At 32.2% G+C, this 59,931-nt stretch overlaps 4 protein-coding genes across 8 annotated transcripts; 2 read left to right on the plus strand and 2 right to left on the minus strand.

Moving 5' to 3' along the window:
• The first annotated feature begins 4,994 nt into the window (after positions 1–4,994).
• Positions 4,995–6,915, plus strand: LOC117933151 (protein DETOXIFICATION 49). Its single transcript, XM_034854546.1, has one exon. It carries the CDS (start codon positions 5,054–5,056, stop codon positions 6,656–6,658), a length of 1,605 nt encoding a protein of 534 aa, XP_034710437.1. The 5' UTR covers positions 4,995–5,053; the 3' UTR covers positions 6,659–6,915.
• Positions 6,916–30,508: 23,593 nt separating this feature from the next.
• LOC117934152 (BAG family molecular chaperone regulator 3) lies at positions 30,509–32,791 on the minus strand. Its single transcript, XM_034855789.1, has 4 exons — positions 31,913–32,791; positions 31,422–31,678; positions 31,176–31,322; positions 30,509–31,093 (listed from the first exon to the last, which is right to left on the minus strand). The coding sequence occupies exons 1-4, from the start codon at positions 32,142–32,144 to the stop codon at positions 30,707–30,709; spliced, it is 1,023 nt and encodes a 340-aa protein (XP_034711680.1). The 5' UTR covers positions 32,145–32,791; the 3' UTR covers positions 30,509–30,706.
• Positions 32,792–40,561: 7,770 nt separating this feature from the next.
• LOC117933695 (dihydrodipicolinate reductase-like protein CRR1, chloroplastic) lies at positions 40,562–43,018 on the plus strand. 5 transcript variants are annotated; one of them, XM_034855182.1, is made up of 10 exons: positions 40,566–40,750; positions 40,846–40,968; positions 41,053–41,127; positions 41,458–41,523; positions 41,655–41,750; positions 41,878–41,994; positions 42,148–42,240; positions 42,332–42,433; positions 42,525–42,611; positions 42,684–43,018. In XM_034855182.1, exons 1-10 carry the CDS (start codon positions 40,634–40,636, stop codon positions 42,744–42,746), a joined length of 939 nt encoding a protein of 312 aa, XP_034711073.1. In that variant the 5' UTR covers positions 40,566–40,633; the 3' UTR covers positions 42,747–43,018. The 5 variants fall into 5 exon arrangements, with proteins under 5 accessions (XP_034711077.1, XP_034711076.1, XP_034711073.1 ...); XM_034855183.1 differs by having other exon boundaries at positions 40,570–40,750; positions 42,706–43,013; XM_034855184.1 differs by having other exon boundaries at positions 40,659–40,750; positions 40,865–40,968.
• A 1,694-nt stretch (positions 43,019–44,712) lies between these two features.
• LOC117933694 (protein COFACTOR ASSEMBLY OF COMPLEX C SUBUNIT B CCB2, chloroplastic) lies at positions 44,713–54,378 on the minus strand. Its single transcript, XM_034855181.1, has 7 exons — positions 54,117–54,378; positions 53,928–54,046; positions 53,760–53,831; positions 52,762–52,905; positions 52,456–52,609; positions 45,408–45,599; positions 44,713–44,805 (listed from the first exon to the last, which is right to left on the minus strand). The coding sequence occupies exons 1-7, from the start codon at positions 54,364–54,366 to the stop codon at positions 44,792–44,794; spliced, it is 945 nt and encodes a 314-aa protein (XP_034711072.1). The 5' UTR covers positions 54,367–54,378; the 3' UTR covers positions 44,713–44,791.
• Between the last annotated feature and the right edge of the window lie 5,553 nt (positions 54,379–59,931).

The raw sequence follows: 59,931 nt of genomic DNA on the forward strand, positions 1-59,931 counted from the left end.
TTTTTAACGGTATATTTGATATTATTTCTTTGATCACGCAACAATAATGTCAACAATAGGAGCCTATCGATGATTACTACTTCCTATGATTCGAATACACATCAATTCCCAAGTCCCATTGTTGTCCGTTACATTCAAATGGGTCCAGCGTTGAATTATATCATTTTTTTTATTGGATTTTTCAATGCAAACAACAAAAAGAAAAGAAATAGAATAAATATTGTTTATCCAAAACCTCTTTTTCTTTTATTCTTGTCCTAAAATAATGAATTGAGTTTGTATAGACATTTTTGATTCGCCATTAAAATATCTTCTTTAGTCGTATTTTCGATCAAAGTGATGTTACGTAATTCCCTTCAGATCCTATCACTTTATATTCAAATTTACAATCATGCACCTTAGTTTATTTATTTAAAACATTGATTTTGCATTTCATGTTGGGGTATTTTAATGTATTTTTTCATTTGTATTAAAAAAAAAACATTTTAAATCATAAATTATTTGTTCATGTCAAAATAATTCCAATGCTTTCAAATCATTTTTTTTTTCAACATTTTTGCTAATGCCTTGATTCCCATGGATAAGAATACCACCCTTTTAGAACCAAATTCCAAAACTCAAAAAACGCAGACAGCAAAAAAGTGATTCTCATTTCCGATCCTTTGGAATAAGAATGACATGCCCCTATGCGATTCCCATTTCCACTCCAAATTTCTCCACAACCAAACAACCCCTCCACCGCTCATTCCTCATCCACAGCTAGAAGGCTGGGTCCCCGAGATGTACCGTCTTTTTCAGACACCTCCCATTGCCCACGCTGAGCGGAGCACGTGTCACCCACATGAACTCCCAAAGCACTAGCGCGTGTACTCACGTTCCCTGCAGGTGCGTGGATATATTGTCAGGTGATCCAGAAAATATTCTGCTTTGGTGTATGTGAGGTGGGATGTACACCCCACATTTTCAATCAAGTTGTCACGTTGGTGAGGAATGGGCCCAATGACAGCAAGATCCAACCGTACATCGAGTAGAAGTGGGTCTAAAGGTACACGCGTCACAAAATGAGCATCACATCCATGTCTCCCATCATGCAGTCAAACAGTCCTCGTTAATCGAGTCATGTTGCGTCATCTCGGGACACGTTTCGGTTGTTAGCTAGTACTTCTCACCATACGGTATTAGATATTTCCTCCCCAGGCTCATCAAAAGCGCGTGACCTTCGTATTTTTAAGTCTACGGCAATATTTGTTTTTTCTCCTTAATACTAAATGCTTAATAAGGTTAAGAATTAAGTTATTTATTTTTTATAATATTTTAAATATTAAAAGATAAATAAAAATATATATTTAAAATTTTATTTAAATTAAATTTTTTTAGACAAAAAATTATTATAAATCATAAAAATTAAATAATTTAAAATCTAAAAGTAAATTAATTTTAATAAAAAATTAAAAAAGCAAACACCCATTTTTATAAACCTATTGGACTATATTTTCAAAAATAACGAAAAATTTTGTTACCTCAATGGGAAAATATGGCTCAATTGATTTATAATGGCTTCTAATTAATGTTTAAAATTATCTTATTTTTGTAAAATAAAATATTAAAATTTTAAATAATTATATTAAAAATAATTCTTGAATTAATACTTGAAAGTTAGTTTTTTAAAACTTATGTTTTTCTAATTGTATAATATATTATAAAACTATAAAAAAAATACTTTTTTAAAGTCAAAAAGCTTAATTAGTTCTTTATTTTTTTTAACAAATAAAACAATACATGATTAAGACTTAAAATTGACTTGCATTCAAGGGAGGGTTCCAATATTATCATAACTTCCCACTAATAATTAAACTAATAATAATGTAACACATTTAATTAACTTCTAAACATGCAAAACTTTAGTTTTAATTAAAAGAAAAATAAAAGCGAAAAACCTAAAAGAACAACACAACACAACAAAAAGAAGAATGTCTGACTATCTATTGAAAAGCAATATTAACAATGTATCTCGTTACTTTATATATATAATTCGTTTCTTATTTCTTTATTTTCATTTTATTTCTCGTTACTTTTTATTCAACTTGTTTTTCGTTGTTTTATATTTTAGTCTTTTCTTTTCTTAATCCGGTATATTTTTTCCCACATTTATTCATTTAGATTTTATGGTATAGTTTCAAGTTTACAATTTTTAAAGGAAAAATCCAAATTGACAAAACTGAAAACAAGTTTGAATGGCAAACTATAGGAATGAAAAGAATAAAATTGAGAGACATGTTGGGCTACTTTTCGTCAACTTTGTGATATTCTATACCACCAAAGGCTAAAAGGGGATGGAAGGAAGAAAAATCTCACCAAATATATATGTACATATTTTTAAAGAAAAATTCTCAAAAAGAGTTTCAAACAAGTGGAATAAGCAAAGCAGGGAGGTGATGTCATGAAACATGGAATGGCATGGGTCGCTCCCATTCAACAAGTCAGCTAATCAGCCCCCCGGTCGGTACGGCATGCGGATGTTTCGGCTGATGACACCTGCCCTCCTTTCACCACCAACCCATTCTCCACTTCCACACTCTTGTCCCTTCTTCCCCACTATAACTATAACCACTATGTTTTTGCTCTACTTTGAATCACAACCTCCATTGATAAGGCCAAATCACGAGGAGGAGAAGAGAAAAAACAAAAACACCCTATGAATGCCTTTGTTTTAATAAGTCAACTTCTATGTCTTTTCTTTCCTTCTTTCTTTCTTTTTTTTTTTCTTTTTTTTAATGGTCATTGGGATTCTTTGATTGCAATTAGACTGAAACTTTGAGAACTCGTCTCGATAACACCCTCATTCTTTGACCTATCCATGTTTGCTGGATCATGATCAAATCTTGACTCAACCCTTCATTAAGTTCATCGCTTTGGGTTGAGGCAGTGTTTTAGATCTTAGGTACCCACCAATATTTACGACAACCCACGTTTGGAAGCAGGGATAACCCTCAAAATTAATTAATGGCTTAAAAAGACACATTATGGACAAGGGAAAACCACTAAATCTAGTTATTGGCCAGACATGCGGTTTAAACAAAGATCTAACTCGGTTTTAGCCTCATCTTAGTGTAGTTCTAAGGCAGCTAACAATGGATTTCTTGTGTGTAACTTATCTCTACTGCCAGTGCATTAATTGTCAAGACAATAATTTGTTGTTATCACAGTCGACAACCCATGTTTCCCTCGTCTCACGTTTCTAGAAAAGCTTACCATCTTGTCCATATGTTTCTTTCTATGTTCATCCTTTCTCCTTCAGACCATAATTTTTATTATATATGGTGACGCCCATGTTTTAGGACCAAAAAAGTTGATGACTAGGGTTTGTTCTTGCATGCAATTTTCCAATTGGAACCAAAAAGGAAAAGAGAGAGATTCCCAGCATTTCTTTCTTTCTTTTTTTTGTTTTTTTTTCTTTTTGGAATATAAATTCTAAAGCGTGTGTGTATAGATTTGAATGGAAATTAAAGCAAAAGCATGTTCATACTTCAAATCTTGCAAGCAAATAAGACTTCATTCAATTTCAAACCCAATTAAAAACGTGGACCCAAAATTAGAAAAAGAATTTCATAAGAGTCCAAGAATGGAATTCTAAAACCAGAGGGGGCAATGGGAATGGGAATGAGAACTTAGGATTTTGGGGTCAAGCAGAATGTTATGAATGAATGGGATTAAAAGCATACATGGGAGAAGTCTTTAGTCGTAGAATTTTTTTACACGTTTTTGAGACTGAGACCGGGGCATGCACCGTCGCCATTCAAGTTAGAAGCGAAAGAGGGGTGCTCGCGGACTTTCGAAAAAAATCGAAACAGTCTTAAAAACATTTATTAAAACATGGTACTATTTTTATAATTATTTTTTTTAAATAATTTTTTTAATGTATCGTAAAATCTTATATTTTAATAAATATTTTTAAAAATGACTGCATGTTCATCGAAATGCTGTAAACTTGGGAACTTTTGGAGTGGGCTCGGCCCTTGGCACAAAAGGTTAAAGACCAACCCACTAAACTCACTTTGACAACCGCCCAAGTGGCACTTTCGACCACACCACAAAGGACTTCCACCACCTCGTGTAAAACCACGACTTTGGATCGAATGTCTATGCCCCCACTAAACCCCACTATTTTAACAACATAATCAATCGAATAATATTTGGCCATTTCCCCTTCTGACTTCCAAGAATATACCTTCCCTCCTCCTCAGCCATATGAAATATATTCACATTTTAAACCCTCTCGATTGCCGCCCTGACCATGGGTAATTCAATGAATTATTTTCACACACAACAGTTTGGTGATGTATATAGACGTATATAATCAGGAATTAAAAAACTTAAGTGGCACATCTTGAAGCCGTCCATCCATCGACAAGATGGACGAGTTTTAGCTAGGGGGGGTGTGGGAGATTAAGGTATATATTTATATCTTAATCCGTACTTATATATGGATCCGGAGATTTGTATCAACTGGGTCCATGTACGACCGGCCAAAATTTGTTTGTCTTTATAGGGGATTATGAATTGAAGCTCAGTGCTCCTTAATCGAAAACGTTAATTTATGCCCTTTGACTCTGATTTTATAATGCTAGTCGGAGCTCCCATCCATGGATATGAATTTGTTTTGGGAGTTAAAAATTTGGGGAATGGTGGAAAATGTGGTGGGAGGAAGGAGGAAAAAATAATTGGGGGATTAGATAGGGGATCTTAGTTGAGGGAGTGTTGCTGCCTGGGCCATAAAGGCCTAATTCCAGACTCAAAAAATTGTGAGAGACATGCTCCAAACACTGTTGCAGCCGGTACAAGGGACAGACGAATAGGCCAAATCTTTATGAGAATGTCAGTACTCAGTAGGAGTTAGAAGGCTTTTTGGGCCAAAAGCCGTCCAGGAAAGCCTTTATAAGCCCCTTCTCCACCACCTCTCAAACCCCCGCTCCCTCTCTCCCTAAATCTTCTCTCAACCTCTCTCTCTCTCTCTCTCTCTCTATATCTCTCTCTCCCTCTCTCTCTCACGACAATGTGTCAGCCACCTTCATCTCCTCTCTCACCCAAATGCAATTCAAACCATGGTTATCCTCAAAAAATGAAAGAGCCAGAGCCCCACATGGGCACCCCATTGATCCCCAAAAGCCCAACATCTAACCAACAGCAATATACACAAACCCACCTCTCTCTAGCCATTAGAGAAGCCAACTCCATAGCTAAAATTGCTCTTCCCATGATACTCACAGGCCTTCTACTCTACTCTCGTTCGATGATCTCCATGCTCTTCCTTGGCCGCCTCGGAGAGCTAGCTTTGGCCGGCGGTTCTCTCGCCGTCGGCTTTGCTAACATCACTGGTTACTCTATTCTCTCTGGCCTCGCCATGGGAATGGAACCCATTTGTGGACAAGCTTTTGGAGCCAAGAGACATGCCCTCCTTGGCCTCTCTCTTCAGAGAACTGTGCTTTTGCTCCTCTTCACTTCACTTCCCATAGCCTTTCTTTGGTTAAACATGAAGAGAATTCTACTCTTCTGTGGCCAAGATGAAGATATAGCTACAGAAGCTCAATCATATCTCCTCTATTCTCTTCCTGACCTCTTTGCTCAATCTCTTCTTCACCCATTACGGATCTACCTTCGAACTCAATCCATAACTCTGCCTCTCACATTCTGCGCTACTATGTCAATTTTTCTGCATATACCCATTAATTACCTTCTTGTTTCGCATCTCAATTTAGGAATCAAAGGCGTTGCTCTTAGTGGGGTTTGGACTAACTTCAACCTTGTAGGTTCTTTAATCATCTACATACTCATCTCCGGCGTGTACAAGAAAACTTGGGGAGGATTATCCATGGAGTGCCTGAGAGGGTGGAAACCTCTCCTGAATTTAGCTGTTCCCAGCTGCATTTCAGTCTGCCTCGAATGGTGGTGGTATGAAATCATGATTCTGCTTTGTGGGTTGCTGCTCAACCCAAGAGCAACCGTTGCTTCAATGGGGATTCTGATTCAAACCACTTCACTCATCTACATATTTCCATCTTCTCTGAGCTTCAGCGTATCCACAAGGGTCGGCAACGAGCTGGGCGCCAACCAGCCAAACAAAGCCAAGTGTGCCGCCATTATAGGCCTGGCCTGCAGCTTCACACTTGGGTTTTCAGCACTGCTGTTCGCAGTCATGGTGAGGAACGTATGGGCAAGCATGTTCACACAAGACGCAGAGATCATAGCCTTAACATCAATGGTCCTCCCCATAATCGGTCTGTGTGAGCTTGGGAACTGCCCACAAACAACAGGATGCGGGGTGCTGAGAGGCACAGCCAGGCCAAGAGTTGGAGCAAACATCAACCTGGGTTGCTTCTATCTGGTTGGAACCCCAGTTGCAGTAGGGCTAGGGTTCTACGCAGGGTTCGACTTTGAGGGTCTGTGGCTCGGTCTCTTAGCCGCACAGGCCTCATGCGTGGTGACCATGCTGGTTGTTTTGAATCGAACAGATTGGGAGGTAGAAGCCCAGAGAGCTAAACAGCTGACTTCAGGCCCTCTGGTTCCCGATGAGGAAGACGACCCATTAATCAAACCTGAAATCAAGGTGAATTCTTACAGTCTGGCCGGTGATTTAGATGCTCCTCACTCACCTGTTTAATCCACCATTCTTTTTTTTTTTATTTTTTTTTCTTTCTTTTTCCTTTTCCCCTAAAATGTAAAGGAGAGGGAGAAGGGTAGTTTTGGGACTATGCAGTACTTTACTCAAGAAAAAATCTACCTCCAGGATTTTCTTTCTACTTCCATGGAATTCTTGAAATTCATGGGATGTAACCTGCCATGAGATCAACCACCATTTTTCTATCTTGTACTCTTAATTTTCAGAAATTAATTATATACAAACAAATTGAAAGAGAAGTTGATTAATTAATTAATTAATTAATTAAGCATTTGAGGCTCCAATGCTTTGGTTTAATTTATACATTATGCACGTATGATCACAAAGTCAGCGCCTTATATTTAATTAATTAATTAATTACATTGTTTATAATTAAACACCCCAATTTCAATCACAAACAAACAATTAATCGAATTAAATCAATCATATTTGGGATATAGTTAAGACAAGTTGAATTAAATTACCTAATGGTGGGATATCATTTGAAATGAATGGGAAAAATTTGTACACATTAATCTAAAAAATACCTTTAAGGAATCTCAACCGAAATGTGACACATACCCATCAACTAACTTTTCCCTAGTGGTTTATATTTATACTTTGAATTTTAAATGGGGTTGTAGCAAGTGGGGGGGGTTATAGACTTTGATCAAGGACATTGTGACCTCCTAAATCCCTATTCACATGTTTGGTCATATTGGATTTGGGTCATTATTTAAACATTAATTTTGGCATGCCATCATCCCAAGATAATCCCACTAATGGGTCAATCTCTTCAAACATATGAATTTTTTAGCACAAACCCACAAATCCCCAAAACATCCTCTCTTTTTTTTTTTTACTTAATCCACATTAAAATATTTTTTCATGCTAGCATTATTTGAAATATCAATAAATTTTATTAATTAAAACCTTAATTAATATAAATAAAGTTTATTCGATTTTTTCTATCCCTTTGTTTAAGTTTTAGGTGATGCCTATTTTTGGTTGAACAGAAAAAGTCAAAAGAAAAAATATTTGGTGATGTCTGTTTTTATTTGTGTTTTTAGTTGAACAGAAAAAGTCAAAAAAAAATATTTGATTTTTTTTATTCAATAATTTGTTAATATCGATCAATATAACTAAAGTAAACTTATTATTAATAAACCGATTTAATGGATTTCTTTTAATTGAATAAAAAAAAGCTAAAAATATTTAATTTTTTTATTCAACCAAAAAACAAATATCACCTAACATTTAAAATTTTTAATATCTAATTTAGAACAATCATTTTATATGTGAGTATTCATTTACATTTCAAATAAATTAAAACCAACTCAAGCATTAAATAAGAAAATAAACCAAACACAAAAAGAAAAGAAGTGTTGCCTAACAATGAATCATGGCATGGACGTATGTTTTAAACTATCAAGACAGAAAAATAAATAGATAGGTTGGTTTAGAGAGAATTTTCAAAGCATAAGACATTAAAATTATATATTAATTACTGAGTGGGTATGTCGGTCGAACCCCAACGTACACGACGAGTCGCCGTCGCCATAGCCGGCCCGCCCAAACGACCCAGTCCCTCTTTCTCTCTCTCTGTGTCCTCCATTCACAACTTTGATAATATTGTATTTATATAGCATGTGTTCCCACAATATCCACCACTCCTTTAATAAAACGAAAGCTGCTTACACCTGATATTGGAATCCTAGTGTCGATGATAACCAAAGGAACACGATGTGTGCATACGTGTCTCAAATTCTCAATTAAAATATATTATATAAAATATTTCTAAATTAATATATGACTGTAATTAGATTTTTTATAAAATAAAAAAAAATTAGTAAAAATATGGATACATTTGTGATGACTATATATAATGAATAAAGACGTGAAAATAATTTGGATTTATTTTCATCTTTTATTTTTATTTTTTTATCGTATCAGGGAATGTTGTCTTATTGGATCGGACGCTATAAAACCTCTTAGACCTTTACATGTGGTTTACTTTTCTTCTACATTTTTCCTCAGATGTTCATAATGCCCGCTCGGCTGGCACAACACATGGAGGAAGGAGACGGTGATTCATCCAAGTCATTACAAAATGCCAAGTTGCCAAAGACCGCAGCTGAGTCAACCCAATACAAAGAAAGATGGATGGTGCCTTGCCCCCCCATTTGATAAGCAAAATTGCCTCTCTTTTGGGTTTGGTTTTCGCCCACAAGACTCCAAGGCCTTGAGCTTTAAGACCGCGACATTTCCATGGACTCCATTGGACCTTCACTCCCACTCCACCCACAAACTCCAAAGCGAGTGGGAGCTGTGGATGAGACATGACGGAGCCTGAGTTCTAGGTCAAATTGTGTGCGGCCTGTGTATTTTGACTCCAACATTGGCTCTTTCTCATGATTTTTTCCCCCTTCTTTGTCTTACTAGTGAGCATTACAAACCGTTCAAAATTCCTCCTATTTTTGCATCAAAAATATTAATTTTAGAGATGTAAATTTGTGAAGATTCGTCTTGTAATTCAGGAATTATTCTATCTGGTTTAGTCAAATGTTCTCATAATTAATAATGAGCCAGTTTGACCGTTGGGAGTTTGAATTATTGTAGAAGAAAATAATGCATGGATAAAGAGGCTTCACACTTAGAAAATGAAATCAAGCTTGACGTATAAGTTCAGTTTGCTTCCTTTGGCTCTATGTATCATACTGTATTATGAGATAAGATAATATCTTACATTTAATGATTCACAATATCAAATTATTTGTGTTACCCATCTTTAATTAATATAAATTAAATTAAAATATACACCACTCTTGTTAAATTACTAAACCGCCTTAGATTAGAAACATAAGAATATCAACCATTATGATATTAAAAGAAAATAAAAAATTTTAAAATACATATACTATAAAACATGCATGGGAAATAAAGAGAATAAATATTTATGATATGCATGGAATGAAAGTAAATAACCCTAGGGTGAGAGAAAAGATGACTTTCGATTATTTTTTAAAATGGTTATTAAAAATTGTTTTTTTAGAATGGTTTTTGAAAACTATTTTATAATATTTTTTAAAATAAAATCTTATTTAAAGTGGTTTCAATTATTTTTTTAACTGTAGTATTTTATTTTTAATTATTCTCAATATTGTACAATTATTTTTAAAATAATATTCATAAAAAATAAAAATAATTAAAAATATGTTTTTAGAAAATATTTTGTTTATAAAATGTTGGAGTTGGGTTTAGGTATCCAAATGGCTAATCCGACCCACTCAGTAAATGAGAGAAATAAGGGGAGTAATTTCTAGGAGTTTTAAACTACCAAAACATTGTCATTGTTAAAAAAAAAAAAAATTTTAAAAAGTTTGTTTTCTCTCCTTATGAGAACTCTCTCTCTCCTTGAAAGAAAGCATTTTCTACTCTTTTTTTCTAAAAATAATAGAAAGAATACAATTCTTCTAAAGAAATAAAAACCTTTTGTTTTGAAGTTTTTCTAATTTTCTCCGGAAAAAAAAGAAAAGAATGATTCACATATTTATAGTTCTATTCATGACTTAAAAGGTGATAACAATGATTCACATATTCATAGTTCTATTCATAACTTAAAAGATGAGAAAGTTGATCAATAAAACAACTTATCAGGATTCTTGAGCATTTCAGAAAGTAACTCGAAAACCTTATTTTTCATCATAAAATAAATTCTAAAAACCTTTTTTATATCAAAAAAATCGTGAAATATGTTTCGAAACTAAAAAAGAATTTTCCTTTTTAAAAATAAATAAATAGAAAATTATTTTAAAAAGCAGTTCTGAAACAAAGTCTTTAATACTATCAAATGACCTATGCCTTCACCAAAAGTCATCTTTTATAAACAAATAAAAATATATTCAAACATTTATTCAACTAAAAAAAAATTTGACTAATGAAGAGTGGTATGGTATCTTATGAATCACTCTTTTCTTGGTAGGAAGACTAAAACCTTCGATTTTTTTCTTACATGAAATGAATTGGAGAAATGCGCATGCGCATTAATTCCTTGTTATACTTTCATATAAAATAAAAAGTAAACCTTATGAAAAGAAATTAATTAAAGAAGTAGGCATCACTAATTTGATGATTCAAAATGGTATGATTAAAGTAATTCAACTCTCTCTTTGACTTTGTCATTCAAAGATGAATCCCTTTTTGACACATCCTCAAACATGCTTTGACTTGAAACCCTCGCACTCCACCCTTCTTCTTTACTTAATTAATTCTTTCATTAAAAGTCATCATGGAAGATTCTACAAAGGTCTTGTTCTTATGGTGCATAATTAAATTTACACATACAAGGATTCCAAATGAGAAAATTAAATAAATAAATAAATTATAATTATTATTATAATAATAATGCCTTTAAATCCTTTATTTAATGCAAACCCTTCACTCAAACCAATTATGAAAGGCCACCCTCTTACCATACACATCAGACAAGAATCCTACAAAATCTAATTTCAAGTGTTAAAAAAATGGTTAATTTAATGTTTGTTTTGTCACGCAACAATAATTTATCTTTTTTCTTTTTCTTTTTTTTTTCAATATGGACCATGGCATATTAGTTGATTTCAATAATGTTTTGTTGAATTAGGATGAAGAAGATCGATTTGATAAAGATGTAGATACACTATCCACATTTTTCTAATTTATTTAATTTAATTTATGTTTTCAAACACATTTATTTAATTAAAATATTTAAAAATATTTTTATTTTATAACCTCTTTTATTGCTAAGGACCAAAGTTAAAAATTATCAAAAAAAAAAAACCCTGAAAATAGTTTAAGAATTTTGAGAAATAACTTGAACAAAAATAAATCATTAATGTAATTCATTAAATCCCCAAGAGGCTAGAGGCCCAGAGGACCTAAAATAAACATATATGGTCACATGGCATGATTGGAGCCAGCAATGTGAGTATATATTCCCAAAGAGCCTGCAACCTTCACAGATTTATAATATTTAGGGAAATGGAGTATTTGGAATTATTATATTAATTTACAATTTAATTATTGGGCCATCTGCAATTTTATTTTTTTATTTTAAAAATATGCGCTGTTTTTTTTTTTTTACCATTTAAATTTTGAAAACAATGCTAGAAATTATATTCAATAACATATTATATATATATATATATATATATATATATATATATATATCCATAACAAAGAAACAAAAACTTCGTGCCAATTTTGAAATTTAAAATTAATCCACACATAAGACCAAACAGAGATAGTCAAACAGGAAAATTGTAAATTATGGAGAGACTTTTTATCAAACCAAGCTCTAATATCATATTAAATAACTAATTTTTTAAAAGTTTAAACTTGTATAATTTGAATTCAATATCTTTATTATACTCCTTATCAAAAAAATCATTAAAATTCATAAAATCATTAGAAATTGATGAAAAATGTTTATTTTTTAATTTTTTTTTTAATTTTCAAATATTTCTTTATTTTTTATTTTAAAAAACCAAAATAAAAATTATCAAATATATCTAATATTTATAATAATTGAAAATTTATTTAAAATTTAATGCTGATGAATCCTAACTAGTTATCAGTCCAAAAGGTCGTTCAAAGTATAAATTAAATAAATAAATAAATAATTGGTATTCAATAAACAAAACAATATCCATGCATTACACGATACACTTAAAATATTTACTAATTTGTCTTTAAAAGGCGGTTACATGTACACAAAATAAAAAATAACGTTGTCTATGTAGAAATAAAAAAAGAAAAAAAAATTAATTTAAATACGCGACGGTTGCCAAAATATTATTCATGTGAAAATGAGAAAATTTCATTCATTAAAAAAAAGAAAAATCATGAGTCTGCTTACTCAAGCGATTACGTCAAGAATCATAGCTTTCAAAAACTGTGTAGCTTTATTCAACTCTTTCCTTTGAAATTAGTTTTAAAAATTATGAGAATTGGTATAACAAATTTTTATTATTTTTAAATTATGCCTTTTACTTAAATATTTAAAAATAAATATTAAATCAGAAATATTTTTTGAAATTTACTATTGTGCCTTTGACTACTCACGAGCAGATCAAATGAACGAGGAAAAGGAAAATTCTAATACATTTTCCTTAACAAAATTTTCACCATATAGAAGAGAAATCAATTGTTTCTTTAAGTTTAAATTAAATTTTAATTTTGAAAGTGTATGAATAACTTGGAATTTGATGGTGCGATGTTTGAATCAGTTGAATTCGGGTTTAAGTTAAATATCAATCCATAAATATTAATGCTAGTGTGGGTTGAAGGTCTGAACCATCCGTCAAAACCCAAATCTACATTAATTATATTGTATAATATTTTATTAAATGATAAAAAAGAAGAAAACATTTCTCATATAAAAAAGTAGTTGATTTTTAATCCCTTATTTTATACTAAAACTCATATTTTATGTATTTTAAAATAATTACTTCATTTGATAACTAGTAGAAATTTGTGGTAATTCATGGAAACCCGAGTTGTCCACAGGTTTGATATATTTTGGGAATTTCCCATCTAAAACTAAATTAAATTTTATATTGATGGTATATTTTTAATCCGTACAAGTTGCAACCCTTAAATTCAATAATACGATATTGAAGATTAAAGTAAGGGTCGATCTGACATGTATGGCTGTGAACACGAATTATTTAATCAAGATTTGTGGTTGTGAACACGAATTATTTGATGAAGATTTGATTCTCCTGCTTTCAATTTTGTGATTAGTGGCACAAGCATGTGCATGAGAACACAAAAGCATGCATGTGCCATCTACAGAGGCCAAGTTCCAAAAAGTCAGAAGCTTATACTCTTGGTCCTTTTATTCTAGGTTTCAACATTAAAATTCTAGGTACCAACTCAATCTCATCTTATTAATTTTCATACTTGTATGTACCTTATGTAAACAACTAGATCACTATAATTTATTACAAAAAATAAAAAAAATAAAATAAAATATTTGATGTCAAGTTTGATTGATTTTTTACCTTAATTTATAAAGGTGTATAATGGTACGAGAGAATAAGAATAAGAATAAGAATAAAGATAAATCAAGTTATCATATTTTAAAAAATGAATGAAAACTCGTATGATAGTGAATTTTAATTTGACTAGAATGATTTTTTTTGTTTTTTAGTGTCATTTTTAATTATATTTTTAAAATACAATAATAAATTAAAAATGAAATAAATTTATTTATTTTATTTTAACTTTCCAAATTCATCCTCAAAGTTTGTAAATGTGTTTTGAATAATTTTTATCAAAGAAATTCAGGACTTAAAAAGCAAAATTCAATATAAAATTCAAGACAACATTAAATCTTAAATAAAGAAATTATATTTGACTAAAATTTTGTTCTATTAAAATTATTCTTTTAAAAGTATGAATTTTCAATTTCAACTTTTGCTTAAAATATTAAGAAATAACAAAGGCCTATATACGAATAATGATTTTAAGTATCTCAAAGTCATGTACGTACTTCATCAATTCTCTACAAAAACATTGACTCATTTTTTCCAAGAGATGAGGTGTAAAAGGCTAATGTTCAATGTAAAAATATCTTAAATAATAATAAATAAATAAAAACTCATTTTTTAACATAAATGTTGTGTTTGCAAAAGCTTTAATACAAACAATGTTAGATTAAAAATACAAAAATTAAATAATTAATGTAATGTTACATGAGATTTTGACATGGTTTGGTTAATCATATTTACATCCATAAATAAAAAATAATTTTTTCATTATACCATAAAAAATATTATAAAAAATAAAATCATATACAATTATTAGGTTATCCAAATATCTCATATTTTCCTAGTACTCTTTATATTCAGACCTTAAATTATGAGTCATCGCACTCGGGTGTCACTCATTCTTTTTCAACCTTTTTCTTTTGTAATCTAAAATATTTATAAAGATATTTTTAATAATTTTCTTTATTTTATAAGAAAATCTAATATTACAATAATAAATCAACTTAAAAATATTATATATAATATTCTTTATATAAAATGAATCTGTTAAGAATTTGAGACACTTTTTAACAATAAAAATAAAAATATTTTATTATTATATTTATTATTTAATAACATTTTTAAAAATAATATTTGAAAAAAAATCAAATAAAAAAACCCCGAAATGAATCAAACTAAACAAGTAAGAGAGGGTCGGATTAAGAATGATTGTGGTTCTATCAAGTTACATATATATATATATATATATATATATATATACACCATTCCACCTCGACAAAATCAAATCAAGAAAGAGGCAAAAGGACATTAATTAGAATGAAGAGAAACCTCGTAGGTAAAATGAAGAGACACAAGTTCAAATTATTTTCCAAAGGCCACCAACTATATAATACTACACTTCCAAGGCACATGCTATGTTTCTAATTAATAATATATATATATATATATATATATAGGTTAATTAATTAGTCTATTAGCTAGGCCCTAACTAAGAAAGACCTCGTAGTTAAAATGAAAAGCCACAACTTCAACTCACTTTCCAAAGGACACAATTAGTTTATATAGTGCTACACTTTCAAACCACATGCAATGTTTTAATTTGAATAATTTAATTACTAAATTAAGATTTTTTTTAAGGCTAATAATTTAGTTTAGTAGAGTGATTGTTAAATAACTAGCCCTTTCATATAGAAATCTGCTAGTCCTTTAAAATGCCTAAAAGGCTGTCTCATTAATTAGATGTATAGTCTTCATAAATGAATTTGATGTCAACTAGGATCTAATAATTGTGATCAAGTGAATGTCAACTAATGCTACAAATGAATCTCGTGTCAGTATATTAAATTAATAATGTCATTAAATATATGAATAATAATATTTTTTGAAATTCTCGAGGGTCTAAACCATACCCCTTCTTTTAAATTATAAGCTATGCATGTACAAATATTATACAATAAAAACATAATGTTCTTTATAAGTTAACAAATTATTTATTTATTGATAAATCAATAATCCCGAGAAAATAATAATTCTCTTGGTTTCAAATGTATTATTTTATAAGGGTTTTGTTTTGTTATCTTTTTCATCATTTCGAATGGTATGTTAATTGAAATAAGGAAAACATGCTTCCTAACATATACATTTTTTAAAGAATTATATCTTAAAAAAACATTAAATTATAAAAAGCATAAGAGGTTTTATCACTTTGATTAATTTTATTTAAAGAACTTAACAACTTAAAAAAGAACTTGATATAAAAATCAAAAAAATATTATTTTTTATAGAAATTCTATTTTAGTCCACGTTTAATAAAAACTTTATAATATTAAAATTATAAGTTGGGTTTCAACTTTTAACTTTGAATTAAAGTTAAAAAAAAAAATATATAGGAAACTAATCCAAACGAGACCTTACCCTTAAAGTGGGAATAAATAAACATCAGCTTTTTTGGGTATGAGATATGGATGGGAACCACAATTGCACTATCCTTGTGCTGGTTTATTTGGTACACACACGTAATGTAAAGGATGAACACACTTTGGTCAGACCCCACATTCACAGTATATGAGGATAATAATGCAGCTTCCAAGCTTATCACATTTCACTTTCCCTAGTACATACATTATATAACTAGTCTTCAACGCTCACGGGCTTCTCCAAGTGCTTGTCACCATCAATCCTCACATGTTACCTCTATTACCCACATGTTACCTCTAACACAACCATTTTTTCTCTTTCAAAACCTTCACTTTATTATTATTATTACTATGTACATTTTTTTTTTCTTTAAGGAGAGGGAGAGAGGGAGAGAGGGAGAGAGGGAGGGAGAGAGAGAGGGAGAGAGAGAGAGAGAGGAGGGGGGGGTGGCACCCTGATGAGGAGACAAGACAGGAGACGTAGGAACAGTATAGGGTGGGATTAAGACGGTGCGTTTTGGTGGAATGAGCAGCCGTATTTTACGTGTCAACTTGGGGCTCTTGGTGCCATGAAAAGGCATGCGCCTTCTTTTTGAATCCTCATCTGTCCTTGCAAGAGTCATCCCAAGAATCCCTTTTCTTTTTAATTTTTTTTCTTTTTAAAAAATTTTTTTTTGTGGGTATAATTAATAATTATGATTTAGAATCTTGCAAGTGAAGAATGTGATCATCTTTGAATTAAAATATTTGCAATAATCTTGCTTAGGAGAAGGAATGTCACGTAAGTATGTTCATTGCTCAATTTTAAAGCAAGGGGGGGTAAAAAATTGTCCCTATTCATAGAATTATATTTTAATGGAAAGTTGAATATAAAAATAATAATAATAATGACAGCTTAGTAATAGTGGTAAAGTACCGTAAGATGGAATCAAATGCTGTTAAGTCATTCCATTTATAATTATATTTTACTAAGTGTAGCATTAATTCTATCAACCTTCCTATAAGGAAGCCTTGGGTTCTGTTTGGGTGATATGGATGTGACGTAGGATGGCATTAAGAATCGCGGCTTTTGCGAATACAATGTTATTTGTTTATTCGGAAATGTTTTAATCATGGACGCCTCTTGCCAAACAAGGGACTAGAAAGAATATGATCCGCAGAAATTGAAGGAAAGATGATCCAAGTGCTTCCAAACCCACAAAGATGATGTAGATGCCAGGTCAAGAGAGAAGAATGGATGAAAGGAGGAAGAGTCCAAATGAACCTGTTGAAAATACGAGAATGAAAGTACAGTCAACAATGATGGTTTATGCAATCTCCACTCATCATCACTCTCGGAGTCTCCTCCACCTCAGACTCCACTCCACCCCACCATCCACCCACCCACTTGCCTTCTTCCCACGCGCCGCCGCTGTGCTTTTGGACCCTGCTTTCTTAATAGTTACTCTTGTAGGCTTTGTAGGGTTGTAGCATGCATGCATGGCCGAAAGTGTAATGTATAGGTCTCTCTGTATCTTCCATTCAAGACTTTGGAGTATGGTTTTGGAAAAAAAAACTCAAAAAGGGGTTTCATGCATGCAAACGGGGATCTGCCGGGGTTCATTAGTCCAAACACGCCTTTATAGAACGTGGGAATTTGAGTTTTTTTCTTTGTGCTTTTTGGAATTTTGCTGCAAAATGTGGGTCCTCCTTTGAACTCGAGTACGGGTTGTTTGGAGGAAGGGAAAATTTTGGATTGCTTTCTTTTGAGGCATGGATATAGCAATCCCTTTTTGAAACAATATGATGGTCATGCACGTACAAAAATATTTAAATTACATCTTTACATGGTGCCTTTTGAATTGCTTTCTTAAAGCCTTAAACATTGTTAGAAAAATGGAAAGAATTTTCCACTTTTGACAAAAAAAAAAAGACAAAATATGATGATAGGAGAGGAAAATAGTCTACATTTTAATATATACTTTCTTTCCTAACCTTTTAATAACCATTTAAATCAAAATTAAAACATATGAAATCTCATACAATTGATAAAATATATATAAATCGATAATATTCCATGTATTCTATTTTTTAATTATTATTGTGATTGAATTACTTATTATAAATGAGAATTAAGACTTAATTTGTACGAGTTTATTAAGATTTTGATTCCTTTCTTTTATATGGTATTATAATTCACCCTTATTCTAGTAGATATTCATAAGTAGGAAATCTACTTTTAATATTTTATTTAAAATAAATCTTTACATTAGACCATCTAGAAGCCAACTCATCAAAAGGTGGTCCTTTTAATTTTTGTATTTTTTATAACAAACTCTTTCTAATACCTAGATTCTAGGTCAAACCCACATGGATATGTAACACACACACACACACCAAACTCCAATAATCAATAACATATTTGGAGTAGAAGCATGACAACAAACACAAACATGCAACCTCTTGCTTAGGGTTGAAGTTGAGACCATTTCCTCCTTGGACTTGGGCTTACAAGATGAAACTCCAAAAGCCCAAGAAAAGCCCATTAACATCACACACTCAAAGGGCCATTTTAAATTACATAAAAGTCATGCATTATACTATAATATAATGGAGTAATGGATGGTTTTATCACTTCACCTAAAAAAATGGGGCCCATAAGATCTTGAGGTAGGCCAAGTTTGGGATCCTTTTTTTCAAACATTTTAGGCGTGTTGCCCTAAATGGAGCAATAACCATTGATTATTGAATGGTGGAGGTCATATAAAGTTGGCCACTTTGGCAAAGAAAAAACCAAGGATAATGAAGGGGGTAAGGAGGGGATAATGGCAACAATGGAGGTGGTGGCACCCTCCCTAGGAGACAAGTTGCTTCACGTAATCAACCCTCAGGCTCGGCCTCCCCGAACCACGCCCCGGAGTTCAGGCTCGGACAGACGGCGGTGTCGGCAGGCTTGTTTCAATCTTTTCGGCTTGCCCCATATGATTCCTTGTCTACTTTTCACTAAAGCAATTCCGGGGGGTGAACTTGTAACTGAGAATAGGAATTGAGATAAAAACTAAGAATAAAAAGACGGGAATCCAATCTTGATAAGAGTGAAATTTAATTTATACGAGAATGTCTATTATTAGTTTTAATAATTAAATAATCAAAATGAAACTATGTTGATCTATGTAGATCTTGTTTGTAGAAATTAAGAGGGTGTTTGATTTTTTGGCTTTTTATTGAAAGTAATTTGTTTTTAAAATTTAAATTATTTGTTATTCTACTTTTTCATAACTTATTATAAACTTTTTACTGAATAGAAAAAGCCAAAAAATTGTTTTTTCTATATAAAAAAAAGCATATTAGTTTTTCTTTATTTTTTAATACTTAATAAAAATAAAATACTATAAAAATAAACAACCTAATATTTAACACCGTTAAGCATTAAGTTTCTTTTTAAAATTAAGTAAAAAAACAAACACTATATAATTAAGTGATTTGAGTTGTTCATATTCATATTTGGTTTTATTATAGAAATTATGTGAAAAAATTAAATATAATTAATATTATATAAAAATAATTTATTAATTTTAAATCTTTTTTTTTTTAATTACCACATATTTTACTAATCAAACATAACTTAAATTATATAACAATTTTAATTATTTCAAAATATCAATCAAATCAAAAGCATAAACGGCTAGATGATAAATGAAATGAGGCTTTGACAATTGTAAAAAAAAAAAATCCTTGAGAATATTCTGATGAATCTAAAGTTGATCGAAGATTTTCCTTGAGATATTGTGTCAAGTGTTGAAGTAGATAGCATAGACACACAACATGGAAGCACATCATGATGTTTTAGGATAAAAAAAGAATAAATGGAGAGACAAGTCCTTGACTAAATCTCTTATTCATCAAGCAGACTTTAGACCAGAAAATAGTGAGTCGATAAAGAAAAAGGAAAATGAGGGGCAAGACATTGAGGGAAGGCCCAGAAGAATCAAAGTTTCCGGAACACAGAAAAGGAGTTGGCACCGTCCGTGGAGCCTCGAGAAGCAGTGATTGGGATATGATATGTGATTTGATATGATCTTATCGTAAACTACAAAAGCTCTTCATTCACGAGGTGGATGTGGTGATCTTCAACACCAGAATATCAAGTGGGGAAAAGAATTAAAAGGAACCCCATGTGGAATCATATATGTGGCTAAACCAGAATGATGCTTTTCAGTTTTCGCTCGTTAAGGTTGTTTACGGTATAGGAATTTGGAGTCTTGGACATCACTAAAAGACTCCATTCACTGTCAAGAACATTTGAGAAGGTCGGTGGATAACTTCCCCTTGGGGATTTAGGAAACTGATTGATGGATAAGCATGTTATCATGTTATGAAAAACAAAAAGTTGCTGAAAAGGCGACTATGAGTGTGTTTAGCACCCTTTCAACTCAAACTGTTTTTCATGGAAGTATTTTCTTCGAAACTGTTTTTAAAAGAATCATCTATTACGTGTTTCTTGGAAAAACGTTATAAATGATTTATCAGATTTTTAAAAGTGTTTTCTAAAATTTATCATTTTGGAGTAATTTTAGAAATCGTTTTTAGCATTTCTAACACTTAAATAAAAAAAAAAAAAATTAAGTATTAGAAATATTAAAAGTGCTTTTTAAAATCACTACCAAATAGATTTTAATTTTTTAAAAAAACACTTTTTAAATTAAAAATATTTTCTAGAATTACTATCAAACTATAAAGTGCATTTGGTAGTGATTTTAAGAAATATTTCTACCATACACTTCAAAAATTTTATCTTTCAAACATTAAAAAACTAGAAACAACTATGTACTAATAAGTAAAAAGATCTAAAATCACTAACTAAAAGTGTTTTTAGTTGAAGTATTTTTCTCATGAAATGTTTTTAAGATAATCAATCAACTATCAAGTGTTTTTCCATAAAACATCATAAGTGGTTTTTCAAATTTTTAAAAGTGTTTCCTAAATTTTACTAAAAATGTGTTTGACAATAATTTTAGATAACATTTTTACCATTTTTAACACTTGAATGATAAAAAATTTTAAATATTAAAAATATTAGAAACATTTAAAACAGACTTTTCAAAAACACTTTTTATATTAAAAACACTTCATATTCCACTTTTTTCCTTCTTTTTTTTTTTTTTCAACTAAGAAGTATGTCTATGAATTAGGAAAAACTAAACCACGAAAGAGGTATTCATCGAACTCTCCATTTTTATTGTGGAAAGTTTATAAAAAAAATTAAATTATTAAATAAAAATATAAATAATGAGATTAAGGTACAATGAATGAAGCTACATATAAAGAATATATTGAGTTGCAGATGAATGGAATATAGGTATAAAGCAAAAGGTACTACTCAGTAACGAGACCTAAAATCCACCACACGTGATGTGACCGGGTTGAAATTGTAGCCAAACCCTTATGGATTCCTTTGAGTTTCAAGGACTTGCTAGTTTCATCAATGCCCACATTCACATTTTCTTTTAGGCCCATCTGGGGTTTCATTGAAGAAAAAGGCCAAATGAAAAGAAAAATGAATAGAAACTGAATCAAAAGTCTCCCATGTCACCCCTAAGCCCATTAACACCTTTTGGGCTGGCCCATCATCAGTCCACACTTCATGATCCACACTGGGTAGTTTTCGTTATGAGGGCCATTATTAATTTCCTATAAAATTGTAAAGACACTGCTGTGGGCCATACTAGCCCTAAGCCCAAGTTAGAGTCCATTAGTGGCCCAAATCCCTGCATTCTTGAATGGTCTCGAGCTTGGGTCTCCTCGTTCATATAGATTGATAACATCGTATGTGGATGGTTCTTGGGCCTCTTAAAATATTATTCATTCGTTGAATTGAACATTTAAAGAAATTTAGAAGACCATATTCTAGAATTAAAAATTATTTATTTAATTAAGAAATTCATTATTTATTTATTTTAAAATTATATTTTAATTATCAAAATAAAATTTCTTTATTTGAATGGAAGAGAATTTGTGCCGTTTGTAGAAGATTTATCATAATTTAAATTAATTAAAAATATTCTTTTATCGATTGGTAATTAACTTAAATTTGGAAAAAAGTTTGGTCCCATTGGACCAAAAAAGAGTTTTTGTGGGGGGAACGGGCCACCATGCCAAGAATGAACGAGGCAGACTAGGAGTGATGGGCCCAATAATGAGGAGGATCTCTTTGCTGGACCCCCAATTGGGCCACCAACTGATTTTTGCTTGGGCCCATTGTATCAGTGTTTGGTTTGCATGAAAGTGGAGGCGAATAAAAGAAGTGTCCTTCTGAGATTTTGCGGATTAGAAAATTTTGCAATAAAAGAAGAGCTAAAATTTCACACAACGCAAATATAAAATATAATTAGTAATTTATAATTACTAATTAGTAATTTATAATTACTAATTTATGAATTGATGATGAAGAACTAAAAAATGAAGTCATAAATTTCCAAGTGAGAAAAATGAGGAAACCTACTCCAACATCATCACATGCTTTTCATGCATTAGACAACACCCTCTTTGGAGTGAAGGGATTTAAGATCCTCTAAATGAAGAGAATTCATGAATGGAATTTTTTTTTTTTTTTTTTTTAAATGGTGAGAAATTTTTAGTTCCCTTAGAAAATGATGTTACATTCGATGAGTCGTTTTCTCCTTTTTTTGACCATTTTTTTCACTGAAAAACTCACCTTTGCAATTTTGCTTCTCTTAGGTTACAAAGATGGATTAAAAATATGATTTTTACAACGAAGTAAAATCCTATGCTTACAACCTGTAAGAATTAAAAACTGGATTTTTAAAACTACAATTAAAATCTTATACTCCTTGTGGAGTGTACGATCTAATCTAGAGAATTGAAAGACAAACATTCACAACCACATTCATCATATTGAACATTCATACAAACATCCTTTGGGGCATAAGATGAAAATAAACCTTGCAAAAACAAGCGAGCACACCCTAGAAAGGTTCTAACATGTTTTTTCTTAACTTAGGGTTTTGATATCAATTGTTGGGAAAACCTAGATATCTTAATTCCTAGGTTAAGGTACATACAAAAACTACTGTAGGAGTTTTCTAAATCTAACAAGTAAAAGCATAATGGATATTAAAAGCTTAGGTTTAGAGAAATGGTGTTTTACCTATGACCTAAATGCTCCTAAATCAAATCCAATCGATGTGAATCTCATAGACTAACAACTCTTCCACTCGATAGCTCTCTTTTCTAGATTTAGGCACTTAAGGATGGTGGAATCCTCCCAAAGAATTTGTGGCTATGACTCTTCTATATAAAAAAAGTGAATGGCAAGACTACAAACCCCTAATCCCATAAGGAATTTATATAGGCTTATATGTTACCTTAAGTCATATTGTGCTTAGGTCATTTACTTCGGTCCACTTAGGTCCTGATTAATTAATTAAGCTTATTGAGTTTCAAAAAAAAAAAAAAAAACATATATAACTTTTTGTGCAACTTTGCATATTTACCAAAACACCCTATGCATATGTGTGAATAAAAAACCTAATTATCCCTTCAAGTAATGTATTCCTTAGGAATATAAGCTCAAATGGGAACCACTAGCTCCCTTAAAATCCAATTTTGAAATTGATTTAACATTCAACCATAGAAAGTCAACTACATTTTATTCCCTCTCCAGGACTAGTTAGGGTGTATACATAACTTCTTAAGGCTCTAGATCCTAGCAACAAAAGCAATAAACATAAAAAACAATTTGGAATCTAGGTATTAGTGTCAAATCTAAGATATGGTTGTTCCTGCATCAGATCTAGTCATTGTAGATCTCGTGAACCCATTGATTTTCCATTGTAATGACTCTCTCCTTGAATCCCAACACTAGAGGAATGGAATCTTGGCTGCTATTCTCTGTTGTCCAAAATGTTAAGCCTTGTATGTAGTGACTCTGGTTAAGAAAAACTAGAGAAATAGTCACTATGGTTTTTATAGTACTTTGGGTATTGTTCTCAAAGATTAGCCTATAGAATTTTTCAAACTAGATCTAAAGTATTACTTTGATCAAATTTTTTAAATTGAAAATGTTGAAAAATCTATTTGAATAAAATTGAGTTTGCTAAATAGATCTAAATTAAAAATGCAAGATTCTATTGATTTTTTATTCAAATGTTCAAGAATGAGGTTTCCACAATCCAACTTCGGGCTTAAGGCTTTAGGAGAACAAAGGTATTTATTTGTATAAATTTGGTGATATTCAAAAAGTAGGCTAAACGAAATCAACCTAAATAACTTAGAGTTGCATCCATCTTCTTATGTGTAACATTTTATCTATTTTAAATTATCTATCAGATGAATGGGGTTGAAATCTTGGTTTGGGACTAGGATTTGTATGTCTTTATCACTCTATATGAATTTGTCTTATGGAAGATAACAATAGTTAAACCTCTTATAACTAGAAATCAAGAATTACCAAGAATCCTTACAATCAAGAAATGGACAATTATATCATTTCTTAATTCAACCTAATATTGGGAGGTATCTCTATTCTCATGAATTATGTCTTTGATCAATCATTCATTCCATTATTGAGTTCAATTTCTCATTCTTTTCCTACAAGCCTTAACCCTAGGTTCTCATGCTTTTACCTCAACAAATATCTTTAGCCTCTTATGGATGTGTTGTCACATGCACAATCCATTAAAGAAAGATAAAGAACCATTCTTGAATGTTAAAGAAATAAAAAAATATATATATTAATTAATAATAATGGAGTAAAAAAAAACCAAGATCTAGACTCCATCTTTCTTCTAAACAAAAAATCTAGAACCCCTTGAAAACCTAAAAATTGAGTTTTTTTCTCGCTTTAGCAAAAAACCTACACATGATATGTTCTTATTCACCATTTATTTCCTAAATAATTATCTAAAAATGACTAACAAATATAAAATCTTGATTTCCAATCATGTAGGGCCCACCAATGGTAGATGGAGTACCTAAAACATAATTTATGAGGTGGAAAAGGTAAAATTCCGAAGTAACAATGTGTGACTTCAAAATCATAAGTTAAATTTTTTAAATGACTCTTCAATTCTATCCAGTTATCTTCAAATGATCACAACTTCTTCGTTTCAGCTCCAATTTGCATATTGTTTGAAGTCTTGGACTTCTTACTTTCCGATCTTCGATATGATATATGATTTGCTTAAAATCAAACTCAAGAAGTCCTTCAAAAATTATGTCAAAGTCAAGATATGTGTTGTTACTAGGTTTGAATTTCAATTCTCATGTTGAGTTATGACCTCCAATCTTTTTTCTTGTGTTTGTTTTCTCTCCATATCTCTTTATAATATGTACTTCTCACCTCTCATGCTCTGCATTGCTCCATTTGTATTTGTTGCACCTTTGATCGTGCTTAAGAACCCTTGGAGCTCCTTGTATGCACATTAAGTTCCTTCATCATCATGGATGAAAAAGGTTCTTATCACTTGCATCCTTTTCATTTCTTAAACCTAGAATTTTAGCTTAACATGTATGTTAGACTCATGGCTATGGTTTTAACAACAATTTTGAGTTAAGCATTTTTATCACATAAATTGCTCTCTAATTATGCCATTAAAGCACAATTTGTGGTTCTAATCAAATCCTCTAAAAGGTTGATGGCTAAAGCTCTCTCTCTTCTCTCTAAGTGAATAAGAAGATTGTTAAAAGACTGAAGCTCTAACCTTAAATATGGGTATTCATAGGCTTTTTGTGGGCTTAAGTGACTTGAGCTTACCCCAAGCTTTGGTCAGTTAAACTAACCCACATGTTTCCTAATTGATTGATTGACCCAATTGCCTTTAATCAAGCAAATAGCCCAGTCTTGAGAAACCATTAACAAGCTCCTATGTAATTTTGTGTATTTACCAAAACATCCTTATGGACTCAAGTGAACTAAGAACTTAATGAACTCTTATAAACCATGCTATCAAGGAATATAATTTCAAACGAGAACCATTAAAACCTATAGAAAAATACCAACTCCCTCAAAATCTAATTATAAAGTGAACTCAACATCCCACCATAGAGAGTTAACTTTAGTATTCTATGTATATCACAACAGGATATAAGTACTTGGGTTCCACTGTATGCAAACTCCTCATGAATTAGTTAATGTTCATAATCTAACAAGGTATGTGTTGTCAACCTCTCAAGATTATCTCCTTAATCCTTGAGTTAAAAATTCTCTTATTATTTTATCAACTAATACGCTTTAGCTCACAAAGAGTATATGTCAAATTCTATTTAATGAATCATTATAGCCATAAATTTCATAATCATATGTCCTTAAGATCATTCAACATAACACAATGTTTCAATCCCATAAGATATCATTGTGCCTCTATTGAGAATACTTACTACTACTGGCCTTCATCAACAATGACTCAATCTATAAATAATATATGGTCACCTTAGGATTTCATCCGTAGATCAAAAGCACTAAAGACTTTAGCAAAAGACTAGACTACTAGGTTAGTTCCTTAGGTTTTTTTTTTCTATTTAAATGATTATATTGTATTTTTGCTAAAATAGATGAATCGTTTCACTAAATTATTAATATTTATATTTTAGTTGAATGGTGGGCTACATATGGAGCTTCAACTTCAAATTTGCAAAGGTTTGCAAAGAAAGTCCTTAACCTAACATGAGTGCATTAGGTTATGAAAGAAATTAGAGTATCTTTGAAAATGTAAGCGACTAAAATAATTATAAGTAATGTAGCCTTGAACATTATTTAGAACTTTCAAATATATTTATGTGCTTATAAATTTTTTTCAAATTCATAGTAAGGAACAATAGGTTAACTCACCAATGCTTGAATGATTTGTCGTACATTAAGTATAACCGAACCTTGAAGACAAGATACAATCAACATGACGCAATTGGCCCGATCTCTTGTAAAGATATAGATGATAACAATAAATGGTTGATTAGAAGAAAGGAAGAAGAAAATCCTTATGAAGGTGTACAAGATGATTTTATATTTGATGACGATGATTTAACATGGGTTGACTTGTTAGAGCTACAAGAGGTGAGGAAGGTAAGTTTGATGCCAAAGCTAGAACAAGCTCAAGCATAATACCAATGTTGAGGAGAATGGCTTCAATATCTCTAAGACTATGCCTACTCTTTTATTAATAAATGAAAATGAAGAAGTAGTTGACTCAATAAAGGAAGAAAATGGGGAAGACTAAAAATATGATGAAGGAAATGAGATGATGATTTTGTGAATTTTGAGTATGAGTGATGATTGGTTATTATGGACAAAATTGTTAATCAAATGTTTTTAATGCAATTTTTGAATTTTGGACTGTGGATATATATTTTCATGTCGACAATTTCATGCTTTATTTGGAAACTTAGGGTTTAGATATGGATCAACAATCATGATGCTTAGTTTATATGCTTGGTACTTTTTGTTTTTGTTTTTTTGTTAATTTTTTCATTGATTGGATTGAAGTTTTGAATTATATTTGATGATATATGTGCTTAGGGCAAATAATTTGATACTAAATTTAACTATATTATATAAAATTATATATGTAAATTAGGATATGTCTCATTTTACTAAAGTCTGCACCTTAGGTTGCAAACTATGGAAGGAAGGAATCAGCAAAGTTGGCATGTATGAGGGAACAAGAAAACAAATGTATATAGGTTAAAAATAGAGCTTAGCACACAACAAAAATATTACAGCATGTGAACCAACAAAGGGCATAACACTCACATGGAGTCACTTATACCTACATCAATGGTTGAGTGGCACATATAAGCTCAACATGTTGCAACACTTGGCATTGGAGAAAGCTTAATTAAGGATGACACTTGGAGACTTAAAACGTTGAGGCATCTTAACACTGGAAAAAGCTTAATTAAGGGATTGTGAACGCATCAAAGATATGATTCTTGGCATAGGATGTTACAAAGCATCTGACATGGGCAGAGCCAAGCAAATCTCTACAAAAATGTTTGGATGGCATATAATGGAACTACAAAGCTTAGAAAGGTCACATGACCAAAAGAGCATGTTGTTGAATATGATACAGATGGCATAAGTTTCAGCAAGAAAAAGGGCAATGGTTGAAGCTTTGAGATGAACCATTACGTTAATGTCTGGGTTAATGGGCTAATGAGCTCATTCATAAAATGTAGGTAATGCCCTTGATGCTTATATATAGTGTAGAAAAAAATTATGAGTCTTGTTTACTGAAGGCTTTTGTCGTGAGTTAATACAATTTAGGGGTTTTGCCCATAAATTGTATATTTCATATGCTTTTACATTATGCATCTCATGGGGGTTGAAAAAAGCCGATTCAGAAAGCTTCTACGTGCCACACAATACAAAAAATTTTAGGGTAAATTTTAGGTTTATGACACATAACTAGTCCAAAGGCACTGTTTTGCCAAATTGGGCAATGCGGCACCAACTCTACTGCATTTGTCCGCCGCGGGCACATGGCTTTGGCCAGTCATGCCCACAAGATTTAAAGCCATGTCCGGAAGATGACGAATCCTCCCAAAGTGCGCAACAAGCCATGACTCATCGTACTCATTCCGCACATACCTATAGCCAAAACCCCACATAAAACAAACACGCGATTCCCTGCCCTAAAAAAACATCCAAATATTTAATAATAATAAAAAAAAATCATAATGGCTCAGGATCACATCCCGCTCAATAGAAACGAAGCCAAAAGTAAGGTTACTTGAATTATTTTTCCCCACTTTTGATAGTGGGATTGTTTTAAAGAGGATTTGACACCTGCTTTTCACTTGTCCCAAATGTCTGTCCATTAAACTCCCATTTCTATGGTGCACCTTCAAGTTACCACTATAATAAGAGCTTAAAAGTTTACAAAAAAGCTTGAGTAAAATTAATAACCTGATGTATAGTTAAAAGCTTCCTTTTCAAGTTGATCTCCAAGTGCACACCCTTTTTTCTTTCATGTCTGTTTTCTTTGGACTTTCCTGGAATGCTTCATCCTCCTCAACTAATGATTCTTCTATGATTAATTGGCTTGGTTCTTCTTCTTTAGAAATCCTGATATAAAGTGAGATTAGGGTTCCTATTGCCACATCATATCAAGGCAAAATCATAACAACTATGAATCAAATGTGGGCATTTCAGCATCTTCTGATTAAAAAGTTGGGACAATTATCCCTTGGATTGTGTTTTAGGATGGTTTTGATCCAGTTGTTATGATAAATGGTATGCTCAATTATTGGTCTTTTTCCCTGAATTGTTTGTCCTGATTGTGATCGCTGATTCTTTTTGAGAACTTTCTGTCATCATTTCCATCAGATTATTGACGTCTATGACCTTCTTTTTGTTGTTTGGGTGTTGGCAATAAAGGGAGAGATGGTTTCCATATTATGATACTCTTTTGATTGCCGACAATGTTCAAGCCACAGCCCTTCTATGATTCAAATCTTCATCTCAGTTTGCAGGTAATCTTGGGCATTCAGAAACAGTTTTTTGATTTTTGAAGACAATATAGCTATGTTCAAACTTGTTCGGTTTTTTGTTTTTGAAAACATGTTTTTTAGAATAGATGTCAAGAACAGTTATTTTTGAAAAGTATTTGAAAACACAAAAAAAATATATGTTGAAATGTATACAAAATCATTATAAAAACTGTTTTTTTGAAAACATTTCCTATTTTTTGTCACAGAAAACAGCTAGTGATGATGGGTTAGGTAGAAAGCAGCAGGGCATGCCGGGGCTAACCAATAATGGAACTGAGGCAGGGCTCAGATTGATATGCTCACTTCCCGGAGCACCAAATCATTATCATCATCATAATCATCATGGTCATCGGCCCTTCGGCCCTTCTGAAATGGCAAAGGCACCTGAAGGTAACATGGCAAACTGAATAACCTCCAGTTTACTCCATCTCCTCAATGGTGGCCCTGCCTGATTCCTATTTATAGCTAACCATAAATGGTCCAACCCCAGTAGGAAGGCGGAAAGGAGATGGGTTTCTAAATAGGTAAAAGTGGTTGTACTCAAAACACACTTCCTTTTTAAAATTACTCAAACTAATCCACCGACATCATTTCCTCCACTCCACCCCTGATCGGCCATCTTGAATTGTCTTTCTTATCATTTGGGTGGGTTTAGTTATTTGATTACCAAAAATTCCCTCTTCATTATTCCTCTTTTTGTCACTTTGTAGGCCTTACAGGAAGCAAGGTATAAAGGTCAATTATTTTTTCATCAACCACTACTGCTTTGATATAAACACAGAACCGCCCAAAAGTGGGATTGACCTAGAAGCCTATAAAGAAAAACAACACCATCCTTCTTAATGGGGATTGCTGAAGTCTTAAACCCTAATTCTCATGTAACAACACATCTACATATGGATATTTATATGACTAACAAATTGTAAGATGTAAGATGTAACCCCATTTATTTCTGATCAACTGAATGGACAAATTCAAGGTGGGTGCTAACAAAATCTAAGTACAGAAAAGAATGGAGAATGGAGAATGGAGAGTAGACACCAAACCAACTACAGGCAAACCCAAAACCACACATCCACACAACACAAAGACAGATAAAAACTAGTTTTTATACTCATTCAATCGAAGAATTCCCAATTGAGTTTAGGATGAACTGGATTGATGTTGGCTGCAGTGGTCGCGGATGTGGGGGGCGCCGACACTAGTGGTGGGGCTGAGGCAGAATCGAAAGTCTCCCATTTTGTGGTCACAACAACAGGCCCTGATGTTGAATGCCTTGATGGCTGTGGCGGCTGCTGATGCATTTGTATTGGCAGGTGGGCTACTGAATGCCTTGGTTGCTGCAGCTGTTGAATTAGTGGTGGCGCTGCTGCTGGTGGTCTTTGCCCGTTAGACTGTCGCTTCTGCTGATGCTGCATTGGCATTTGATCTCCATCGCTGTCAGAGGTCGAGTTCTTTATCTTCAACATATCTAGAGTTTCGACATACTTCTGCACTCTTCTCACCTTCAACAAGAAGACAAGTTTTGATCATCAAGAAATCTAAAATTAGACCGCTGAATTTCTTTCCCATTTAGATTAAATTTACCTGCATTTTCCTCTGCAATTTAACGTCTCCATCCGCGATTATACTGTCCAAATTAATCAGCTGATTCATCAACAACTCGGTGAGATTCAACATCACTTTTTCTGCAACTTTACCACCTTTGGAAATAACCGATTCAAGAGCTGATACCTATCAAATTACAGTTCCAATTAAGGATCAAGTCAATACCATACAAAAAGGGAAATTTCATCATCATCCAAAAAAATCACCAAATTTCTGAACTAGTACCTGGCCAGCGAGCCTGTCAACCTCCAAACTGATTTCGGAGATCGACTTTGAGGCCTTTTCCATCTTAGCATTTCTTCGCATCTCGAGATATCGCTTCTCCTGGCTAATAGGGTCCTCAACCAACAGAATTTTCGATCTGTCCTTGACACCGGCCATGTCAAGATAGGCATTGGAGTCCCTCTCCTTGTCCTTGAACAACAGCTTCTGGTCTTGGTGGTGAAGCCCTGTTGGCCCTGACAACATCTTCTTCAACTCCCCTGCAATTCAACCACCATCAATTCTCCATCATTTATTCTATTTTTCCACCACTTCCATATAAGATCATTCTCATAACAAACACAAACTACAGGAGAAGACTTTTGAAAATTCGTTAAAAAAGAAAAGAAAAGACAAGAAAAGAAAAGAAAAGAAAAGAAAATTTCTTTACCAATTCTAATCCAACCATTCCCGAACAACTAATGAAATTAAAAATAAAAATCCCAAAGAATTACCGAAGGTGGCTTGAGAACTGATATAGATTTCGTGATAGATGGAGCCGAATTTAACCCTAACTCTAATGGTGGGAGCGGGAACGGAGCTCCGATCAGAATTCGGGTCTCGTCTCTGTACCAGCATTCCTCCTGGTCTCAGCTCCCATTCCACTGGGCCTGACTCGCCACCATCGCCGGCTGAGCCACCATTGATCGATGACAGCCCTGTCGGTTTATTCTTCACCCGCATCATCTTCACTTTCTTACTCTATATTCTCCTTCTGCTGCTGCAAAAATGTACGGGAATGTTGAATCAAAAATTGACTTCAGATCTCTGACAACAGTGATGCCCTTGCGATACTGTTTCAAACGAAGACACTCAAACCCGATTGGAGAAGCCTTTCTCCTTTGCATTACACGAGCCCAATTCCATCGGCCACGCGTTGACAGAAAGAAACCGTGTCAACCGTGTCAGAAAAAAATCTCTACGCTCTTCTGTACTTTCCAGGAAATCGAACTCATCAATCTTCCCACCAGAACCGCAAAGAGATCGCCGGGCCGCACCTCCAGCAGCCGGAAAATCCTCAGATCTATTCAACCCAAATGCACGCAGACTTCACACCAACAAAAGTCCCTCCTCCCGGAAAAGGGAAAAGAAAATCTAATCCAACAACTCTTTCCCCTAGATTTTCCCGAGAAACCCACGGAAAAATCAATGCGAGCGACGCATAAACGAGGAAAGGAATTTCAAAACTCAATGCTCCATTTCTTTTTCTTTTCCTCCTGTTTTTTTTTTTCCCTCTCTCCTTCTCGGTCTTCTGGAAAACTCGAAGAAGGTGAGAAACCGAGAGAAAATAAAAAATTGAAATCAAAACGAATGGCCAGCTAACTATGTTGTGACCTGAGCAGCCTCTTATTTATATATATATACATACATATATATATATATATATATATATAAGCAATTAAATAAAATACTGTCTTATTTCTGTTTTTTTTAATTTGTGGAAAATAATTGGAAACTACGAAAGCCGCCAAAGCTTCTGTTTAAAGATAAAAGAAACGGAAGAGGAAACTTTGGGCTTGAACCAAACTTGAGCACTGTTCTAGTATTCTTTGACGTAAGTAAAAAAGTTACATGTTTCGCTTTAAGCTTCTGACACGTGGACCCTCCGAGGGGTATTTTAGGCTTTTTGAATCTGATCCAATCATTGTCTTAGTGTTAATTATCGGAGGTTTACTTGGATATGTGAGCACCCTAACTTTGCCACGTGGCTAATTATTTCCCGCTAGTATGGAATCGCCGGCTAAGCTTTCTTAAAAGTTAAAACTATCCTTAGCTTTAGTTGTTGGGTCGCACGTGTTAGGGGTTTTGCTTTTCTAATCATGGTTTTTGTTTTTTTTTTATTTTACTGTCTTTACCGCGGGTAAAAGGTGGGTGAAAAAGCTTAACCGGGAGCGTTCTTGGAAATCTGTAGCCACCTCCTGTCAGGTTCGATGCTTTCCAAATAAACATACAGCATTATTCTTTAAGAACTATTTTTAATATTTAAAAAATTTTATCATTTAAATTTTAAAAAATATTATAAATATTTTCTAAAATTATTCTCAAATAGATTTATAGTCTCATTAATATTTTTTAAATAATTAAAAATTATTGAAGTTTCAAGAAAAAAAAAATCGATTTCATGATATCGATTAAAAAAAAAAGTTCAAATACCATATACATATACATATAAACTTTTAAACCTTTAAATATGTCTTAAAATTATAAATGTTCATTAAACTTGAAAGATAATTTGACCCTATAAATGATGTGGTTTAATCATATCTTAATTTTTTACCAAACACAGAAATTTGTACTTTGTTAAAAAGTGACATTATTCATATTTCAATGATATCTTTCTCTTCTGACATCACTTCTACCTTAATTGGCCAATACCGTCATCTTCCCATGAAAGTGAACAAAAAATAACATACTAAAATTGGTATTTTGTTCTTATTCATCTGGTATATTATTAAATTTTCATATTTTTTTAAGAAACATTTTTTAAGACAATATTGGAATAGTCCTATTCATTGTTATATTTTAATTACCTAATTAAAGTGATAACAAAAATTAAAAAAAAAAACAAATGAGATTTTTAATGTGATACAATAATCAATACGATCTTTCCATCCATTGAATAGACCGATACTCAATAATTTATCAATTAAAAAAATAAGAAAAATACAATGATTAAACTCTCAAAAACATCTCTGAATTATGTTCACACTTTCTTAAAAACAAAATCCTAAAACATATAAGGGTTAAATATAACGAAGGTAACTCATCATTCATCTCATTAAAAAAAAAAAAAAAATTAAGTGCGCTATTCTTTCAACTCCATAAAATGATTAGACAGTTCAATTCCCGACATCCCAAGAGAAGCGTAACAAAATTGATTTAGATTTCGCAATATGACATTTATTTTCTCATTTTCATTTGTATCATATTACTTTGTATACCAAACTCCTATTTTCTAATATAAAAATAGATAATTAAGAATCTCGATTTGTCAATAATTAAAGCTTCAAATTGCATCCCTCAACTAATTTTTAGATTTATTAATGGAGAAAACATCCCTCTAACTCTTCTATTCACATTCTCTTGGAAATTACTAAAGAAATTAATTTATATTATAAGATTGTGTACCCACGAGTCTCGTGGTCCACATCAAATAAAAATAATAATAATAACAATAATGCTAGCCTTTTGACCCAAAAAAAAAGTATATAGAACCAGAAAATTGGTTAAATCATGATTATCAAAATTGAATTAATTATACAATATGCTACTAATTTAAAAAATAAATAAATTAATTTAAAAAAAAGAAAGACAAAATTGGTGAGACTTACCTCTGTGTGTGTGGCGTGTGTTTTTTAAGAATATGAATGCACGTTCAGCATTAAATATGGTGTAAGAAGTTCTGTTGTCCCAATTTTTGTGGTGTGAAGAGTCCACATCAAGACCCGGGTCCACCTATTAGTGGCTCGTATCTTTTCCGGAGGATCCGATTTCAACCCGAACCCGAAACCCCTCACCTACGATCTATCTTTGCGTGCAAGTCTTCACAAAAGTCAGAATACGCATATAGTGGTATTCTTGTAATTTACTTTTCTTCAGGCCCCCTCTCTCATCTTTGACAGCTTCCCAAGTCAGCTTTTACCACACAAAAGTACCCCAACCAAATTTGTCCCCAAAAAGAAAAAAAAAAAAAAATTCTTTAAAAAGAGTCGCTGACGTCACGCTCGCTGAGCTCACACGTGGCGGACATCGGGAGAATCAATCAATTCCCCCTTGGCGGTCTTATTTCTCATACCACCGACACTTCCCACCCTGTGGCACGCGTGATGTACACGTGTGGGGCCGTGACACGTGGCGTAGAAGGAGAGGCGGTATTGTGTGCATACGTAGGTGGATGTAGACGGTGCAACCTACTTTAATTTGGGGTTTAATTAAAGAGAGGATGGTCGTTGAGAGAGAATTGTCAAAGACTCAAAGACTCAAAACCAGGTATTATATATATATATATATATTTATATAATTGAAATTAATTTTGAATTTCTAAATCTAGGGTTTTGGGTACCAGCTTTTTGATTGGGGACAAGGGACCGACCATCTAGTATTGGGCAAAAGGGCAATTTCAAGGACGGTTTCATCACCCATGGTTTGATGACATTTCTGTGGGTCTTATGCTAAGCTGCCCTTCTTAAACATGTGACAATGAAATGCAGGAATGTGTGAACCTTATTTTTTCCAACCATCCACAACCACTATTTCCTTCAATAGTTCCATAATGTTGTTAATTGTAATTTTGTAATTTTGCAATTTTGTAATTTTAACGTTAAAATATTCTATTTCTATAAACCCCGAAGAAATACTAATATCGTAAAATAAATAAATATTCAATAAATTAATAATTTTGCTTATACTATATGGACTAATTTAATAATGTCACTTAATTTTTTTACTATGCATATACTATATAGACTAAATATTTTTCATGTATAAATATTATAATAGAAATAGAGTACTTTTTTTCGATATTAATAATTATTTCTATCACTAAATTAGAAATTATTTATTTATTAATAAATCAAAAACTCCCTTAAAATAATAATTTATCTTGATCGAATATTATTTTATAATGTATTACTGTAATAAGACATGTCATATCAAAAAGATAGTTTTCGATAATTATATAAAAATACTGTTAACGAGGTAATATCACAAACCTATCTGATCTCATGGCTTTACGTTCAAATCTCATCTTATAGGAAGACTTCGAATTATCTTTTTGAATGGAACCCACTAAAATCAAGAATCACGTTTCACAACACAAAAGTTTTTTATCTTTTTTATTAGAGAACTTTCCTTCTTAAGTTCTTTGAATCTTTCCTTTACCAAATAAAAAATAAATAAAAAAACAGTTTTTGACGGTTCCAACTCCCAAAAACTATTATCGTGATATTTTATTTGATTGGATCAAGTTATACTAAGCAGACTTAAGCACCGACCCAACTCTAACTCATCTATTTGTATTATTATATCTTAATTAAGTTTTATGATTTTATATCCAAATTTCATTCCCTAAGAATATTATACCTTACCTTAATTTATTTTATACATCCACAAATTAAAATGACTGATTGCATACAAATTCACTAAGATAGCATTTTGCTTAAAAGATCAAGAAAAGAAAGATATTGGTAATATTTTTTTTAATAAAAATAAAAATTATTAATTCTGTCTTTTTCCTTACTTTCCCTTTCTATGTTGAATTTGAGGATGGAAACAAAAAAATTGAAATGGACGTTATTTAATTGGAAAAGACAACAGCAATGTAGGTGAAGTAGGACGCAAAATCCATGCAACCAATGGTAACTTTACAGCCGCAGTAGGTTGGTGGGTATGGTGTTGAGGCGACATTTGGCATTTATTGGGGCACGTGGCTTCTCTCTTACCCTACAATTTTGGTGATCACGTAGTATTTACGTGAGGGAGGATCAGAGCCCTTGAGTGGGAGGACTTTTGATTTTTGGGGAGTGGACTTTGTCAAACCAACCTCAATGCAAAGAACGAAAGTCTAATTGATACACCAATTATTCAAGTCTTTAAGGTTCTTATGACTTCTTTCCGAATATGCCAAAATTTAGACTATTAATTCAAATAATTTTATTAGCTGGCATGATTAATGTGACAAAAAATCATTGCCATCATTATTCATATCAATTTTGTGGATGCTGACGTCCTTTTCAAAGTGGGTTTGAAAAGATTTAGAGTTTAGTAAAATTTATAGAAATTTAAACCATTTAAAGCAATTTTTTAGACTAATATATCTAGAGGTGTGAGCTTTAAAAAATTAATTTGATTTATTTTTAAATACTTATTTTTATATAAAAAAAAATATTATCCATCATCTTTTCTACATCATTAATTTGCAAAAACAAAATTAGAGACCACGAGTGTTTAAGTTTTTATAAAAATATTCATAATAAAAGTGTTGTTTCGTAGTTTTTCTGATCCACAAAAATAAGGTTATAAAATAAGACTATAGTTTAAGTCAACCTCGATTAATGATTAAGTTCATGATGATTTTAAGAAAAAATATCTAACATTATTCATGTCCTTTATTTGAGATTTCGCTCCTTTTTATACTTTTTTAAGATGAGATTCTTAAAGCATGTTTGATAATTGTTTTTTAAAATAATTTTATATTTTTTAAAATAAAAAAAATAAAAAACACACGTTTGACAATCAAAAAATATTTTTAGATAATATATTTTAATTGTTTTCACTTGTTTATTTTTTAAGGATTGTTTTAAAAATAATTATACAAACATGCAAAATAATTAAAAATAAAACACTAAACATAAATTTTATTTTAAAAATATTAAAAATGGTTTCGAAACAGACTTTTATTCTACAAAATATCAGAACTCTTTTCGAAAACAGTTAGCAAACAGACCCTTATTTTTTTCAAAAAGTCGATTATAAATACTATTGATGAAATTGTTATAAACTCCAAATACAGAAGTTCGAAGAGACTCAAAATTGACAAAATTGATCATATGAATCACATGATTATGAAAGTTGTAGAAAATTCTATGATCATATTAAGTATTGAAAAATAACCCCCAAAAAAGAAGATAAAGTGTTGAATTAGGAAAGATTGGCGTATACTCCTTTTCTGCCAAGAGACTTCTATCATGGGTGGTGGAGAGTCTCTTCGTTAGTTTGTCCAAATTTGTTTTGAAAATGAAAATCCAACAGCTTTGATCAAATGTGTGAAAATGAAAATCCAACAGCTGAAAGGTGATCGGTGATCCCATATGATACAAAAGGATTAGTGTCGACGTCAGCATGTCACCAACCTATGGACCTTTTAAGTCAATAAATTTTTTTATTAAAATCAAATTATTAGATTTCACATGCTTTTTTATACCAATAAATTAATGTTTTTAATTTATTTATTTATTTATTTTAATATAAGTATATGTGGGGAAGTTTGTTCAGATGGCCCACCTTGTGGTGGGCCCACTGCTTGATTCTCACCCACAGGCCCAATATGGGGTTCATGGTCCGTACTGGTTTAAGCCCTACTGCGGAGGTACATTTCTCAGTGCAAATATGGGCCTAGTTGATGTGGCGAAACAGGCGTGACACTTGGCTCTCAGTGATTGGGTGGTTTAAATATCTGGGTCTGTTCTTATTTTTCAATCATTATTGTAGAACACCTTTCTCAGACGTGTTTGGACGCCACGAAAATCATGGTGTTATAATTTAATGGAATGAAATGAAATGGGAGGGAGTAGCATTGAGGTGGTTTTTAGGGCACTTTATGGTGGGGTACTGATCCCTTGTGCGTCTAAGGATGCCTTTAATTAAAGGGCATTGTACACGTGGCTTGTCATTTGGGTCAACGTGAGCCGCAGGATTTGTATACCACTTCTGGAGAAGCATCACTAGGTTTAATCAGGTCTAGAGGAAAACCTCCGACCCGAATTTTAGGGTATTTTTAATTTGAAATTTTACAATATTATTTAAGACATCTTGCCAAATAATTAATAAAATTTAGAATGAATTAAGAAGATATATGAGATATGGTATGATAGCCATGCAAATGTTGAGCTTTATTGGTTTAATATGGTTCGGGTTATAAGCAAGAATGAGAATAACGGAAATATCAATGAATATTTTGATAAAAATATCAAAAATGCGAAAATCATTAAAAATTTATAAAATATTTAAAAATAAATAAAATAATAAAAATATACATATCAAAATTATTTTATAACTGCAATTGATATAAATATGATCAGGATAATATTATCAAATTTTAAATATATATTTTTTAAATTATTTTAATATATTTATATTTATTTATTTTAAAAATTAAAAACTAATTTTATTAAAACAAGTTTTATTATATTTTAAATAAAAAATTAAATCATTTCTAAGGTTTATATAGAATATTTTATTTAAGATTTAATTTTTAAAATTTAATACATATATTGGGAAAAATTCCAAAAATGATAATAATAATAATATATTGAAGTTATTTTAATAAAAAAATTGATATACTGAAAAATATAATGTATTTAATTTGGATAAATTAAAGTATAATATATATATATATATATATATATATATATATATATATATATATATATCCCACTTTTCCCAATTATATGTATTATTACTTGTTTTATAATTTTTTCTAGTTTTTTTTAATATTTTTATGAGTTTTTATCAATTTTTATATCATCAATATTTTTTATTTGAATTTTGGTCTAATATTTTGGTAAAACATATTTTCACAATTTCCGATATTCAAAACCCAAGAATTAAAAAAATCATTTAATATACAGGAAAATCTTACTAAAATATAGGATTGAGGAGGTGCCAAAGAGAAAAAGAAAAAAAAGAAGAGATATAAAAGTCGAATTTTGGCTATTTTTCCCAAAAATATATTCATTGATAGTTTCACTTAATTCAGCGATTTTATGTATTAAAGAAAAAATATTTTTCACTTTATTTTAAATTTTTATTACATTTATCACTTTAATATTTTATTTTAAAATTTGAAAAAAAAAAAGGTTTTAATAATTTTAATAATGTATATAAACTGGTAAGAAAAAAAAATTATTGAACCAATTTTTTAAAGAGATTTCTAAATGGAACTTTCAAATAAAAAAAATATTTTATATGAATTCTTATTTAAAATTTTGGGAAGAGTTTAATTTTTTATTCAAAATGTAATAAAAATATTTAATTAAAATTCATAATTTTATTTACTGATTTTGACTTTTTTTTTTTTTTTTTTTGCAAATAAACGAACATTAATAGATTAAAAGGAATTTAAGATAATTTTAGTAGAATGGTAAATATAGATTAATTAACAAAATTTTGAATAATTTCAATTTAAAATTATTTACTTTCAACACAATTTAAAAAACCCAAACTTGTTTAATTGTTGTGAGTGTGTTGGGCATTTTTCCTTAGATACAAAGGAGCAGCAGGCACTGGGTTTCATGGAAAGTGAAGGGCTGCATGTGTATGGGTCATTATCACACAATTCCCTCCAAACAAGACCTATCAAAAGGGATCAGAAACCTTATCCCAAAAAATGGTAAGGTAGTGAACTACAGAGGCCTACAAGAGAGAGAGAGAGAGAGAGCTGTGGAGCTTTGAAAGCTATGGCAGCAGCCCTAAGCTCCCAATTCCATCCTACAACATATAGGAGTATCAAAAATGTCAAAACCAAGCAGCTTGTATCTTGCTCAATGCAGCAACCCTCTCAGAGCAACATCAAGGTATATTGCTTGAATTCTTTGTTTTGTTTTTCATGGGGAGAAGTTAAAGGGGGTAAAAACTAAGATGCCTAGCTTTTTAATTGATGGGGGAAGAGGTGGTTATAAATGGAGCAGCAAAGGAGATTGGAAGGGCAGCAGTGGTTGCAGTCACTAAAGCTAGAGGAATGGAGGTGGCTGGTGCTGTGGATTCTCATCTTGTGGGTGAAGACATTGGAATGGTATCTTATTCTTTCCTCTCTCACTTCTTCACTTCTATTTGCTTTTGCCCTTTTTCTTTCTAATCCTATTTTTTTTTGGAAAAGGTGTGTGGCATGGAAGAGGCTCTAGAAATGCCCATAATCAATGATCTAACCATGGTATTAGGTTCCATATCTCAGGTAATGTGCTCAACTTTCAATTCACCCCCTCCCTCAAAATTAAAGTGTACTGCATGAAAATGCTAGGCTACCAATTTGATGCTATAGAATTTACAATCTCGGTCATTGGAAGTGTATGATAAAGTCTAGACTATTGGATGAGGGTATAAATACGTAAGACCAAAAATAAACAAAACCATAAGTATAAAAGAATAGAACCAAGGTAGAAACAAATGGAAGACAATCAAGATAGAAAGTAATGGAATCAAATTGTACATATAACATGTTGTGATTGATTCTACCTTGTCGTGTTTATGCTTCACTGATGAACTGTTTTTGGAATGCTAGCAGTCAAAAGCCACTGGGGTGGTGGTTGATTTCACTGATCCTTCTACAGTTTATGAAAATGTGAAACAGGTTCAACTTCTCTATCACTCAAAATTGTCCATTTTTAACTTCCTGAATCTTTGCAGAAAGAGAAGGGAAGAAAAGGGAATTAGTGTTAGTAGACTGTTCTAAATAATATTTATTTTCTTCTTGCTAAATAGGCAACAGCATTTGGCATGAACAGTGTGGTTTATGTGCCTCGAATCAAACTAGACACAGTAACAGCATTATCTGCATTTTGTGAAAAGGCCAGCATGGTGAGCACAGGGTGAGATGGTTTACTTTATTTTTGTTTCCTACATTTTTCTTTGTGGGGTTTCGATAAAATCATCAAAGCAAGATTTTGTGTACCAGTTCCTTTGATGCACGGGGTTACTGTCTCAGGGTTGCCTGGTCGCCCCAACTCTGTCCATAGGATCTATACTCCTCCAGCAAGCTGCAATTTCAGCTTCTTTCCACTACAACAATGTTGAGATTGTTGAATCCAGGCCCACTCCAACTGTAAGATACATCCAAAATTAGCTTAATGTGAGGTTCCTAACAGTAATCTATTGCCATGGAATGAACAATCTAAATCAAGATTTAGAGAGAGAGAAAGAGAGAGAGATACCTTTGTAGGAGTTATTGAAGATACTGATTATTTTTTGTGAACAGGACTTTCCATCACCAGATGCAATCCAAATTGCTAACAACCTCTCAAACCTGGGCCAAATATACAACAGAGAAGACATTTCAACAGATATTTTGGTAAGGGAAACACAACTAAATCAATCTAAATAAGCTTATGTCAACAAAACCCAGGAGATCCATTGTTTTTTGAAATCTTTTGTGCTCTAAGGCAAGAGGTCAAGTTCTGGGTGATGATGGGATCCGGGTCCATAGCTTGGTCCTTCCAGGCCTTCCGTCTAGCACAACCGTCTACTTCTCCGGCCCTGGAGAGGTGTGCTTTCTTAGTTTACTAATTTGTCTTCATCTAGAAACTATTCAGTTAGTAGCATAATGATCTGATATACAAGCACTGCTGGCCTCAGGTTTACTCTCTCAAACATGACATCACAGATGTGCGGTGTCTCATGCCAGGCCTAATCCTGGCCATTAGAAAGGTCGTGCGGCTGAAGGTAACAATCATGGACATTTCATACCTTTAACCCATTCATTCTTCAGCCCTTGTTGAAATAAAACCTCTTTGTTGCTTTCTTTTTTCTTTGGCAGAATTTGGTGTATGGATTGGAGAAATTTTTGTAGAGACCTGATGTTCTTCAATTTCTGAGAGTGGAATTTTAACCTTTCTACTCATTCAGTGGCCCTCCTTGATCATCCATCCTATAAGCAAATATTGGACAAAAGAAGATTGAATATGATAATGGAAGGAGAGAGAGGAGGGAGATCTTTAAGCACTTTTCAGAAAGAAGTCTATTAGATCATTTTCATATAATGATGAGATGTATAATTTGAGAAACCTCGCAGTTTTTTTGTACTTGATTTATGATTCAAACATGAGCAAGGCTTTTCAGATATCATAAAATGCAGTGTGATCAAAGTAGAGATATCTCCAGCAAGTAATTACTACTTCATTGACATCGAATAAACGTATCTATCACAATTCACATGATTTTTAACTCATTCCTATTAACCTTACTATTTTTCCCAACAAACACAACCCCTTACTTAAGACTTACTTTCTTGTCCAACTCAGAAATAGAAATAAGGTTTCCCTAATAGTTAGGTGCATATAAGATTTCACTTAAAGTAATGCTGGACTTGAAAAAATGACTTGAAATCCAAGTTGTGGGTCCTTTGTGAGACTCATGCAAGTATATGAAGCCTTCCTTTCACTTTGTCCTGCGTTTGATGGCTCTTGAGTTGATCCAGCACTATCTGTTACTTGCTTCACCTAATCTGATATCTGGATAATTCTTCTTGTAGTGCCCAACCTATCCCTGGTGAAAACAATCATTGCCCTTAACTCACTCATTCTTTCTTCTACCCTGATTGTCTTTCCCTTCTCCTCCCATCCAGTTCTTGGTTTTCCTCAAATTGTTCAGAAGGTATTTGCAGTAAACTAAAAGGTTCAACCTTTTCCACCTATTCTCCTTCATTTGCTCTAGTGTATTGATGATTTGTCAACGGTCCTTACTTTGACTAGACTAGAATAACAAATAAAAATGACCACCTGGCTTACAAGATGAAGGTAAAGAGTAAACTATAAAGCATAGTTAGCACCTGCATCTTTGTAGGATGTTACACTCCCCAAAGATGAATGATCCTTAGATAATGGATCCATGAGGTTGACATTATCCTCCACATTTGCATCCTTTTCCACATGCTTCCCATTATAATTTTCAAGTACTACTGGTTGATCTTCCATCAATTCTTCCATAGTATCATAATCTTCAAAGATATAAGTTCAGATCCAGCATGCAGCTCCAGATATGGCTTTTACAGTCTGACTATCCTCCTCCCACTTATTAGACCATTTGGTATAGTCTCCCTGAGATTCTCTACTGTGGCTTATTGGGTTTTTCACAAAAAGACTACATAAATAAAATCTTTTCTTGGATAGAGAAGTACTATCATATCTTAAATTACATCCATAAAGCTATCCCATAATGTAGACATCACAGGTTTTGTTACTAGTAGCAATATCATGTCATTGTAAAACAATGAATAATTGACAATTTATTGCTATCGCTTAGCTTAAGAAGAAAGCAAACACAAATTTCTCTCCAACAATCACTGCATAAATATTTCTTATGGTAATTCTTGTACCACCCAGCTAACCGAAGCAAAACGTATAGCCCAAATTAGTCATCTCTCTTTCTCAGTGTAGCATCACCCTACCCACCTTCTCTAATAGTTGCATGATGAAGTCGATAACTTGATGCTGATATTGCTCTAGAAAAGCTTGGATAATTGAATCAGTTATGCTATAATCTTGCATCCCTACGCTGCCTTGGAATTGGACTAAATAGGTAGAAGGGAATTCAAAGCACAAATCCACATATATTTCCTCGCCAAATTCCAGTGAGGAGCCTTTCAGGACTTTCTTCGTATTTCTCATGATCAGTATGATCAGAATCAATTGATGCTTCAAAAATTTCTCCTTAAATTGAAACTGCACAAAATCGAATGAATTACTCAGATACTAAGCCTTTCAAGAAGGTCTTCAAGCTCAAATTCAAATTTGACTCATTTTGGTTATTGAACTCCAACTGATAATTTTGCTGAAGATTTTTTTCCCCTTCTTGTGATGCTCTAGAAAAAATATATCTATATTAAGAACATGCAGTGAGAAGCACTATGGAGCACCTCCTGGAAAACAAAGGTGCCATCAGAAAATTGATGTTTTTCATGAATGATCTGAGTGAAAATTTTGATTATCCAGTTAAAGACATGCATGCTTGTCAAATACTGATGGTTTGCATGGATGACTTAAGTGAGTTTTGAATTACATATTAAAGACATGCAGGGTTTTACTTTTGTTTCTTGTGTTTTCTTCCTCCATTTTTGTAGCTGCTGGAAGTTTAAAAAACTATGAATTCCATTATGAGTTTTTGCATTTAGCATTCTTCTCACATGCACATTAATTTCTTAGTGAATTTTCCATGAATGGAAGTGTGTCCAAAAGTAATGGAGTAATACCCATTTGTGAATTGCCCTTCCATAACCTATCACCCAGATGGCATGCACACACAAAAGAGAAGGAAAACGAGCAGCAAGGAGTGGTAAGGGGCCATGTCATATCGGGTTTGTGTCATGTTGAGGTAAAAAATAGTGAAATTTACTCAACCCAAATACAACTGTCATGTCAAAATTGCTTCCCCTAGGAGCAGCATTTCCATTGTAAAATTGACTATAATGGCACATCAAGATGCATGGTAGAAACTTTGGAAATTGGACAATAATTCTCTAACCTCTAAATTTGTTAGCAACAGCTGCTATCCAGGCTCTATCTTTATCAGTATATGCATAATTTATGCTTGAAGCCAGGAGGACAAATCCATCAATCTTCTCCATCTTGTCGGTACCTTGGCTTGGAATTTGCGAAACTGGCTGCACCAAGAGAGAACAGGTACCCTTGGGGAGCATTTCCCAAAGTCCAGAATCTGATACATTGATCAAAGATTAATATTGCCCTCAGAAAATTGAAGGAAACAATTTATAGAAAGCTAGCTAGAAAAAAAGAAATAATTTTTAACAAGTAGGCAAATTTGAGGACTTGTGTCGAGGCATCTAAAATTTTGTTTCCATTAACTGTTACTACCCAAGGTTGAATAAAAATGAAACTGAACAGCAACTTGATCACACAAGACATTAAACAAACTGTCCCATCCTTAGATATAACCTGTTAGCATAAGGCTTGATAGTGCATGTATTTTTCTTTTTTGATAGGCAAATAGAATATTAATGAAAAGCATGGAACAAGAAAAGGGGTTCATCCATGCGCACATGTAGTATACAAAGCACACCACAAGACACAATAGAGAAAGAAAATACAAACATAAATGCCACCTACACATACCAAAACAATCAATGAAATCCAAAAAGGAGGAATGACCCTACCATCTCCACTTATAAAAAGAGTTTTGAGGAAGTGGTCTTTGAATGCCACTTTTGACTGTCAATCACCTTCAAAAGTCCTACTCTCTCTTTCCATACTCATTAGACTAGGCATAAAAGAGTCATCCTTCACAACTTCGTATATTTCTTTCCCACAGAAACTACCAAGCCATGAAGCAAGAGCTCCTTAACCCCTTTAAGCAGAGTCCATCTCATACAAAAAGGGAGAATAATAAAGACCATAGACTACTTGCCCACTCACGAAGAATGGGGATGTGATTGGTTGTTTCCTCCTTTTGTTTGCACATGCAACATCTATTTACTAGATAAGTTGATCAATAGTAAGAACCTTTCCTCATCTAGCCTCCAACAGAAAGAAACACATTTTAGAAGGAGCAGCTGAAGTGCAAAATTTTTATTAGAGGGGAATCAAACAGAGTTCCCTAAGCATAGTGAAAGACAAAAAAGAACTTCATGGAGAAATGTCCTTGGCTGTTCACCATGGCAACTTATCCTTACAATTTTCTATTCTAGTATAAGGACAGACATGCTGCAAAAGGGCCTACACAAATGTCAACTCCCAATCCTGAAATTTCCTTCTGAATCAAGGCATGATTCAAAGTCACCGTATTGGTTCTCGACTTGGAAGTTACCAAGGCATATTGGTCTCCATAACTCAAATCGATATCATCAGATGATATGCAAAATATGCTAGCCAAAGTTCAAAAAAAAAAAATTTTTAAATCTTTAAAAAGATTATGAAAATTATGAAAAAAATAAATACAAGAACTTAAAAAAATTATTAGAATAAACTTCTACCACTTTTAACATTATTTAATAATATTAAAATTGAACACTCTTTTATTTCAAATAATTCATTTCGATGTCATTAAGTAAACTTCTATGCAAACTTTTTATACATTATTAATAATACTCTTTTATATAAATTATCATCATACAAAAATAAATTACCAAAATATGAATGAATTGATTAATGTGGATAAATAATTGAACATATGAACTAATCAATTAATGTAGATAAAAACTTAGATATATTCCCAAATATGAAATAAGATATTTTGATAATAGTTAATACAATTTAACTAAGAAATGTTTAAATTTAAAATTTATCATAATTATTTAGATGACATTTAGTAAATCTTAAACATCCATCTCGAGTATTTGATTACATAAATTTATAATAACTTATTAACTCATTAGTTTATCAATAATATAAAGCTATAGTTCATCAATATCTTAAAATAATTATATTTTTATCAAGTAATTACTAAAATATATTCTAATATATTATTTTTTAATTTTTTAATTTTATAAATTCAATTAGAATATGAATTAATTTGTATATTCACACCCATATTCATATCCAAACCTTTATACCCATATTCACTATGACCATATAAATATCCATTACCCAATTTATATATTTATGTCCCTAAATATCCAATACCATACCACATAAAATATTGAATACCCATGATCCATATCCATATATATAATTTTCCTAATCTTCTATAATAACCACATGGATCATCCCCAAATCTACAACATCCTTTTCCTGATTCTTAATGCTCTCTCCTCTCTCCTTTGCTCAAGCCTCGAAATGATAATCACAACAAAGCACTACCAAATATGTTGCCAAAGGGAAAGCCAAGCCACGATTGGAGATATTGCCATAAAAAAATCTAAACCACCATCCAAGATGTTGACACCAACATGAACATATGGGTAGCCAGTGACAAAGAAGAAGAAGAAGGGGGATTTTGTGCCCCAACTCAAAGTCATTTTCAAAACTCAACCAAGTCAAGCTAGTCCTTTCAGTAAAACAACCAAGTTAGCATCGAAATGTTGTGAAATCGTAACTAAATTATAAAAATTGCCTTGAACCTAGCCAAGGCAAATATGACTTAGACGAGTCTAGTATGACTCAACCAATACTTTGAACCCTTTTTTTGTAGATAAATTTTTGTCCTCATTGGAACTTGAACCTAGAACCTCCCACAACCCTCAATAACCCTTTACCATGAATCAAGGCAACCAATGACCAAGCTTCCCCTCTTCTTCCACCTATAAATACATGAAGTCCACCTAATGACAAACCTAAGATAATTACCTAGGGGTAGGGGGCAAGGGGGCCTACAGTTGGGTGATGGTGACTTTTAAAATTTTTTCCAATTAAATTACAAGATTACATCTAATAATGAGCATATAAAGAAAGAGTCAACAAAAAAATAAAAACAAGAATAATAATAAAGAGATCAGGAAAGAGTGCAAATTCAGCACAATCTTGCCTATATCCATAGCTTCAAGATCCAACCCAAGCCTCAATGCTGCACTATACAAAGGATCCTTCAAACCAAAGAATTTGTTAATACACACGTGATTTCTAGGTACCAATCAACATTTGCAACACCATAAGTGTTTTTCCAAAACTTAGAATCACTCTCTCATAGAGTATAATGAATTTGGAATCAAGAAAACACAAGAACCAGCTTAGAAAGTAATAGTATAATAGAAAAAATAGCTAGTCTCAATGTACAATAAATGAGATTTGCAAGTTCTTTTTTTCTTTTCTTTTTTTGGACAATTGGATGATTTGCAGGTGGTAGTTTATCCATAAATGAGGTTCAAGAATATTTTATATAGGATTTTGACACAACATATTTTTCCAATGAACCGGTTGAACATCCAACTAGCCACTATGCATAAACTGCACTAGCAGGTAACAATTGAGACTTAGAGTGCTCAATCAGTTGACCACTTGCTCATTTGGTTGGTCACCTGCCATACACCACCAGAAATGCACTAATTGAGCAACTAGCACAACCAATTGGTTAACCACCCAAGTTGGAAACACAAAAAAATGTTGCCCAAGTGTCCTTCAACAATTTCAATTGGTTCAATTTGAAAATTTAAGATTGAAAAACCCTTTTTCAAATATCCTTTAGCCACAATTGGGTGATGGTAATTTAAAATATTTTTCCAAATTACAAGATTACATCTTAATAATAAGGATATAGAGAAATAATCAATAACAAAAGTAGAAAACAATAATAATGAAGAGATAAAGGAAAGAGAGTGCAAACAAAGATTTTAATGTGGTTTTGTACAATCTTACCTACATCCATGACCTCAAGGTTGAACTTGAACCTTGAGATGCTATATTATAAGGATCCTTTAAACCAAAGAATCCTTTAATATACTCTTAATTTCTAGACAACATTGGACATTTACAACACCACAACTGCTCCTCCAAAACATAGAATCATTCTCATAAAGTAGAATGAATTTGGAATTAAGAGACCACAAGAACTAGTTTAGCAAGTATTACGTAGTAGAAAAGATAGCTAGTTTCAAGCTGCAATGAATGAGGTTTGCAAGTTTTAGTATAACTGCACTCAAAAGTACTAAAACTCAAGGTTTGGACAATAGGATGATTTGCAATTGACATCTTATCTATAAATGAGGTTCAAAAGTCTTTAATATAGGATTTTTACATAATATAACTATTAAGAACATTTTCCCGACGAACAGGTTGATCACCTGGTCAACTATCCAACTAGCCCACTGCACATTAACTGCACTAACTAGTAACAATTGAGATTCAGAGTAATAAATCAGTTTACCACTTGCTTAGTTGTTTGGTCATTCACTAAACACTACCTAAAATGCACTAATTGAGCAACTAGCACAGGTGTCCTTTAATGGCTCAATTGGTTCAATTTGAAAACTTAAGATTAAAACACCATTTTTAATGATGAAAATGGATATCAAAATATGATTTTTTTTTTTTTATCCTTCTATAAATCAAACTCTTTTTTGTATATATAAAAATCATCAGTAGTACATAAATAAGTTCTTTTAAAAAACATTTTAAAGAATTGATTCTTTTTTGTTCAAAAAAGACTTCAATTTTAATAGTGAATTTTGAAGCATACTTATCCTCATTGATTAACAACTTGATCTAGCCTAAAAAAAAGAACCAATAGATAAAGATTTTGAAAGAACCTTCTCTTGTAATTTTAGCTTCTTTACTTGCAATCAACCTTCTTCTTGATAAATCTTTAAGAGTGATTCAATTAAATTTGTTTACAATCCCAAACAATAATTAGATTTACAAATCATTTGTTTGGTTATCATCAAAACTTAGGTAAACCATAACCTAAGCATCATTATGCAACACTAAAACATAAACTTCAGAAAAACGATCCTTTAATCCTACCTTCCCACACCACACATCAAACCAAAACACCAAAAATTTGTCCTCATCACATTGCCTACCTCGAGGCTAGTTTCTACCAAAGATATCATCCCATGCTCAACTAGTGGCTTTCCAAAGACTTATCCCATAAGTGCCCCTCCCCATCCTACACCTCTCTAAACTTGCTCAAAATGACTCTTCTCTGGAGGTTATCATGCTCCATAGAAAGCCTTGAATACTAATTTCCTAAAATATTTCATTATGAACAGAAGGATTTTTGCATCCCAGTCCACCTCCCCAAAGGTTTATGAGAGAAATAATCATCTTCCTCATCCTGCACCTCCTCAAACCAGCCGAAAATGCCACTTCTCCAAAGACTAGTATGTTCCATGACAAAACTTCAACACCATTTTCCTAATAATGCTTCATTAAGAAGAGAAAGATTTTTGCACCTCAGCCCATTAGCTTTTAAGGAGCATATGGAAGCCTGTCACCAAGTAAATTTTCCTCTCTAAAGACCACAACAACACCTCCCCTTGGGAATCACAAAGACAGACAAGAAAATATATACTAGTAAACTTGAAAGAGTGTTCTTGAGTAGTGTAAATATCTCTCCCTTCAACAGAAATTGCCTCTTCCAAAAAGCAAGTTTCTTCTTAAACCTTTTTTCCACAAGATACCAAATGGAGGACTGAAAAGGAGCAGCTAGAGGCAAACCTAGGTAAGTAGAAGGCAAGGGCTCTTGTTTTCAACCAAACCATGATGCAAGCTAGTCTAAGCCCATTATATTTACTATTGAATCGAGCTCACTTTTGCCAAGATTAACTCTAAGTCCTGAAACCAATCAAACCAAAAGAGCACCCAACGTGGATATAGCAACTGCTTGCTATTGGACATAGAGAGTAGTAAAGAGTATCATAGGAAAATAGGAGATTAGAGATCCCCGCACCTTCAGCCCTGCTTCCCCTTACCTTGAATCCACTAATGAAACAACCCTCCATTTTACAAATCAAACAACTTAACATTTCCATGAAGAGAACAAATAGATAAGAAGAGCCCTGTCACAAACTTGTTGAGTTTTGGAAGAACCTGGTAGGGATCCCATTGACCAACACTAAAAATCTCACCATAGGGATACAGTTTTTTATCCATCCATCCATCTATTTTCTTTTACCAAAACTCATTTTTGTGCATAACAAATAACAAAAAATTTCAATCCACATGATCATAAGCTTTCTCAATATCCAATTTACATACCAAACCACTCTTCTACTTTTAAATCTCAAATGAATGGCCTCATTAACAATCAACACTGCATGTGAATTCTATCTCCCCCATACAATAGCATTATGAGAATAAAAAGATCAACCTTCCAATGACCTTCTTCAACCTAAGCAACCCCTTAGCCAAAAAGGTTAGATAAACCACACACCAAGCTTATTGGCCTAGGCTCTTTTATATCCTCTGCCCATGTCCTTTTAATGTATCAGAATCAAGAAAGTAGCATTAAGATTTTGAAAATGTCCCAAGATTGTGAAAATCAAAGAAGTTTATAACATCTTCTCTCAATGTGGACCAGCGCTTTGGCCATCAAGCTATGGAAAAGCCATATGGGCCTGGTGCTTTTTCACTACACAACTCTACAAAGTTGTCACCACCTCCTCATTAAAAGGGCCCTTTAGAATATCTCTATCTCTAGGAGTTTGAGGCTTATCCCCTCCATTCCAAGCCTCTGGTCCCTAGGACTCAAGTAAAGAAGTTCAAGGCCATCTGGTAGTATGTATTTCTGTTTGCACTCTCTTGAAAACAGAAATCACATCTGACATTAGACAGTAACAATGACTCTAGGAGCAAGCTGATGTTCATTGCCAAGCCATTCTCTTTACAACATCTAAAAAAAGCGAAGACATATTGCTTCTGTAAACAATAGGGATTTCTTTGCTTGATAATAACATCAGGCCTTGTTTTGTTTCAGTGGGTGAGTGGAGAGATTCAACTCTTTCCAACCTCAGCTGTAATGTCAATTTCCAACATCAAGAAAACTAAAGCCATTGCGTGTGAAACTTGAAAGGGGGCAAACATCTTATAATACTTTAAGAACATTATTATATTTTCTACTAACACCCCAGGAAAGATTATTTCCTATGATGAAGACCTGGAAAAAAAGCCAATATATCCTATACCTGCACTCTGAGGAAAATAGAGGGTGTCCTTCAAATCAGAGAGGCCAATCTTCTCAATCTCTTTCTCAACCCAATCAAGAACACGAGCTTTTGATACATCATCCGGTGTGTTCCAGTAGCCACGCACGCATAATGCACCTCGAATTGATATAAGCTGAAAATTGAGACAGTAAAGTTCCAAAAGCGTTTGATACTTGAAAAGGAAACAAACTTCATAAATACATAACTGACTTCTCATTGAAACTACTATAATATCACCTTTTACAACTTCAATTCCAACAAATAGTAGTTAATCATGGGATATACCACAGCAATGGTGTTTGTGTTCCGCAGCAAAATGTATGTTGCCCAAGCCAAGTCCTCTTTCAGGATATCTGAAATATTTTGTGACATCACAAAGATTTGCTCAATGCCTTCCGGAAGAGTTGTTTGATCCACAGGAGCAGCACCCTGCACAATGCTCGGACTTGTTCACATTTACATATAGAATTTAAGGTCTCGTGGCCTTTGAGGAAACTAAGGGATATCCTCTAGATGGAGCTGAAGGCAGCATCAGAGCTCCCTAAAGACTGGGTTGCTACTATGATCCTAAGCCACATACCATATATATTAGGTTGTACCAATAAAAAATGGGTATTTGATTAAAAGGGCTATTGAAAACACAAGTTTGGAAAAATGACCTTCCTCTTCTAAAAACATAAAATATAGCATTTTTGGACAAAAACACCCCTTAACAAATTTGTAATTCCTATCTCTCATCAAACTTTTAGGATAAAAGGTTTAAGAGTAAAAATGTTAAAATGAGGTTATATATATATATGCAATTTTCAATACAACAAAGTTATTTTCAATACAAAAAAAAAAGGTTTCATGGTCCAGATGAAATAGTAATCCTCAAACAAAATAGGGCTCAGCCTCATCAATTGAGGAACATACTTGGCTTTTCTAAACGAAAACTAGGAATATATTCCACAAGACAAAAGGAGATGTAACAGAGGATCCTGAATTGGCACAAAAATAAAATAATAGAAAAATCATAACCCATTTTTTTTTTATCTTTATTACTGAAAAATACAGGAAAAGGGAAAGGAAAACAACAGGCTCAGCAGAGAAATCAATAGGATCCATGCGGTCTCTAATGAGCCAAATAGTAGTACTACCCGTCTTAACAGTGTCGTTTTCCCTTTTATTCATTTACTGAAAAATGAAAAAAAAAAAAAAGCCAACAAAAACCCGATATTTATTCTATTTCCTGTTCCAATGATCTTCTGAGCAACCAAACAGATGGCAATTAGAAAGATCACCATAAGAAATTTTCCCAGGTAGGGAAGCACCACAGAGAATGCTGCCAGACAAAGCCCCAAAGCCTCCGTTCTCTAGACAACCAAACAAAAATGAAGAGAAAATTGAATCCAACCACAAAAATCAACACAAACTCATCAACTCTACAATCTAGGACAAAAGTTCCTCACAAGCTGTGCTGCAGTAATGGTGTTGAGGTCCGAACCCACAAAGTGGTTCAACAGTATAAGAGACCCGAACCCGTACCCGATCCATCTGGGCAAATAGGACTCATCAAACCCGGGTATCCCTGGATCCACAAAAGCACAAATGAGAAGGATTCTAGAGAGAGGGAGAAAGGGAAGGTGTGCTATGCTCACCGAGAGTGAAACGAAGAACAGAGAGGTTGAGTTGTTGCTGTTGATTTGACGCAGAGATTGACTGGAATTTTCGGGTGGTGTTGATCGTGGAGACTGGAAGATGGGAGGACCGAGCTTTGGCCGGAAATGACGGGGGTTTTAATGGAATTAACGGCTTCCAAATAACACCGTTCATTTTCTTCCTGGTGTTTGGGCAGCGAGAAAATGCGGGGTTTCGCCGAAAACTGGGGATTTGGTTACCGTGCTGCATAGGTGTTACGCTATCTCACCTGGACCCAATCAGAAGATGACAAGTGTACAGCAGTTGATAAAATATCCTTGGATTTTCATTTTTAAAAATATAAAATAATTCAAAAATTACCAAAATATTCAACTTCAACGAAGAAAATATATTGTAAATTCTATATTGAGATTATGATACAAACAACTTGGATGGAGACATAAGATTTAATCTAAAATATAAATAAATAAAAACAAAATGTTATCTATATAAAATAATAAGACACAAGTTATATATGTGACATAATGAATTTGTCATGCAAATAAATATAAAAAAATTATTTTTTAGTGTTATAAGACTTATTTGCACCTACGACATAAAACAATTCATACACAAGGACATACAACAGTTCATGCACACAACAATTAATTCTGTCTAATGAACTCCAAACATAAAAACGAAAATATTTAATATATATTTTTGTCTAATTTATTGCAGAAATTTATACATAAGAACACATATATTTGAATTTGAAAATTTTGTTTATTGAAAATATATCTTGATTATAGAGAATTGATTAATACAGGCTAGTTGACATAAGAGGAATGACTCAAATTGATGAATATAACAGACTGAAGGAGGAAAATTACAAGAGAGAAAATTTTTAAACTCTTAATTTCTCACTATCTCAAGCTCTCTCTTTTTCACCTCTTCAAGCTCTTTTGCCTCTTTTGCACTCTGCCTGATGAAGAGGGATGTGGCTCTATTTATAGATGATGAAGTTGGACTTGAATCTATCTTGAATCTTCAATCTTGAAAATTTTGAAATTCATCACGTGTAAAGACAGCTGTAGCAATGAAGTCTGTAGAAGGAGAGTATTTTTTCTTTTCCTTGTTAGAGACTTGAGAAGAGAAAAAATTCTCTTTGTTTTCCCATTCTCCACGTTGCTTGCAAAGTAGTAGACAAAAGTAAACAAATTCTATTACTATTCATGACTTTTGACTTATTATTATTATTATTATTATTATTATTATTATTATTATTATTTACTGGATAAATGCAAGGGAACGAATTTACAAAGATACAGATGTACAAAAGATTCTTGAAATATTTTAGCTGGATTGACCCATAGGTCCTCCATAAAGGATTAACTCAGGTCTACGTATGAATCATCTAATAAAACTGCATCTTCAGTTTCTTCATTTTCTTGATCTCCAAACTGTTTGAGGGTTTGAATGAGTCTTTGATGATATTACTCTAAATTAGTAGTGGCTGCTAATGAAGCTTGGCATTTGCTTTTCAAAGTTAGAAATTCTTCTTGAGTCGATCCTTGAGAAGAACTAGTTGAATCTTTTGAATCTGATAATCCTGGCCTTGTTGAAATTAATTGCAAAATCTTCTGTTGACATACAAAATCATGATTGAATTTGTCCCATCATTTGATTCTGAATTCTCTAGAAAGAGATAATGGAAATGGAGGAGGTTGCTCTTACTTCTTGATAATATTCCATGAGAGAATCCATGGAATTCTTAATCTCGAACAGAAAGTAAGGAGTCTAAGCTGAGTGATAGACTGAGATGAAGTCTTGCTCTTATAGAAGTTGAATTTTTCTTGAATTTCAGGAGGAAATATGGAGTTTAGTAGACCAAAGAAAGTCCACCATTTTTTAAACCAAGCAGGAAATTTGGTATTGCAATTTCTTGAAAATTGGATGAACCAAGAATGTTGGTAGCTTTGTAAATAAAACATATTATACCAAGCATCCATATAGTCTATGTAATTGTAGCTCATGGGATGAAAAGGTTGACTAAAAGCCTTACAAGTGAAGGGTTTTTTATTCCAATCAGCAATGGTCATGACTTTGAGAATTTGACATTTGGAAAAAGCAATCCTCTGAGGATTGTTTTTATCAGTGTTATGAGTAATTTCAACTGAATCAGTGTCCATCAGGATGAACTCATAAAATTGACGAGTTTTCAAAGAATCATTTGAATTGAAGTTGACTCCTTTAGGAAAGATGTAAGGAAGAATTTTAGGAATCTCTTCATAATTGAACTCCGACTCAATGAAAGCAATTTCTAAGGTTTTGGGTTTTTTGACATATTGACTATAAGAAAAGGAGAAGGTAATGTTGAAATAGTGTTAGGGTTGGATTGTCTCTGAACATCAATATTTTTAGGGGTTGATTTAGAAGCTTGAATAAAACTTTTTAAAGATTGAAGAGGAGGAAAATCTAGACTCAACACTTGAAAGGAATTTGATGTTTGTAAAGGAAAAGTAGGACGAACATTTGAAAAGTTTGAAATCATGGCATATGAAGCTTTGGTTTTCTTGGATGAAGAAGGCAGTTGAGGCCTAATGGCAATGTCCATTAGGATGGAGAAGGATCCTTACCCTGCAAAAACTCCCAAGTAAAGAAGTCAGGAAGGGAATTCAACTCTCCTTTGATAAATTCAATTTCAAAATCAAAATTTGAAAGTAAAGTTTGCCATCTTGCAAAAATTTGTTTTGAAACTAAATTTTTAACATCTTTTTGTAAAATATCTTTTGCAACTTTGCAATCAATTTTCAAAAGAAATTTTTTATTTATCAAATCACTTTGAAATTTTGAAATACATAAAAATATGGATAAAACTTCTTTTTTGACAATTGAATAATTTATTTGAGCGCCTAACCAGATCCCTGAATGATATCTAACTATATGCACTTGATTGTTATATTTTTGCTTTAATATGCCTCCATAACCTAAATTAGATGCATCTGATTCTACAATGAGCAATGCATTTGGATGAGGAATGCTAATGCATGGTAAACGTTTGACTCTTTATTTAATTTCTTTGACTAAACTAGTATGATGCTCAGTCCATGCAAGAGCATTTTTTCTAAGTCTTTTGTATAAGGGTTCACAAATGATTCTCAAATTTTTGAAGTAATCAGAAACATAATTTAAACAACCTAGAAATCCTTGCAATTGTTTTTTATCTTTTATTTCATCAGGAAATTTGTCAGCAAATTCTATTGACCTTTGAATAGGTTTGGTTTTTCCTTGAAAATTTTCACAACCTAAAAATCTAATCTTTGTTTGAAATAATTTCATTTTTTGAGCAGAACAAGCCATTCCATCTGTTTTAATGACATTAAAAAATTTCTTTAAATGAATAAAATGTTTTTATAATGAATCAGAAAATACTAAAATATCATCAATGTATACAATTATAAATTGAAAATGAGGATTGAAAATATCATTCATAATATTTTGAAATTCAGAAGGGCCATTTTTGAGATCAAAAGGCATGACGTTCCATTCATAATGACCAAAAGGGACAGTAAAAGCAGTTTTATATCTATCTTCTTCTTTAATTTGACCTTGCCAGAATCCAGATTTCATATCAAATTTTGAATAAATTACAGAACTATGTAGTCTTTTGAGTAGATCTTGTTTATTAGGAATAGGGTATCTTATCCATTATAATACTTTATTTAAAGGTTTATAATTAATGACTAATCTTGGTACTCCTCTTTCTATCTCAACAACATTTTGTACATAAAAAGCGGCACAACTCCAAGGAGACTTTGAGGGTCTGATTAATTTCTTCTTTAATAATGAATCAATTTATTATTTACAATATTCTAAAAGTTTTTCATTCATTTGAATAGGTCTAACCTTAGTAGGAATTTTAGATTCATCAAAACTTTAAATGTAAGGCACACTTATCTCATGTTTCTTTCTGGACCAAAAAGCATTTGGAATATCAGAACAAATTTCTTTTTGAAAAAGATCTTGAGTTTCTTTTATTTTCTTTTGAACCTTTTCTTCTAAAAGTTGTTCTTCTATCTTTTATATTGATTTTTTTTTTATAAATAATTTATATGAGCTTGTTTTCTTTAAATTAAATTTATTATTTTATTTATTGAATCACTTTGGACTTGATGTATTTCTTTTTTAGTTAATGGATATATAAAATGGAAAAACATGGTGTTTCCTAATATCGTAGTTTAGACACCTTCATCATTTACTTGAAAATGGTAAAGTAATATAATAAAAGGGGTTCCTAAGATTAAAGGTTCAGTCATATTTTGTACTAATATAAATTGAGTTCTAAAACAATAATTATTTTGACATATATGAACATTTTGATGTTTAAATTCTATTTCTAATTTTCCTTTATTTGCAGCAAAAAGTTCTTGTCCGGTTTGTTCATAATATTTAACAGGAATTAATCCTTCTTGAATACAATTCATATCAGCTCCTAAGTCTATTAATGCTACTATTTCCATTTCAAAATCTTTTACTATGAGTTTTATATTTGTATACCATATTTGAAAATCTATTTTTGTTATTGTATTTATAAATGATTCTATAGGAATTTGTTTATTAGGTATTATTATTCCTGAATCTTGATTATCAGATGTTTCAGCAAAATCTTGTTTATTTTGTATTACATTTCTAATTTGTTCATTTTCTTGTTTTATTTGTTCATTTTCTTGTTTTATTATTTCGTTTTCTAGTTTTATTTGTTCATTTTCTAATTTTAATTGATTTATTTGAATTTTTATTTCTTTTATTTTTTCTTCCAAGTCTTTAATAGTTATTGGCCTTTGAGTCTTTTTGAATCTATTATAAATTTCATCCATTGAATATTGTGTAGGCTTAATTTGAATTTTATTTGAATCTTCATTGAGAATTAAATTTTTTGAATAGTTTATTTGTGTTTCTTCATCTTGAATTTTATCTATAACATCAAAAAATATTTGTTTATCTACTTTTGAAGATATTACATTTATTGTTTTTGTTTTTTCTTTATTTTCTATTTTTTGTATTTCATTAATTTCTTTTATTGTTTTTTCTTCTATCTTTGATTCCTCCACCTCTCCCGAGGCAGAAGAAAACAAAATTGATTAAATTTTGTTTTACTTGACTCTTCTTTTGATTTTTGACTTTACTTTTTTGGATTTGAGTTTTGTTGCTCTAATAATTTTTTATTATGTGGAGAATTTTCTATTGCTTTTCTTGAAGTTAATGTTGCAATTCTTTTAAGGGGTTTTCTATACTTGAAAAACCAAAGAAAAAAGGAATAGTCATCTTAACTTGTTGCATATATTTTTCATATCGTTTTCTTAAAACATTTCTAACTTGAGGAGGAAGTTGTTGAAAATAATTTATTTTCAGGAGAAAAATAATTTGCTTTGATCAATTCGACTTTAGGAACAAAAGGATTTCTTTTAATATTTATTTTTCCAATGATATTTATGTTTAAAGGATATTTATTATAAGAAAAAATAATTGACTCAGACTCTTCTTTAAAAAGAGGAATTTCCGGAACAAAGTTTGACATTTTTTAGTTGATTTTCTATTTGACTCATTTCTTCATCTAATTTTGAAATATTAAATTTTATGTGATCACTATTGAATGATGCAGATGATGATGCAACTGATGATGCAGATGATGATGCAGCTAATGATGCAGGTGATGATGCAACTAATGATATAGGTGATGATGCAATAAAGTTGATTATTTTATATGAAGATCTTTCTAAATCATATGTAGAATTATTTAATGCAGATGCAGAACTATCATGAGACCTAAGAGAT

The sequence above is a fragment of the Vitis riparia genome, chromosome 16, assembly GCF_004353265.1.
Source record: "Vitis riparia cultivar Riparia Gloire de Montpellier isolate 1030 chromosome 16, EGFV_Vit.rip_1.0, whole genome shotgun sequence".
NCBI lineage: Eukaryota > Viridiplantae > Streptophyta > Magnoliopsida > Vitales > Vitaceae > Vitis > Vitis riparia.

Excerpts from the sequence above, each read along its gene's own strand:
- LOC117934152 (XM_034855789.1), bottom strand. The coding sequence starts at position 32,144 with ATGATGCGGGTGAAGAATAAACCGACAGGGCTGTCATCGATCAATGGT. Across the intron at positions 31,679-31,912 it reads CAGTTCTCAAGCCACCTTCG|GGGAGTTGAAGAAGATGTTG; the intron begins GTAATTCTTTGG and ends GTTGAATTGCAG. Across the intron at positions 31,094-31,175 it reads AATTGCAGAGGAAAATGCAG|GTGAGAAGAGTGCAGAAGTA; the intron begins GTAAATTTAATC and ends TTCTTGTTGAAG.
- LOC117933695 (XM_034855182.1), top strand. The coding sequence starts at position 40,634 with ATGGCAGCAGCCCTAAGCTCCCAATTCCATCCTACAACATATAGGAGT. Across the intron at positions 41,751-41,877 it reads TTTGTGAAAAGGCCAGCATG|GGTTGCCTGGTCGCCCCAAC; the intron begins GTGAGCACAGGG and ends TTACTGTCTCAG. Across the intron at positions 41,995-42,147 it reads AATCCAGGCCCACTCCAACT|GACTTTCCATCACCAGATGC; the intron begins GTAAGATACATC and ends TTTTGTGAACAG.
- LOC117933694 (XM_034855181.1), bottom strand. The coding sequence starts at position 54,366 with ATGCAGCACGGTAACCAAATCCCCAGTTTTCGGCGAAACCCCGCATTT. Across the intron at positions 53,832-53,927 it reads CCATTACTGCAGCACAGCTT|AGAACGGAGGCTTTGGGGCT; the intron begins GTGAGGAACTTT and ends TTGGTTGTCTAG. Across the intron at positions 52,610-52,761 it reads ACACAAACACCATTGCTGTG|CTTATATCAATTCGAGGTGC; the intron begins GTATATCCCATG and ends CTCAATTTTCAG.
- LOC117933151 (XM_034854546.1), top strand. The coding sequence starts at position 5,054 with ATGTGTCAGCCACCTTCATCTCCTCTCTCACCCAAATGCAATTCAAAC.